We start from the raw sequence: 70,972 nt of genomic DNA, 5'->3' as shown, positions 1-70,972 counted from the left end.
GACGTCCAAGTTCAATAACCTTTTCTTTTTAATAAATTGCTGAAGCATGAGAGGCTTCCGTTCCTTGCTGGCATCTTTGTGCTATGCCCCAACAAACAATCATATCAGGCTCAGGAAGGCAAGTGGCTGGAAGGGTAGGGAAACAGGAACAGTCCCCACGGATGTCCTCCCTGGAGGGAGCCAGCCAGCTGCTGGGAACACACTCTGCTGTGAGAAGTGGGAAGTCAGGTTCGGCCAGAGTCTCACAGTGCAGGGGGCAAGATCTGTTTCTCTCTCGGGACCAAGAAAACAGGGAAAGCCCCAAACTCTGCTCCCTTCTACCACCCTCATCGCCCCAGTCAGGCTTTTGGTATCACTCCCCCTAAGAGTCACTATAGCTGGAATAATCATGTCTCTGTGTAGCTCACCTCTGCTGCACAACTTTTAACACTGCAGCATGGAAACTGAGGAATGAACAGAGGACAAGGTGGAGAGGGGAGTGACAACACCCCTGAGATTCTGATCTCCCTGCTTAGCCATCAGTCAATGGCAGGATGTGAGAAGAGGGAGAAGACAGGTAGAGAAGGAGAAGAGTGGGGGAAAAAAGAGGTGGGAAGGAAGAAGAGGTGTAGGTGTCGGGGAGAGCCACAGTGACTGGAACACTTAGGGGGTGGAGAGTCATTGAGCACCTGTGGGATGACGAGTTGTGATGGCGTTTACGGGCCCAAGCTAAGGTTAAAGGAGTGGTGGAACAATATTGGGCCAAGAAGGCCTGGCCCCTCAGCAGCATCCCGACATGCTCCCTCTGAAGGATCTACTTAAAAGGGAGCTCTGGCAGTCAAGTGGAGGGAGAATGAAGGAGAGACTGGCTGCAAGGAGGCAGACAGGCTGTAGCTGCTGAGACAGAGCAATCTCCAGGGGAAGGACCAGGATTGTGAGTAAGACTCAGCTGGAGGCCTGCTTTCCCCCCACCCCCACTTTTCCCTCCTGCTCCCTGACCTGGGGAACAAGTGGACTCTCAGAAGTGAGCTGGGAACTCCCCATCCCCAAGCTGAGGCTTTGAACTGCTGAGTCTGTAAGCAGAGGGCTGAAGGGAAAACAAGGAAGGTAGGAAGCAGCCCAGGAGAGGCTAATGTGGAGCACAAGCCATAAGAGACTAAGGCCATGTCTGTACTACCACTTATGTCGGCAAAACGTATGTCGCTCGGGGTCTGAAAAAACCACACCCCTGAATGACATAAGTTTCGCTGGTATAAGTGGTAGTGTGCACAATGCTATGCTGACGGGAGAATGTCTCCCGCTGACGTAGCTAGCGCCGCCCATTGAGGTGGTTTAATTATGTCGATGGGAGAACTCTCTCCCATCGGCATAGAGCGGCTCCATGAGCGATCTTAACAACAGCACAGCTACATCAGTATAGCTGTGTTGCTGTCAGCACGCTAGTGTAGACATGGTCTGAGCCACCCTAGCCTCTCTTCCCTTGGACACTAGGCCAAGACCTGGTGGAGAGGGAGGGCTCGGGTCCCCCTACACTTCCCCCATCCCTCGGCTACCTGAAAAACTCCAGAGGGCTCAGGGGGTGGGACGGGGAAATGAACTGAGACTTGGATGCTGGGCCCCCAGGCTGCCTGGAAGAGCCATCCCAAGATTCAGAGAAACTGTCTGACTGTGGTCTGATCACTAGGACTTCTGGCCCTCAAGCAAAGCCTGCTACAAAGTGGTGGAGAAAGTGGGCAAGCTAGGAAAGGGGGAGAGCGAACTAAAGATGGATTTGGACAAGCTGTGGAAATCAGTGATGGACCAGCAATAACAACAATTGCAGCACCAGACCCAATTGCTGCAGCAGCTGGCTGCCCAGCAACAGCATCAAGCCTTGCAGCAGCAAAACATATCCGGGCATTAGTGGGCTGACAACAAAAGCAACAACTGGTGCAGCAGATGGGCATGCTGTTTCAGCCCCAGAGTACACTGGGGAGTTCAGCAGCAGGTGACCTTGGCCCCAAGTCCTCCAACGAACCTAACCAAAAAATGGAATCTGGGGGATGACCTGGAGGCTTTCCTGGACCATTTCTTTGAAAGGGTTGCCATGGCGACTTGTTGGTCCACAGAGTGCTGGGCCACTCTGCTTGCACCCTACTTGACAGGAATAGTCGAGGCAGAGAACCAGGGTCTCAATGCAATGGCTGCACAAGACTATCCCAGACCATCCTAGATGCCTTTCATATTTCTACTGAGACATACTACCAGTGATTTTGATGGGAAAGATTCATATTCGGGGCACCAGCATGGGCGGTGACCCCGTGCTCAAGAGAACATCATTGTTGGTGGCTCCCTCCTGATGAGAAGATAGTTCAAGTAGCTAAAAGAATTGTCTTGGAATAGTTCACACAGATTCTCCTGGCTGGAGAACGGGAGTGGATGATGTGCCACCATGCTGAAGCCATTTCTGAGGCTGTAACCTTAGGTGAATATTACCAGTTCCCTGTGAGTCCCATGGCAGAGACCCCTCAGGCTGGTCCAGTCCCACCTCAACGAACCCAGGTGATGGAAGGGAGAGCAAGAAAGGGGGGAGCTAGAAGGACATGGCTACATGGATCCAACAAAGATAGAGTAGCTGATCAAAACTGGCAGGGGGAATGCATCCCTGCCAGAACCAGGCCTTAAGAAGTTCAGGGAACCTTGGGGGCACAGCCTTTCCCTGAGACTGGCAGGAGCTACAGGAGCCCAGGCAGGGCCTTCTTTAGTGACAAGGACTTGCTTTGTGTGCTTGGAGCCAGCACACTTCCACCATGACTGCCCATACATGGACTGCCTCTATGGCCAAGTATAGGTGGCTGAATCGAGGGCCTGTAAGTGTGTTCCAAAGAAACTGTTAGTGCCCCTATGGGTCAATGGCATGCATGCACAACGACTGATATGCCTGGGGTGCTGTCAGACTCTGATGAGGGTGAGTCTGGCAGGGCTTGAAATGATTCCCTTTGGCACCATCTATTTTCAGTGCATTCTTGGGGCTATGTGCCCTTACCCCATGAAGAAGGTGCTGCTGACGTTGCGGAGCTGTGTTGAGGAGATATGCATGGGGGTAGCCCTGAACCTCACGTATCCTCTCATAACTGGATGAGATTGGAATTGTTGTTTTTTTTGTTTTTTTTCAGAGACAGATGAAGTCCATGAACAGGGAGTCCCTGGGAGAGCACAGCGGTGACACTAGGGATGGGGAGATGGTGGAGCCATGAGCATTAGCAGCTGAAGGCAAGGAGGAAGGCCTAGGTGAAGGAACATCAGCCCCCGGAGGACAGACTTTCCTCACGGGGGACAAATGTCAGGAGAAATTAAGTGAGCGGTAGCTAACGACATATTTTAGGACAATGGAGATTTTGTGGAAGAACAAAGAAATACCCTGACATTGGGACAAACAGCTGGCCCAGGTCAAAGGTACAGTGGCAGATCCTTGATTCCTGAAACAATGGCCACATTTTGAGCTACAGGGAGAGAAAATGTCTAGAGTGGAGAAGGACCACCAAACGGGGGAGGTTAAAATGCAACTGCTTATCTCAAAGAAGTAATGCAGGGAAATACTATGCCTGGCACACTCCAAACCCTATGGGGGACACCTTGATCAAGAGACAACATTTAACCAAGTGTCACTTTGTTCTTCGTGGTGAGATGACCACCAGGAGGTATGAGAGTAGTGCACTTCCTGCCCAAAACTCCAGTGGGCGAGTGAAGGGAAGTTACCCCAGACCCGGTTGATACTCCTGCCTGTGGTAGGGACCCCACCTGAAAGTATTGGCATGGACATGGTGGGCCTCTTGGAAAAGAGTGCTGCAGGGTTCCATCACATGAGAGTCATATTAGATGATGCCACACGGTACCCCGAAGTGATCCCGCTCTGCTCCACAGAGCTTATAAAAGTGTTTGTCTGGGTGGGGATCCCTTGGGAAACAATCCCTGATCAGGGCACCAACTTTATATCCAAATTTATGCAAGCCTAAACTGTGTAGCCTGTTGAAGATAAAAGCCTTAAGCCTGTCGGTGTCTGACAGGCTGGTACAGAGATTTAATAAGACCTTGAAAAGTATGCTGCAGAAGTTCATAGCCTTGGAACCTTGCCAGCAGGGCCAATTACTTCTGTCACTCCTGTTCAATGTCCATGAAATCTCTCAGGCATTGACAGGGTTCTCCCCATTTGAATTAGTACGTGGGAGACAGCTGAGGGAAATACTAGAACTACTTCAGGAGACATGGGAGGAATGTCATTATAAGGCCACAAACTTGGTACATTATCTGCTACGACTGAGAGAGAAGTTAAAGACCTGAGGTGAGTTTGCGAGAGAATCTAGTCAAGGTGCAACAGGGACAAGCACAAGCATGCAACAAGGGTACCCATGTCCAGGAGTTCCAGCCACAAGCCCGGATGCTGCTACTTCTTCCCACCTCAGAATCCAAAGTGTTGATCAGATGGCTAGGCACCTTTGAAATAATGAGACAAATTGGAGCAGTAAACTATGAGGCAAGAGAACAGATACTAAGGTGTATTATGTCAACCTGCTAAATGTCTAGAAAGATTGAGACGGGCTCCTGGTAAGGCTGTTTCCCCCAGAACTGCAACTCGCAGTTTCTAACCCCCAGCTCCAACCATGTCCCGGTGGGAGAAGAGCTGAAGGTGGAACAAAAGCAGCAGATCCAAAAATTTGCCCAGTCTTTTCCACAGTTCCAGGACAGACTCCCCCAGTGTTCCATCACATAGAGACCAAACCAGGGAAAAAGGTGAGTGAGAACTTTTGGCCATTGCTGACACATGGGGGAAACAGTACAGAAGGAAAGGCAAGCTATATTAGACCTCAGGATAGTCAAGGAGTCACATAGTGAGTGGCAAAACCCTATAGTGTTGGTACCTAAACAGGCTGGATCAACCAGTTTCTGCATAGATTTCCAGAAGGTCATGCAGTGTCCAAATTAGATGCCTACCTGATGCAAAGGGTTGACAAGTTGTTAGAGAGGTTAGGGGAAATCAGGTATATCACTGTTCTTGACCTGATCAGGGGTTACTGGCAGATCCCCTTAAGCCTGGAGTCCCAAGAAAAGACAGATTTCTACATACCATTTGGCTTGTATCAACTTAAGACTATTGTAGCCATGCAGTAATCATACGATAAAGGGGTAAGGAACTGATAGTATGAGCCCATGAGACCTACAGGGGAAGACCTATAAGAATAGCTTAAGCAGTTAGTGTAAGTATAAGGCCTCATTGCCTGAGAAGGAGTTTGCTCAATAAGTTAGCATAAGTAAGTAAACTAACAGAGATCTTAAGTCATAAGATGGCATAAGACTTTATGTTGGAGGGGAATATCAGCAGATGCTCAACCGCAGGTAACCACAGTAATCCAATAGATGTATATGTTAATAAGCTTTGCCTAATTAATGTACTAACTATGGGCTAATGACACCCCAATATTATGAGGGTGAGGAAGTTAAAATATGATAAAGGAGGGAAAAGCCATGCATTCATATGCATGAGGGACATCAAGGCCTATAAAATATCTGGTCTCAGGTACAGCCGTTGGACTTTTTCATCAGCATGCCAGAGTCGGACTAAGATCTGTCTCAACTGTTAGAGCTCTCCCCAGTGATAGAATGAGTATATACCTGTAATGCCTGGGTGATCCTAACAGTGCTGTATTATCTCACTTTTCTTGTTTGGGTTGTTTTACTTGTTGGGCTAATTGTAATAATAAAACGTTTACAGTTACAGAAGGCCTGCGCTGAGTATGAGTGTTGTGGTCACTCCCGTGCTCCACGTGGCTCCCAGAGTAGTAATTCTAATAATACTGGGCCTGATCTTGGAAAAAGGACCTACCAAATGACAGTGCTGTTTGAGCAGACTAAATCAATAACCTAATCAATAGATCAGGCAACACTATCCTGTTTGTTTGGCCTATGTGGCGCAGCAGCCATCTTCCAAAGACTCATGGACGAGTCGCTTCAGCTTCATGACCAGGCTGCAGCTGCATACTTTGACGTTGTCATTGATAGCAAGTCCTGGAATGAGCATTTAGAATATGTCACAACAGTCTTTCAAGCCCTCAGAAGTGCGGGACTCATAGGTAACCCCACTACATGCCATCTAGCTAATCAAGAGGTAACGGACCTTGGGTATATAATGAGGAGAGTGTGCCTGTGCCTGTTGATGGGAATGGTCCAAGCTCTAGTGGAATGCTCCAAACCTACCATGAAGAGGCCGATATGATGCTTTCTGGGCCTTGTGAGCCATTAGATGAGGTTTATTCCGGATTTCATCATGATTGTGGCCTCAGTGACAGACCTGGTGGTCTTGGGTGTGAGCCTTGTCCTGCAAGAAAGGGAAAGAACAGTTTTGGGCCAAGAAAGCCCTGCCCCTCAGCCGCTTCCAGGCATCCTCCCTATGGAGGACCTGCTTAAAAGGGAACTCTGGTGGGCAAGTGGAGGGAGAAAGACTGGTTGCAAGGAGGCAGACAGGCTCTAGCTACTTAGACAGAGTGAGCTCCAGGGGAAGAACTGGGCCTGTGAATAAGATTTGGCTGGGGATCTGACCCCCCCACCTCCCATCCTGTTCCCTGACCAGGGGAACAACTGGACTCTAAGAGTGAGCTGGGAAGCCCCTCCCACCTTCTCTCACCACCCAAGCTGAGGCTTTGAATTGCTGAGACTGCATATGCAGAGGGCTGAGGCCATGCCCCAAACTGAAGAGGAACAGGGAAGGTAGGAAGTGGCCCAGGGGATGCTGATTTGGAGGAGGGAAAGGACTGAGCCACCCCTTGCCTCTCTTTGGGCACTGGGCCAGGAGCCAGTGGAGAGGGAGGGTCTGGGCCCACCTACTTTTCCCCTCTCCCTTGGCCTCTTCAGGCACTCTGAGGGGAAGGGGATGAACTGTGATTTGGCCACTGGGCTCCCCCTGGGCTGGAGAGACTGTTTGGCTGTGGCCTAATCATCATGCCTGCTGGCCCCCAGGCAAAGCCCACTACAAGAGGTAACCCAGGAAGTCTCCAGAGTTAAAACTTGTTCTGATCAGTCCAGTGTTTTGTCCTTCTCTAGCATCTTGCATATGAGGATCTCAAATCATTTTACAAATCTTAATGAAATAAACACAGACGTTCCTTAGACCCCCCCTCTCCTCCCCGCCCCATGAAGTAGGGAAATATTATCTCCTATTTTACTGAGTGGGTCACTGAGGCACAGAGAGATGAATTACCATCTTAATGATTTATCATACCCACATCACAGGTGTACCTGGGCATGCTTTACCTGGGTTAGAAGAGCAGCAAACATCTCCCCCCACATGGGAACAGATATGATACAGCACAACCCACAGCAGTGGCTGATCCAACTTTCCTGAGAGAATCTCAATGGTGGCTATGAGCCAATAGTCTATAGGGCAGAGAGGAATCTGAGCCAGTCAGCTCCCTAACTGTAGCTTACATCATTATAGACTCCTGTTCTTATATGTACTTAGTAACACTAACATGTAACTTTTACTCTCCCCCTGATGCTTCACCTCTGAATTCATCCCACTGAGTGTAAACTGAGGGGCCAGAGAAGAGGAGTGCAGCAACTGAAAGGCGAGCATGAGATGGTGTACGTACACATAGGCCACCCTCTCATTTAATGTACATCTCCTTCTGGCTTCTTGATGTCTGAGTTACACCAACTTTGTCTCCTTGCCCACCCCTACGCCCTCTTACCAATGTTTAACATACACTTCCTTAAGCATAAACTTCAAATTTGGCCCTGTGAATCATGAGATTCCAAGGCTTGCAGTTGATGGGAAAGCAACTTGCCTCACAATAACATCTAGTCAGTGACAAGGCCTGAAATAGATTTCAGTCTCCTATTCTAACCTCTGCACACACTGCTTTTCATGTGCCTTTTTTCATTCTTCTTTAACCCCTTACTTGACAGCTCTCTGAGAACAGAATTTCTAACCAGATCACCACAGCAGTGGGACTAGCCTGTTTAGATGCACGGGGCTGCATTTCTGGAAACACACAGGTCTATTTTTAAAACATTACTAAGTTTCAGTATTACATTTAATCCAGGCTTTGTCACAATGTTCCACCAATGGAGAAATGAAAGGGGAGTAAAATATACCATAGAGAGATTCTTAGCAACTACACACCTTTTGGACTTGGTCTCTTCCTGGATTAGAGAGTTAGGTGAGCATTTTCAAACTTGGGTACTTCAAATTAGTTACCTAAATCCATATTAAGACACCTATGTGAAAGGGGCAGGACTTCTGAAGTGCTGAGTACCCTGCAGCTGAAGTCACAATGGTCCATTCACTCTATCAATGAGTTCAAGAGATGCTAGGGTCTTATTCTCAAAAGAGTTGGCTTGCTGGTAAAGGTTATAAAGGCACCCGAATGAAATAAGCTATATTAATAAAAGAAATGTTATGCCAGTATAACTCTGTCTCCACTAGGGCTTTTGCCAGTATAGAAATGTTGTAAAAAAACACAAAACAAAATAACCCACCTTCTTGCCAACATTGCTATATCGAAAAAAGTGTCTAGGGCAGAGCTGGCCTTAGATTTGTTTCTTCAGAAGGAGGAATTTGAGTGGTATGAGGACCAGGGAAGAGAAAGGCAGGAGTCAGATAAACCATAAAAGAATAAGCCTATTGGATCACATCACACTCTTTTCTTGTAACATTTTTTTATTCTCTTTGCTACAGTGCAGAGTAGATGTGAGAAAATATTGCCCCCTGGTGGGGATATACTGGAGGATTCTGAACAATTTAATTTTTTCCAGAGACCCGCACTTAACGCTTGCTTTGCTGGTACCACTATAAAAATTTTACTGAGGAAAAAGTAGGTAAGCCTTGTTCCTACTATCCTTGTATGGAAAATAACCCACTGAAAGCAACAATCAAGGAAAATGTGGAAATTTAACTGCTTTATCAAGAGCTAGACAAGAGGTTCTTACTTTTTTGGATGTGCCGTGAATGCATAAATCTGATGACTGAACTCCCCATTTTCTCATTTTAACTTCCCTGTCTCACTGACATATACGGTTTTTAATGAAAAATACATTTTTTAATTTAAAATAAAATAGCAAGTCTCTTAAGAGAACAAAAAGTTTAAAGTATGGTAATAGTCAGAAAAGGCACAGTATAAAACAGACGCCTTTGTGCCCAGCAGATCTGTAGCCTGACATATTCAGAGCCATATCTGATTACTCCAATGGTGACAAAAATAAGTAGTTATTCCTACTAGCCATGCAGAGTCAACAAAGCTATTGGACAGTGAACTGTATTTTCTTCTGGCTTTTGAATCATCAATAGGATTGTTAGCTATGGTCCATTTGTCAAATCTATATTATTGGGGTTGATGCAGGAGCTAAAAAGTTCTCAGCTTGACTCTTACTTCTCAGGTTGAGCTTGCAGGGCTTACAGTTAAGAAAACATTTACTTTTAAATGGAATACATTTGATTTGGAAATCTCCTGAAAGACAAAACCCACGAAAGCCCACAATGGCATTTTAGCAGCCCCTTTTCAGAGGAGAACTGGACTTTCAGATAAAACAGTGTCTGAAAGGCACACGTAGAGAGCATGGACACTTTTGCCTTGCATGCCTTTATTTGTTGCCTGTTTTCATTCCAGCCTTTAAACTTAAAATGAGTGTCCCTATAATATGCCACTCATCCTCAGCTTCAAGGCTCTGTACAACCTAGCCCCTGCCTACAACTCAGTTCCCATTTCTCCTGCCATCCCCTCCTGCTGCCTATGCTCCTCCCAAATTTCCCTCCTTACTGACCCTTTGTAGCCTTCTCCTACTCTTTTCTTCCCTTTATGTTTGGAATTTCCTCTCTCTCTCCCTGTCCTGTACACTAAACAACCCAGACTTTGTACAGCCTCTCTGAGCTCTCTATGACTGACACTGATGAACTGTGTGAACTTGGCAAGTCTTTTAATAATCTCGGAGATTCAGCTTCCATTCTCCAGCTGTAGATTGGGGGCAGTGATATTTGCCTACTTCACAGGGGGTTACAAAACCTAGCTAATATTTGCAAAGTGCTATATGCACACAACATTATTGAGGCCAGTAGGTGGCACAGGTGGGACTAAAGTTCAACAGCTCCCATCACTGTGCTCAGTCCACTAGTTCATGCTGTCCCTAGAATGAACTCTCAGACACATCCCTAGAAAACAGGCATATTTCAAATGAGTTGCTCTGGATTTTCTCTGGTGTAAATAAAAGCAAGATTTCCTCTACAGTTTCTTGGAGGGAGTCTGAACGTGACAATGCTCACCTTCAGCGTTTATTGGAAGATTTGTTTGTTCAGCACAAGAACAGGAAGCATGTGCGGCTTCCTAGCTATGCAGATCAGGAGATGATAACTTTGTTACAGGGAGATGTCCAGTTATCCAGGGTTGTTCTCTGTATAAATGGCACAATCTGCCTTCATGCATGAACTGAGCTGCTCAATAGAGCTGCCCTGCCTTGCCCTGACATCATGTCTGCACTGGAAATCCTTTTGGAATTGCAAGTCCCACACTCCCCCATCCCCCAGTCAGGTGCTGGAGGCCGTGTGCTGTGCTCTGACAAAAAAGCTGGGCTGTAGTAGAGACTTGACTTCTTCCTGTCATAGCAAAGCAGGGGAACTCTGTGCAGATCCTCTCTAAGTGGCCAAAGGACAGCAACCTGGCAAGTAAGAGAACCCCTTTCCAAACAAACGCCTCAGTTACCAGGCCAGGAAACATTTCTGCTTCTTTAGAAGGAAAGAGCAACTCAGAGTAACATCACATCTCACTCAGAATGAAAGCTCTTCTCAGCTACTCTATGCAGCCTGCATGGGGCTACAGTGCCTCCCTGCTCCGGCTGGTTTAGCTGACACTGCTGGACTGTTAGTTCTAGAATTGACTCTAGCGGGAGCTGCAGGTGCTCAGCACCTTGGAAATTCTTTTAGTCCGGAGCCTAAATACAAGCTAAAGAGCCTAACGGTAGGAACCATGTTTGAAAGTGCTGGCCCTTAACAACAGTGCCTCCACAGTTGCCGTCGCCTAGGCCTAGGCCTTATGGTCCTGTTACAGAGTAGCTGGTCAATAGAATCATAGAATCATAGAATATCAGGGTTGGAAGAGACCCCAGAAGGTCATCTAGTCCAACCCCCTGCTCGAAGCAGGACCAATTCCCAGTTAAATCATCCCAGCCAGGGCTTTGTCAATAGAATCATAGAATATTGTGGATAGACTGAGCCCCGCACCCCAGAGCAGGTGAGCCCAATCCAGCTCATTAAAGAGGACTGGGCTGTACCTGGGCCTATAAAGCGCTGCTAGTGAGCACCTGTGGGAGGAAGGACGGGGTCAGGCTGAGCCCTGGGAAGGGAAAGGCACACTGGAGTGGAGCAAGCGTGAGCCTGTGGTGGGTCCCTGGAGCCAGGGGATCAGAGCTCAGGGAAACAGTTGTGCAACTGTTGCTTCAGGAAGGGAGCAGAGCTAACTGAGGCCGGGAAGCTGCCAGGAGCTGGAGTACCAGAGACCCTGGGAGGGGTGCGTGATCCTGGGGCCAAGGATGGAGTTAAGACTGTTTTTGTTTGATACCCTCTGTTTAAGAAACAAACCTCCTTGTGTGAGCCTGGGTGATGCAGCGCATGCTTTGGAGCTGGGCGAAGCCTGGCTCGGTGACAGGTCCCCAGCATTTTAAGGTAAACGCCTTGATTCTCTACTCTATCTGAACTGTGTTTGGCCTGAGTGGAGATCTGGGAGGTGGGGAAAACACAGGGAGCCAGTTACAGCTCCCTCTTTCAGGAGCTGCCCTAACTTAAACCTTGGCCAAAGGTTCCAGCCCACATGACTGCAGGATCAGGTGTGGAGCACTGCTCCTTTACATCCCCTCATGCTAGGGGTGAGGGCAGCAATGCTGCGTCCACCAGCCTTCCATTGGCAGAGAGTCCCCTGCACAAGAGGAATTCCCCAGTAGCCATATGCAGCTGGGTTAAAGCTGCTTCCTTACTGTGAAGTGGAAAGTGAACTGGAGAATCTGGCCTAGCATTCAGCTACAAATCTTTGCAGAATCCAGTTTAAGAGACTGTGCAGAACTTTCCAATGCAGAGATGTCCAAGAAACCAGAGACTATATAGTGATTTATTTTGATCCATGTTGAATGGCTTACACCATAGTTACGAAAAGGACTCATCTTTGCCATGTGACAGGATGGTAGTATGTTGAGGATGGATTATTTGCATATTATATTTGCTGAATAGCTTGGGTATTGGCCATATTTTGCAAGGTGGATATTTCTTCATACTAATCAGAGAGTATTTGGTTCCTGGGTATTTCGAAGGGTGAATGCAAAACAGTGTTAGGGGCTCAAAAGGAGCTTGCTAATTCAGCAGCTAGATTTAGTCTACAGATGGACCCCAACCACAAAGTCACTTACTGGATCTGGGCTTCACCAAAATCTGGGGGTGATTAAACCTGGGGTTTTGGTTCATCCTGTTACAGAGCTGGGGTCCAGCTAGGATGTGTGAACCCAGATCTGATCTTCACATAGTGTTTGGATCTGGGATATTGGTTCGGGCCTCTCAGTCACGTTTGGCAGTTTGCAGTCATTCTTCAGGAGTTTTGGATCCTGGCAGGAAGCACTTTGCTACTCTCCTCTCACTGCTGCCTGGAGGAGATTAAAGGTGTGTTTACACTTCACACTGGCGCTGCGTCTCCCAGCGTGAGGAGACATACTTGCACGAGCGCTCCTTGAGCTAGTGTGCTTAAAACAGAGTGTAGCCACGGGGATGGGATGGGCTAGGTGCCCCAACTGTATGCCCATCAGAGGCCAAAGGTACATTCTAGAAATGGCTAGCCCCTTCCACCAATTGTGCTGCAGCTACATTCAATTTTTAGGTTTCAGAGGAACAGCCGTGTTAGTCTGTATTCGCAAAAAGAAAAGGAGTACTTGTGGCACCTTAGAGACTAACCAATTTATTTGAGCATGAGCTTTCGTGAGCCACAGCTCACTTCATCTCAAATAAATTGGTTAGTCTCTAAGGTGCCACAAGTACTCCTATTCAATTTTTAGTGCACTAGTCAATGAGACTTAGGTGGGTATGTCTACTGGGGCTGGGAATCACACCTCCAGCTCAAAGTGTAAACATGTAAAGGTTAGCTATTGCCCCGTTCCAATTACAGTCTGGTTTAAAAGTAAACAGCAAAGCAAAATAAATAAAATATAGGTTTGCCCTTCTTGCTACTTTATGATGCATAATGTCTCCAGCTTAAAACTACCTTCCTTGTTTTTAGAACCTTCCCAGGTCAGACCCTAGCCTACATTAGTCCTCTTCCTCTTCCTCTCTCCTTTGGCTCATCTAGCAGTAGCCTCCTCCCTGTCCTCCCCACTCTTGGCAAGTACTTTCCCCAGGAATTGAAATTAGAGGGAGTGTTTGAATTTACAGGGTGGGAGGTTGGAAAATGACTAAATTAGTTACACTGTGTGTAACTAGTTGACCAATGGAGGGTGAAGGGGGAGGTATTTGAGTGGAGTGGGGGTAGGGAAATTTCTGCTTGGAGCAAGAGCCTTCTGCTGTGCAGCTTCTGCCATCAGGAAGTGTCTCCTGGGAACCTTTCCTTTCATTTGTGGGTTTAACTTTGGAACTTTTCCATTGAACTCATAAAACCATCTAGGGATACAGTTTTTAAAACAAGGCACGGATCCTGGGCTTTCACACAATCTCCATGTATGCAGGATTGGGGCCTGACGTTTTTATGTATTTAGGATGCTACAGGTCAGGATCTTGGTGTTATGTCTCATAAGTTATAGCACCTCTAGCGGAACAGGGCCCCCAATGCCATTGTAGGCTGTCAGTTCCAAATGGACTCAATGCAAAAGGGAAAAGTGCAAGCTGAATCATCACTGAGGAGATCTATGCTAGTGTGGTGTGACATAGAGGCCCATTTGTGGTTCACTACTCTCGTCAAGCCTGACATACTCACTGCACCTAATACACTGTTGTCCTGATACATGCCCAAAGGTTTCATGTAATATATCACTGGAAAACTAATAACTCACTGACTATTAATATTCTCACATGATGTATGTATGGGATGTTTACAAAGAGTTATGGATATGCATAGAATTATGTTCTTAAAATGTTTTTGGCAAGCAGTGCATAAGCATGGTCTGCCTTAGACAAAGGAACGTGTATTTGCTTGTCTGAGCAGCCTGGTCATCAGCCAGAGACCATGAAGATACATTTTTCATAAAAGGTAAGCAAAGTGTTCAAGCTAACAAGAGAAGGCAGTAACAATTCAACTACACTAGATGAAGTCTTCTCTAGCCTGCATAGCATCTCTTCCCAGCAGGAGAAAAGGAACGTTGAGAATACATTTCAGTGGTTTATTGGACCAAAGATGAGGTCTAAACCTTAAATAAGTAATAGAATCAACTGATTGTATACAACATTACTGTGTTATAAAAGTGTATCAAATAAGGTATTTTATGAAAGATAATGACACATTGGTAATTAATGTAATTGTGAAATGTATGTGGCACTCTGTACCTCAGAGCAACCCCCTGCAACCTCCAGTCATCACTGTCATATAATTATGATATGTTTTGTACAAAGTATGCCGTGTGAGATATCATTTTGAAAGTCTTGATCTGTTGAACATTAATATCATGTTAGATTGTGTGTGAAGTTATGAAGTCTTGCTATGTGTGTGCTACTGAAATATGTTGAGGTTGGGAACGCCCACAACCAGCCTTTCAGGTATAACAATGGAATAGCCAGATGTGCTGATGGCCCATTAAAGGAAATCCACACTCCCAGTGACCATCCCAGAAGACTTCTTAGAGACCATGTAGACAATGGAGGATGCTTGACCAATTGGGGCAGACCCCCTGGCTATGTCACAAGCATAGATCTTTCCAGCAAGCTGGAAGAAACTACAAAAGAGGGGAAGTGACATCGTGACTTGACCTTACTCCCCCCACAACTCAATACCTGGAAACACATCTAGAGTGCAAAGATTTTTGAATTGCAGAGGATGGTCCTGGGCTGGAGGAAAGTTCCAGCCTGTGTATTGACATTCTCTGACCTGTATGTACCATCTGCAACCTGTTTGTACCATCTATCAGGGCAAGACACTACTTGATTCAAATCCTGTTTAGTGTATAGAACTTAGACTGCAAAGTTATTTTATTTCTTAGGGTAACCAACTTTGATCTCTATGTTTACTACTTATAATGACTTAAAATCTATCTTTCTGTAGCTAATAAATCCTGTTTTATATCTTACCTAAAACAGTGTGTTTTGGCTGAAAAGCTTGGAAAATCTCAAGCTTGGCTTACAAAGGCTGGTGTGTGTCCTCTCCACATCAAGGGAGGGGCAAACTGGGTAATGAACTTACACTGGTCAGGCTTCTGACCAGGGGAAGATCGTACAGTTCTGGGGTGCAAGACTGGGGAACTGTGGAGGGGATTTGGCTGGAGCCTCTCTATTGTGGTTCATGAGTGGCTGGGAGAAGCATTCATGCCATTCAGTTGGATGTGTCCCTGCCTATGGATATCTGTGTAAGTACAGTACCTGCCAGAAGTTTGTAGCTTGCCAACAGCATTACAGTGTGAGGGATACCCCAAGTTGGTGGGACAGAGGGCTCAGTGATCCCACAGTTCAGGTTGAACCTCGGGAACCCCTTTCAAATGTAATAACGCTATTTGAGGAATTATGGCTACTCAGTGATGATATGCCTTAAAGCAGGGGTGGGCAAACTACAGCCCGTGGGCCAGATCCAGCGCACCAGCCATTTTCATTCAGCCCTCGAGCTCCTGCTGTGGAGCGGGGTCTGGGGCTTGTCCTGCTCCAGTGCTCCAGCCGGGGAGCAGGGTTGGGGGCTGTTCCACGTGGTTCCCAGAAGCAGCAGCATGGCCCCCACTTTGGCTTCTATACATAGGGGCAGCCAGGGGGCTCCATTATGCACGCTGCCCCTGCCCCAAGCATCACCCCCGCATCTTCCATTGGCCAGGAATCGTGGCCAACGGGAGCCCCAGGGTTCGGTGCCTGCAGACAGGGCAGTGTGCAGAGCTGCCTAGTCGTGCCTCTGCGTAGGAGCTGGAGGGTGGACATGCCGCTGTTTCCGGAAGCCACTTGAGCTAAGCATCGCCCAGAGCTGGCACCCCTGAGCCTCCCCCTGTGCCCCAACCCCCTGCCCCAGCCCTGACCCCCCTCCTGCCCTCTGAACCCCTCAGTCCCAGCCTGGAGCATCCTCCTGCAACCCAGAGCCTGCACCCCCACAGCTGGAGCCTGCACCCCTTCCCACACCTCAACCCCCAGCCCTGACCCCCCCTGCTCTCTGAACCCCTCGGTCCCAGCCCAGAGCACACTCCTACACCCCAATCTCCTCAGCCCCACCCCAGAGTCCGCACCACCAACCAGAGCCTGCACCCACTCCTGCACCCCACACCAATTTTGTGACCATTTATGGCCCACCATACAATTTCTATTCCCAGATGTGGCCCTTGAGCCAAAAAGTTTGCCCACCCCTGCTTTAAAGCCTGTGACCAAACAAAGGGAGAAACAGAAGGGAAGGCAGCTATCTACCTGTCTCCAATTAAATTGAGCAAGGTATGACCAAAAACAATGGGGGATCTATTTACATACAAATCAGCAGGAGGATGGGAGGACCACAGGAATGGAAGAACAGCACAAGGTCATCTTGAGTCTGGGGCATAGGTGCTGTCTTTTGTTTTTGCTGGTAGGTGCTTTTGAAGAAGTATGTGTTGTGGGGAGAGGCTCTATCAGTTTTGCAGGGAGACTATTTTTGGCATATTCATATACTTTCATATTCTAGTTATTGAATATGTGTCTATCACTGGTATCTTTACTATTCTAATAATTACTTTATGAACTACATAATTACATTATCATGAATTACAGTATATTACAATCATTGCACTCATCTACAGGCTGTCTTCACTAACATCCCAATTTAAAGACATTATGTCTTTCTGGATGAAACTGTCAGCAATCTTATTTACATCTAGTTTCCAGGTATGGTCTTGATGCATGTTAAGGACAGCTACATTATTCCGTTGCGTCTGTCCCATTGATGACTGGAGATAATTTTTAAGTCTTCTGAAGCTGGAGAATGAGCATAGTGCTTCCAGAGTACTGCAAATGACTCCAAGATCTTTCTTGACAGGTAGCAGCTAATTTAGACACCATCATTTGGTATGTAAAGTTGGGATTATATTTTGCCATGTGCACTACTTTGAATTTAATGTTGAATTTCATCTGCTATTTTGTTGCCAAGTCACCCTGTTTTGTGAGATCACTTTGTAACTCTTTGCAGTCAGCTTTGGACTTAACTATCTTGAGTAATTTTGTATCCTCTGCAAATTTTGCCACCTCACTGTTTACCCCTTTTTCCAGATCATTTATGAATATATTGAACAGCACTGGTTCCAGTATAGACCCATGGGGGACACCACTATTTACCTCTCTCCATTCTGAAAATGGACCATTTATTCCTACCCTTTGTTTCCTATCTTTTAACTGGAGTGCCTGGCAATGCTTTCAGGATCATCTAACGATCCTTAATGTAATTTAATGACAAGCTTTTTGTTATCTTAATCACCCTCCCTCTGTTTATAAAGAAACTCCCTGCCCCAAGGGCAGAAGCTGGGAGCAGCACAGAATTTATTATGTTCCACACACAAGCTCTGTCTGGGGCTAGGACATGCACTGTGAGCAGACCTCAGGTATGAAACTCTGAGGGAGGGGGCCCAGGAACCACTATGGCTCATGAGTGCTGAGCACCCCCTATTTTTTTCCATGGGTGCCTGAGCCCTGGAGCACTCACGTAGTCGATGCCTATAGTTTGGGGACAAAACAGTGAATTTGGGCAGATATAAGGAGAGAGAAGAAGCCATCTTGGCATCCATCACTGGACAGACACAAGGGGCCAGAGCTCTTGCAAGCTGAGAGAGACGGGTTCTTCACCCAGTAGGCTGAAGTCTATGGGAACAGAATATATGTGAGAAACCTGCTTAGGCAAAGACCTTCCTCCTAGGAAGACAAGGGAACCCAGCAGCTTGCATTTCTATGGCTGCAGAGAGAAAGACTGGTAAACTGGCATCACTCCATTGGTTTCAGTGGAGCTGTACTGATTGACATCGGATGAGGATGTAGCCCTGCATGTGTCATGTGAGCCAAGACCAGAAGAAACCTCCCCAGTATTAAATACCTAATGCCTGTGCTGAAAGGTGAGGGGAACAATCAATATTTTCACTCCCTTTCCCCCAAAAAATGTGTTTGCCAACTACAAAAGATCTGGCCTTAAGTGTCAACAAACACATACCCTAGAAACCACCTTTGGAGTCCAGCTGCCAGAACTAGGCACAGGGTGATGGCAGAGGTCCCTTTCATTTAGTCAGATCTGCCATCATGAGAGGTGTGAGTGCTCTTTCTTCAGCTACAGTGAAGCAGAATAGTAGAGATGCTTCAGCTTCTGCCTAATAGTTTCCCCACTACACAAATGAACGTCTGAATGTAGAACAAACTTTCCCGGGCTGTGCAAACTCCATTTGTGCATGTGTTGAATTTTCACTGCCGGTTGCCCATCCCTAGCCCTCCCCCATCCTTTCATGTTCAATGCATTCTCCTCTTCTCTCCATCTCTGACTCTTTCTCCTCTATTGTTCTCCACATCACCAAATGTCACTCACTTCATAAAGCTGTCTGGCTTGGAGCTTAAATATTGCAGGGCAACTAAAACCCACCCATCAGAGCCGATTCAGTCATATCTGCTCAGTCGTGCGACCAGGTTGGGACTTTTACAGTAGGGAAGGAAAGAGACAAAAGTTCACTCTTCGCTGCAGAGTGCCAAGAGAGAAGGAGGACACGTTCCTTCGGGGGAGTCTTTTACTGTGGCAAGTTGCTTGCTGGATGGCCTTAATTTATATATGCTTTCTTTTGTTTCTAGCTTGATCAGATCATACCATTTGGAATTTAAGGGAGGGATTTTCAAATACTGTTGGCTTTCAGTGGGACTTGTGCTCCTAATTCACTTAAGCACTTTTGAACTTCCCACCCTAAAAGCTACAACCCAAACTTAATGCACTGGAGCCTAGTGTTCATGTTGGACCTTGTGGGGTTGGTATGGCTGGTTGGTTTCTGGTAGAATCCTAGAAATCAGAGATGGTCATATTTTCCAACTCCTGCCAGTGCAGGATGGTTCCTTGCAGTACCTTTTCTAGTGCTTTGTCCAAGTTAATTTTAATAGATGATTGGAGGGTTGTGCCAGGTAGCCCACAAACAGCAGCTTAAGAACCAGTTCATTTACAAAGGCTCATTAAGTAGAAGGTGGAACAAGACAGATTTCTGAAATGTGTGATGCTAGTTCAGAGAAGTTCCTGAGAAGGGTTTATCCAACTGCGGCAAGTTGCTTGTAGGATTTTAGAAGAAAGTAGTCAGAAGCCATTTTTTCTTTCTCTGTTACAGTGAGTTGTCTGTAAGATAAACAGATTTACCATGCATAACAATGTCACATTTTCAAGCTAGGGTGGAGGCAGCTCATTGATAGCAGAGGATATCCATGTTAGATCATTGCAAAGACTGCCCTGTATCAGTGGGACTGTGTTAACTACATTGACTGGAGAATGAACTTTATATTGTGTAGGTAAAGTAGTGATTTTTACTTAGTTGCACATGACTGCTAATTGTCTGGTTTATTAATCAAAGGAATTATTTTAGGATTAAAGGAAATGCTATGTGGATTTGTAGTAATGGAACTCTTAAATTAGTTTAGATAATGTATGTAAACGAACAAATACAGTACAAAGATTTCATTAAGTAAGTGCTCACATTAATACACTTCTTTACACAACTTTAGTGGCTGATAAAGCAGCAATGTGACTTGCTGTTTAAATCACATGTGTCCTGAAATCGTGGTTCACCTACCTTGCACATCTGTGTGTGTGTGTATAAATGGAAGAATTACATCACATTCTCATTGGTTTTAACACAGAGATGTGAACTTACATTTTCATGTGGTACAAGTGCCAGAATAATAACTCCATTTTAGTCTTGATACATCTTTATCTTATCCAATAATTTGTGTCATTCCCAGAGGACAGAAAACCCCAGAGAGGTCTCCCCGCTGTGGAGATATATTCCACTTATGTGGCCGTGATCTTGTAGACCCATGTGATTGAATATATTTATTCAGCACCTTTCACTGCCTCACTTGCAATCTTTCACTAATCAACCTCCCTGGGATTTAATGGAACATTCCAAATCCCTCAGGAGCTTTAAATGGCCCTAATTTATTAAATCAGCCTGCTCCTCCGTAGCTGAGGCCTCTTCCCCTCCCTTCCCCAGAATTGCACTAGTCAGATGCCTTGAATGGGCCAGATTGAGTTCTGGACTGGTGGTAGCTTCTCTATGTATAAAAATGTTACAACTTTAAAGTTTGTCCCTGCAGGACTAGAAATGGGAGCTTTAGAAAGGGGAGATTTCCAGCTTCTAAATGGGATACCCACAGCACTGGCTTCTAGCCCTGGGAAATCCTGAGATAAGTCATGACATTTTTAGATATAAAAATATTATTTTAGGTCACTTTGATAGGTTTTTATGGCTTTGTTTTTATGAGCTGAACTCAGAGTAACGGAGGCATCCGACTTTACAGGCACACAAAATAGTTTAAAAAAAATGTTATTGGAACTATCTAAAAGATTCCTAAAATAGATTAGATGTAATGTGTGTGGCCTGTAAAGAATTAATGACAGTGTGGTGTGGCATGGACTCTCATTTGGGATTACCCACTCAACTCACTTGTGATTCTGTCATTTGCAAGTAATGTAGTCACCCTAAACTCCATGCTGATAAAACCTTTACACTACATGACTGTCCTGTATTTATAGAATATATAAAACAAAATCACATTCACACACTTACAATTGATCATGCAAAACTCACAGACAGCTGCTATACAGAAGAGTGGTCAAATATACTCCTTGGCTGAGAAGTTATTGAATATTTAGAGGCACAACAGAGAGAGTTTACAGAGGAAATTTCCCTGGCTTCTTAGTTTTCTCTCCTCTAATAGAGCACTGTAACATAAGGCAAAAACATTTTCAAGGTATAGGCTGTTTTGGAGAAATACATACAACTTAAAGGAAGACGGAAGTTATGCATCAGTAGAAAAAAATTATTTAGTGTAATTTATGGCCATTCTTTCCTTCTCTTCCCTTAGATAGTAAGAGATGGGTGACTGGAGTTTCTTGGGGAACATTTTAGAAGAAGTGAATGAGCACTCCACAGTCATCGGGAGAGTCTGGCTCACTGTGCTCTTCATTTTTCGAATCCTGATTCTGGGAACAGCTGCTGAATTTGTCTGGGGAGATGAACAGTCAGACTTTGTGTGCAACACACAGCAGCCTGGTTGTGAGAATGTCTGCTACGATGAGGCCTTCCCTATTTCCCACATCCGGCTCTGGGTCCTGCAGATCATCTTTGTCTCTACCCCTTCACTGGTGTACGTGGGGTACGCGGTGCATCATGTACGGATGGCGGAGAAGAAGAGAGAGAGGGAGCGGGCAGAAAGGCAACAGCAAGCTGAGATGGATGAAGAGAGGCTACCCCTGGCTCCAGACCAAGAGGGCACCAGGAACACCAATGAAATCAACCCCAAAGGGGCCAAGAAGTTCCGACTGGAGGGAACACTCCTGGGAACCTACATCTGTCACATCATTTTCAAAGCCATTTTCGAGGTGGGGTTCATAGTGGGCCAGTACTTCTTATATGGCTTCCGAATTCTGCCCCTGTACCGCTGTGGCCGGTGGCCCTGCCCCAACCTTGTGGACTGCTTTGTATCCAGGCCCACTGAGAAGACAGTCTTCATTATGTTTATGCTGGCCGTGGCCTCAGTATCCCTCATCCTCAACCTTGTGGAGATCAGTTACTTGATCTTGAAAAGGATCCGCCTGGTTTTCAGGAGGCCAACAGAAGAACAACAGAGGGAGATCCCAGAGAAGCCCCTCCACTCCATTGCAGTCTCTTCCATTCAGAAGGTCAAGGGCTACAGGCTGCTGGAGGAGGAGAAGCCAGTGTCCCACTATTTACCTTTGACAGAAGTGGGGGTAGAAGCTGGTCCCCCTCCATCTTCTTTCAATGACTTGGATGAGAAGCTTGGTATGGGGCCCCTGGAAGACCTATCCAGGGCCTTTGATGAGAGGTTGCCTTCCTATGCTCAAGCAGAAGAGCAGAAAGAGGAGAAGGTAGAAGCAGGGGAAGAGGAACAGGAACCAGAAGAAGAGCAGGAGGTGGAGAAGGTGGTAGAGGAGCAGGAGCCACCAGGAGAGGAACTGCCTTCAGTGCCTGTAGAACTGACAGCTGATACGAGACCTCCCAGCAGGCTAAGCAAAGCCAGCAGCCGGGCCAGGTCAGATGATTTGACTGTATAAGGGTGTGGGGAAGCAACTACACACACACACACACAATCACAGATGTTTTTAAACAAAGCGCTCAAATGGTCATTTGAATATTTCCTATTGAGATTCTCAGCTGGAAAGGTGCTATCATTGTAACTGCACCTTATCTGTCCTGTATGTCCCATGGCTGGTGCTAGCTATCCTGTAACATATTCAAAGGAACGGTTTCTTTTCTCCAGATACCAGCTCACTACTCCCAGTACCTGTGCTATACACAGCACTGAAGCATTTTAAAAACTAAAACAGAAAAAAAACCCAAAACCCAAATGTATCCACTGTGACTGCACTTGCTGACAGTTTTATGTTCCACATTTCACTGGAGATGTGGGAGAATGGCTCTTTCAGACAGTATCTGGCTGAAGGGTTGAAAAATAGCTCTCTGGGTATTTCTTACTCTATTTTAGCCTGTGGCATTCTGACATTGGTCCTCCTTTCATTGCTGGCATAGAATTGCAGTTATTTAATTCACAAAAAAAGGATCCTGTGTTTAATATCATGAAACTAGTTCAAAATATTATTGCCAAAATGGCCTGGCTTTGTCTGTGAATGCAAATTTCAGCTGTTTATACTTTCCCAGCAGCCCCTTTGTTAGAAACATTTCTGCTCTACAAGTGACCTTGATAACAGAAAAGATTAAAGCTAGTTTCTTGTTAGAATTTAGCAGATGTCCACAAATGGATTATTTATTCCCAAAGGGTCATTTCAGCTAAAGGCCTCTGTCAAACTGGGGAAAAGAGTAAATTAAAGTAAGATTGGTTGCTGAGTGAGACTTGAGGTGTGGGAATTGACTTAGCAAAGGAGTGATGGGAAGGCATCTGTAAGTAGAACAACTACAGTACATAGAGCACAATGCCCAAATTAAGGCTCCCAGCCCTGCATTTGCAGCTTGATTGTGAAAGGTACTTCCTTCTTGTAATTCCCAGGGAGTTATGCGCACTCGGCAAATCTGAGGGAGTGTCTTGGACACTCAGGTTGGCATTTAGGAGCCTAAAATGTGGATTTTGGTGGCCAAGTGACTGCTTAAACACCCAAATGCAAAATTGGTTGACCCGATTTAAGTGCCTAAGTTTGAAAAATAGGCCCTTAGTTTGAATGATGTAACAATCGTCATTAGACATCCTGCTTTGTTGCTAATTTGTTAAGAAACTCCATCTGCAGGAGGCTTCCAATAATCTACTTAGCTACTGAACACAAATGTCACAAATGAATATAACAAGGCTATTCAAAGGATCAGTAATAGAAAATATCTGTACCCAGAGGACTAAAGGAATGCCATAGAGCTCCAGCAAAGTCTGTTTTGGTTTAAAAAGAAATGAAGAAGAAAGGACATCAATTTTCTGAGTGTGTAATTGCTAATGTTAAAAATATCCATGGATTTCTAACTTTAGGGACACAAAAGTCTCTCTTTGGCTGGGACAGAGCAGCAAAAGTTTAAAAGTTTAAAACTTGTTTAAAAGTTTCAGGTTAATCACTTTTTCCTGCAAAGACTGAGTCTGATGCCTGAAAAGTATAGGTATGTGAAGTGGTTTAAAAAAAAAAAAGTGAGTGTGCGAACCTTATTTCGCAACTGAGAAGTGGGTAAATGCCGTTTACCTACATTTACCCTCAACTATGCTACTGGGTACATGCTTTCCTCTGTTCTGCTTTCCAGACCTCAGTCCCTGATAGCTCAGCAAATTCTCTCTTCTGTGCAGCAGCTCATATGTATTGTTTCAAGTGGGGAGTATAATCCAGTTCAGAAAATTTACTTCACATGGGACAAAACTGAATCCTGCAAATGACTAGAAAAAGCCCATAGACTCTTATATGAGAGCAGGATCTCCCCACTGTATTTTCCACTGAATGCATCTGATGAAGTGAGCTGTAGCTCACGAAAGCTTATGCTCAAATAAATTTGTTAGTCTCTAAGGTGCCACAAGCACTCCTTTTCATTTTGCGAATACAGACTAACACGGCTGCTACTCTGAATACAGCCTGACAGAAAGCCCACTGAAGTCAATAGGCATCTTTCTATTGACTTTAGTATGCTTTGGATCAAATGCCTAGTTCTGATGACCTAGCTGAATTGCAATATTCTGTTCCCCTACAGTAAATGCCCCTTACAGTTTCAATTGGATACTATGATATTTGGCAGTTACTATCCTCTATGGAGTTCCTGTGCCTTGTTAAAGAGCTGCCACATTACACTCCAGAGATAGCTGCACTTCACTGGTGGGTGATGTGATTACTCTATGTATGTATAATTTTTGTAAAGCGCTTTTGGATTCTTTGGTACTATAACAGCACCACATTTTTACATTATTAATAATTTTGTTCCTTTTGGGCTTGTCTTTTCCTAATGTCTGCAGCCTGATCTCACAACACATGCTCTTGATAAAGATCATTAGGGGCATTAAGAAGCTTCCTTTTGAAGAGGGACTGTAAAGATTGCGACTGTTTAGTTCAGAGAGAAGGTAATTAAGAGGGGATATATTAGAGGAATATAAAACAATGGATGGTGCAGAGAAGACCATTTAGATTCTCCCAATCAGTCTCTCATAATACAAAAACAAGGGTGGGCAATGAATGAAACTGAAAGGCAACAACTGGGAAACTAATAAAAGAAAATACCTTCTGTACAGCTCATAATTAACCTGTGTAACTCATTGCCACAAGAATTCAGTGAGGCCAAAAGCTTAGTAGGATTCAAAATAGGATCAGACATCTACATGAATTATAAGAACATTTGCTGTTTCACCGGATAAGATACACTATTTTTCAATTTAAAGATGGGATATAAAACCTCATGCTTCATGGCATGAATGAGACCACTAACTGAATGGCATTAGAAACACACTTCCTCTATGGAAGGAAATTCAACTACTGTTCATTATGAGGTTTCTTGCTCCTCCCTGAGAAGCATGTGACACTGCCAAATATCAGAATAGGGGTCTAATGCCTACATTTCTAATTACTCGACAGGTCTCTTTAAACAATCAGACATATTAATAACTGTCTATGTTATTGACACTCTGACATGTATTAGAGCCAATTTCTGCCCTCCTTTGTGCATGCAGCACTCCCATCACAGTCATTGGGACTTACATGCTCATGTACCAGAGGGCGGAATATGTCCGTCGCCCCAATCCAGATATTACACATGACATGTGGAATATGTCATTTGTGCTGTAGCATATGGGTGTAAAAGACTGCACAAAGTCCATGTATTAAATTTATTTGGAGCATGTGATGTACCTACTTCATGGCAGTACCTGCAGGCTCCCGATACAACACCAAATATGATACACAGCACAATGAAAACCCACTCCACTCTCCCTGCGGCATACAACCAACTGCTTGTTTCGTTCCTCAACCCAGTTCTAGACTGTCCCACTGTGTTCCTTACACAGTCTGTAGCCTAAATGTGTGTACAGAGGACTAGAGGCAGTGTTTCCTAACAATCAGAGCAGAGAAGTGGGAATCAGGCCTCCTGGTTTCTATTCTCAGTTCTGCCACTAATTCACTGGGTCACTTTGGGCAACTAATTTTTCCCACTGTAAAATCAGGCTGAGCAATAATTTCCTACCTCACAAGGGTGTTGTGAGGCTTAATTGATTAATATTAGTAAAGCACTTTTTGATCCTTAGATGCAAGGCCCTATAGAGGGCAAAAGTATTAGCATAATTTCAAGATCTGAAACTATTTGAGAAATAATGACAGTAAATCCAACAATTTCTTGGTGAAATTCCTAATGAAGTCACATAATGGCCTCTGAGCTGTGAGTTTAGCACATAATATATTTAACAAATGGTAATGCAAAACACAGGGAAACATAGCAAGGAGGGCAAAAATCCACTCCCTGGCTGGGAAGTCACTGAACAGTTAGAGCCATGGAATAAGGAAGCTGAGAGTAGGAATGTGCTTGGCTGCCCCCTACAAACAAGTTACTGACTGATTTCATGGGGTTTTTTTGTGAGGAGTGTAATATGCAAGTGTCAAACTCACCAAAGTAGATGGGTGGGGGAGAGAGAGGCAGAGTCTTGACTTAAAGTAGAACATGGAAGTTGGTGTTGGTTAGTGTCTAAAGCAGTGGATGTAGAATTAGTTTTGCCAGATTTATTCCCAGCTCTGCTATTGACTCATTATGTGATCGTGGGAAAATCATTAAACCTCTCTGTGCCTCTGTTTCTCCATCTGTAAAATGGCTGTAATAATTTGTACCTACCTCACAGGGATGTTGTGAGGTTTCATTAATTCTACACAGTATAGTTTTTCTTTAATGATAGAGCATTTATCTTGGTTAGTACATGACTTCTTGACCAGAGGGGAAATAGATTCAGATCAAGAATGCTGCATTGCATAGTAGGGATCTATCATATAAAGTGTCTGTGGGCTTCAGAACCACAGTTATACTGAGAAAGCCAGATCTTCACCTGGTGTAAAACTGTACAGCTCCATCAACCTCAATGAAGTTGCTGATTGACACCAGCTGAGGATCTGGCCCAGTATTTACAAAGCTCTCTGAGATTGCTAAACCCTAATTTTAATCAGATCCAAGCAAGCACCTGATACTTTGCAGTCCTGCAGTAAAAGTAGTTTTACCAATAATAGTTCATGGCCGGTGCAGAAAAACTGCCATCCCCCTGCATCCATACGGATACACAAATATCCTGGTATATTAACTATTTCCAGTACATGAGAGAGAAATTAACAAAAATCTCTGAAGAACGGGTCAGCCCTGTGGTGTCGGATGATAATTGGTTTAGCGGGGACTTCTGCGGGCATGAAATCCACTTGCTGAGAGAAGAGAATCCAGTCTTCCTGTCACTCCCTGTTTTACTGATCATGCAGTTTTACATGTAAAGAAAGGCCATGCCACACAATGGTGAAAAAGTGGCAGTTTGCTGTTTAAACACAAAGCTGCCTTTCAGGCATACAGCTGAGAGTAATCCCAACCTGAGCTTGTCTTTGTTTTATAAAAGTAGGAGCATCCATGAAAAATGGACTGTAAGACCGGGGGAGGAATGAGTGGATGGGGGCAAAACTGGGGGGGGAGGGGAGGGGCAAAGCTCCTGGGAGTCAGATGAACAGATCACATCAGGAGAATCATCCAGACAATGGCATCAGCTTCCTTCCCAAAATGCAAGGAGTTATCGTTTGTTAGTCCCTGTCTATGCTACAACTTTTAACACAGCTCTAAATAGGTTTTGTGCCACACACAATGTAGCTAATAGTTGGTAATGACAGGAACTAACAGTGTGTTGTCCTGGCCAAGGACCTAGCCTGGCCTGTAGTTATCTTCCTGTAACTAGTTTGGCATGTTCTTATTTTAGCAGTACGGGCAAGAGCCATTAACCATGCCTGTGTAAACGGTTTGACCAGTACTCCTTCCTCTCAGCTCTCTGGGCAGTAGGACATCCCAGAGTGCATTGTCCCATGTGCTGCTAATGCCACACAGTGTGCATGTGTTCTGGGAACTTTCCCCTTGCTGAGGCACCGGGGTGTGGGTATAGAAATCACAGCCCAGTTTTTCCCAAAATGCACTTAAACAAACACAGGCAGCATGGTAGCTGTCAATGTGCAAACACAGCTGGCACATGGTTGTGTCATGAAAAAAGCTGCTGTGTGAACATAACCATATTTGATTTTATGTAACTGGGTCAGATAAGAATGTCACAAACCAGTGACAAAAATATGGTTGTCTTTGTTGTCTGAGATATTCAAAGCCACTGAAGGGATTTAGATGCATTGCTCCTATTCATTTCAATGGGAATTGTACATCTAGATCCATTCAAAAATCTCAGTTATAATGCAGACAGGGCTTTAGTGTCCTGTTAGATGAAAGCTTGTCACCTTAGAGCCAGGATAATGCTGACCTGAGTCAAAGTAGAACTGAGAAGAAATGGTGATGGCAGGGCTATTTTGGAAAACATGAGAAAGAAGAATGATTTTTGTTGACTTTCAGCAGTAACCTTTAAATTTCCTAAATCCAGAACTATATGGTGAAAGGAAAACATGTCATTTTCTGGTTAGCACAGTGGGAAAGGCTGTGTTGCTTTGGGAGTTAATGGACAGACTAATATCAGGTTTGTAAGTCAATGCCATGAAAATTTGTGGCCAGGAAACAGTTCTGTGGAAACACAAAATGGAAACATCTGTTGAGAGCTGCTTTCCTTGGGTCTCTCTTCAATTCAGGGGAGTGTCAGACTGAAACGGAGCAGAAAATAAAAGGAACAGCAGGTTACAAGTGAGCACCCAAAAGTATCAGATTGTATGGAGCCACCAAGCAGATGTCAGATTGCAGATGAGCACCTGTGCATAACAGCAGCACATGGGTGTCAGGTTCCAGATCAGCACAGCAGGTGAGTGTAAGAATGCAGGTGAAGACTGAGGCTAGGTTGTGGGTGACAGCACCAGTTTGGTACCAAGTATGAACTAGGAAAGGACAAAGGAACTTGAGGCTTTATTGAAACCATGAACTGTACTGACCCCAAGCTTTTTCTGAGGTTGGAAAAGTTCAGAAACCTTTGTTTCAGCGTATATATAATATGCATGCACCTCTCCCTGGATTTCCTTGATTTTGGCAAAGATAAGAAACAAAACTAGCATGAAGAAGGCTATTCTTGAGGTCATTACAGCCTGGCTTATATTCAGAAGTACCAGAACAAAGATGTTCAGATATGTTTGGATAAACACATACAATTTAAATGTTTATCTGAAGTGAGTCCATAAATAAACTTTGGAAGGGTCACCCATAGCTAGTGAGAGCCAAGTTGCAGCTACACACTAAGCCTGCACCAAATGAATTCAGAAGAGTTCAGAAATCATAGCAATGTCTGATTCTTTCAACCCTCAAAGATCATAAACTTCAGCTGCACTGGAGAGAAAATGAAAGAAAATAGACAACTGCCAGCTAAGCCTAAATTTCATTAATTCGTCCCATAGACATTTGCAGGTGCACAAGCTATATTGACACATTCCCTTGGCTACAGATTCCATAATGCCAGCTTTCTATGGGTCATTCATTCTGCTCTATCTCCTTCCTTTGCTTGGTGGTCTTGTTATCTCCCACAAATCCGCAAAGTATCATGTAACCATACTCTACTACTTAAGTTGGAGTATCTCCATTACCTGGTACAATAATGAGCTCTTATCTTCTCTGTAGTCCAGCCACTACAGGGGCAGATGTGACTGATACGAATTGACACAGTGGCTACCACTGCTCCCGTTCTTTTTCTGTCCGAGATTCATTTTTCTGAAATTTAAAATAAAAGTGATGTTAAAAGGTAAACCACTGAGAAGGTAAGAAGTCTACAGCCCCCTATGGAAAAAGCACCAGACATTATGAGTGATTCATGGCTGTGTGTGTTTCCATAAACAGTTATTTTTATTTGTAGCTTCATTGTCAGCACATTTCAAATGATTTCTTCTGTCATCCATCTAATAACACCCCTGCCAATGGGGCAGGTGAACTTCTAGTAGTTTGTAACAAAAAGTGCAAGGATTCTAACTGCTACCTTACAGATGTCTTGTTCATTTTGCAGAAGCAAATGATTATTTTGTTTCTTTGTGGATGACCACAGGATATCTTCTGAAATTATGTTAAGCAGTTGCCCAGTTGTCTTGGATTCCAAGTGATCAAGAAGGGTTTGGACTGGAGTGGCTTGGAGAAAAATTAGGGGCTATACTGTAGCCTCCGGAGAGTCCTAGTCTGTTTTCATTTACAGTATAGCCAGTATATTCAACCATAGTCTAGTGGATATGGCACTGGACTGGGAGGCAGGAGATGTGGGTACTTTTCGTGGTTCTGTTCCATGACCGTGGACAAGTCATTTCACCTCCCTATGCTTCAGTTTTCCCATCTGTAAAATGGGGATAATGACACTCACCTCCTTTGAAAAGCACTTTGAGATCTACAGATGAAAAGAGCTAGGTATTATCAGATCTGTATTTAGGCACAGTTATCAGAGCATCCAAAATTCTCAAAGTCAGCAGGGGCTAGGAATGATCAGCATCTCTGGAGCCTCAACATGCACTTAGAAACTTAACTTTTAGACACCCACATTTGAAAAAATGTATTCTATGCACATAGGGCTTAATTCTGCACCCACTGAAATCAATGGAAAAACTCCCATTGACTTTACAGGTGAAGGCTCAGACTCCTAGTTCCTGTTATTGTTTTAAATAAGGATGGAGAAAACAGCAGCAAAAGCCAAGTGGATATGGTACCACTTGCAAGAATTGAGAGGTCTGCAGATTCCAATGAGACAGCTTTCATGTGGCAGTCGCAATGCTGGAAACCCAATGTGCTATCCTTCAAGTTCTTCCTTAAAAACAATACACTTCTAAGGTTAGTTTTCCACCATTAACTGTCCACCCTGCTCTCATGACTTAGCTCAGATCCTTTAGTTTAGCTCCCATTACCAACAGAACATAAAAATGATGATTTTTTAAAGTTAAAACATGGAACTAATAGGAAACATGTTCAATCTCTTCATCTTTATGTTACACCCTTTGTACAACTCTTCCCCCCCAGCCCCATCCATGTTCTGTTTATTGAGATTGTAAGCCCTTCAGGGCTGGGAACTTGTCATTTTATATATCTGTGAAGCACCATGCATACCCCTGGTGCTACATAAATAATATTATAGGATATATCTCCCTCCTTCTTTTTACCCTCTTTTTCCCTCCCTTGCAGGACTGCTCTTTTGGGGAAGGTATGAGTCTGAGGTCTTTCAAAAGAAACCGTCTTCTTCCCTGTGTGTATCTTTCATTGCTCAGGGATCAGCCATTTACATCTAGGGACAAACACTTCAAGGATTTGTATAAATACATGCAAGAGCAGAGCAGATACAAATCAGGGGCCAAATTCTGCCCTGAGTTATCCCTATGTGTTTATGTCAGTGGCATGTGACCATAGGATGACTAGACAGCAAATGTGAAAAATTGGGACAGGGGGAGGGGAGTAATAGGAGCCTATATAAGAAAAAGACCCAAAAATTGGGACTGTCCCTATAAAATCGGGACATCGGGTCACCCAATGTGACCAAGAGCAGAATTTGGCCTTGTATAATTGAATTTTGAATAGATTTCATGGTTCTTTCTGATATGAAATATAAAAAAAACCCTTACAAAATCCAACACCCCCATGGAATTAGTGGAGATGAGTTTTTAAGTAGACGTAGATACAGGAAGAAGACGTTGGAGAACTTGGACATCAGTTTTACAGTAGATGATAGCACTAACAGAGCCAGGTTTTGAGCAGTGGCAGAGCCAGAGGGGGTGTTGGGCCACTGGTTAACACCTTCAAGTATACCTGTTGGCTTGAAAAGGTGCTGACCATACACCTAAAGGCAGCTGGGCGGGAAGGGTGGTTATACCCTACTTCCTACCTTTCAGTCAGCTCTGCCACTGGATGATAGCAGTTGGCATTATAAGAAAGGCCTCCGATCCTGTATAGTATTCTATCCCCTGAGTTAATTTTCCCACTGGTGGTGATGTTTTGCTTCTTCACAATGTAATGTAAAAGGAAAAAAAAATCAAAGCAAGAAGGTTGGCAATGTGAATTCCCAAATGGCTTGAGAGACTTTGGGACCAATCTGGTGACTCAACATCACCCAATGGAGAATCATTTTCATAATAAAATAAGTTGTAATTAATAAAGGTCCCTGATTTTCAAACAGCAAGGATACTGTGCTTTGTCAAACTCCAAACTAACCCACTTTCCTTTTTGTTTACAGTTATTTGTTATTTCTAACTAGAGATGGCTTGGGCCAGAAGATTTTTTGAGAGACAAATAAAGAATACCATTAAATACAAATAAGTGCATGATCGTAATATTAAGCGTTGGCTCTCAAACTGATAAAATCCAGGAAATTCCATGGTTGAACTTTCACTTCCCATTTGTGCTATTTATGCTGGACTTAAGGGACAAAATTCAACCTCTCCAGTTTGCGCTCTGTATCTCTTTGAAAGCATGATGCAGTTAATGGGCTTTGTATGGGAGCTTGTTCTTTGTAGCAGAATTTGCTCCCCTTATGTAGGATGATGTGCCTGGAGCACTCAGGTGATGATCTTGACTCATGTGTGATTATGTAACTGGAATACAGGGGTCAAAGCAGGGAAGAGTGGTGGAACTCTACTCATAACTCCTATTGATTTCCTGTCCACTGGTGGCTGCTGCCCCTTTCCTCTTCTGCCCCTTGTTTGTACACATTCTGTGGTCACGTCCCCTGTCAGTCGCTTATCTCATTGCTTGGCATTAGCCAGGAAAGTGAATCAGGTTTCCTCTCTGTTCCTAATTAGCACTCTAATTACAACTCTACATTTTTAGCATTCAGGCCTCACCATTTAACTAGTTGTCAGCAATAATAGTCCTACTCTAATGGTCACTTAATTCTTCTGAAACGGAAAGACATGTTAGGAACAAAATATTCCCAGTAGTGCTCTGGATGGTTAACCTTTTGAACACTAAAATGTTTACTTTAAAAATAGTGAAATGTAAAGCTCTGAGGGTATAGAAAATGGAATGACAAAGCACAAGCCGTGTAAATATGGGACATTTTACTGCTTTCCCTAACGGTTGCACAACTTTTATTTTGTGTGTGGACCACCGCTGATGGAGAATCATGAACCTTTCTATTCATAATAGCACTAGCCCCCTTCCCCTCCCATTCCCAATCACAATAACATCCCTGTGGTAACTACAGCAATTACTCACACAGAGAAAGTGAAATTAGGAAAGCGTTTAATGTATTTTCAGTTTATTTAATGCAGTTTAGCAGCTACAAATAAAGACAAACTGTGCCATATGGACCAGCCAGCTCCCGCCAGATCACAGTTTGGGATCCCTGCTTTACATCTATGTGATGCGATGACCAAACACAGCATAAATGGTACTTAGGTGAGTTGCCAGGTTTATATAAAGAAAAGGAGTACTTGCGGCACCTTAGAGACTAACCAATTTATTTGAGCATGAGCTTTCGTGAGCTCAAATAAATTGGTTAGTCTCTAAGGTGCCACAAGTACTCCTTTTCTTTGTGCGAATACAGACTAACACGACTGTTACTCTGAAACAGGTTTATATAGTTTCTTAAATCTAGCAAGATTTTGTGAAAGGCTTTTTGATTTAAGAGCATAGTTTGCCTCAGAAACTGCTCAACAAGTCCTAGTGTAAAACTCTTCCACTAAGGGGGTGGTTGGCTTACAATGTAGGTGCTTGTGAAAATGAGACAAATAACACGCACTAGATAAAACATTTGCTAGGATGCCTCAGCTCCAAGGCCTTGCCCCTCCAAGCCCGCCACGCCCCTACACTAAGAGCTCCCGTGCCCCGCCCCCTGTGCATTGGCCACGCCCCCAAGCGGACCTCCCAGGCACCGCCCTTTTTCTCATGGCCCCGCCCCTCTAATCTAACTCCCGCGCCCCGTTCGCTGCGGAGCTCGCTCCGCGCCCTCGCGCAGGCGCCGAGGTGGAGCCAGGCCGGGAGCGCGGCGCGGGGCGCGCGCGCAGCCTGAGGGGCGGAGCGGCCTGTGGCGGGTCCGGGTAGCGCCCCCTCCCCCCGCTGCCGCTACCGCCATCGCCATGAGCTTCCTGATCGACTCCGGCATCATGGTCACCTCCCAGGTACCGCCCGGCACGGACCTCCCCGCGGGGCAGGCGGGGGCCGCAGCAGCGGGGCGGGGCGCCGCGCCACCCCCGCCCAGACCCGGCCCCGGCTGCCCCGAGGGCTGTTTGACTGGCACGCCGAGCCCCCCCCTCCCAATCGCTGGGCCCCGCCCCAGCCTGGCGGTAAAGGGGCGGCGCTGCAGCCCCCACCCCAGCTTCGTGTGACGCGCCTCGTACCCCCCTCCCAGCGCTCACCCAAGGGGGGATGGTCCCGGGGCCCCCAGCGCTGCCCCCTCAGCACTGACTAAGGCGGGGACATTGAACTGGTCCCCCCCCCCCCGAGGTCTGTAATATCTGTGTAAAGAAAGTGAAACGGGCGGGGGGCCCCCAGATTTCCCTCCTTCTTCCCCAGATCCTGCCCTGTCACTGGGCACTCGCTGCGCTGTGGCCCACAAGCCCGCAGAATCCTCCCTGATGCCTCGAGTTGACTCTTCCTGCCTCTCTGCAGTCGCCAGGATTATGGGGTGAAGGGGCTCCCCATTAATCCAGTGGCCCAGTGTGAGTGCACTTTCATTGCTAGCTTAGACTACGGCTCCCTCCTCTTTTGCTCGTGCTTCTCAACCTGTTCAGTGTCATGACTCTCTCTGCTTCAGCAGGAAAAAACAATCAGGACTCCCCCCCCCCCCCCCAATGTAACCAAGAGAAGATGGTTGTAACCCTCTCTGGACCTATTGGTGGCCCCTGTTGAGAACCTGCTTCTGTGATGTAAAGTCCACATCAGAATAAAACTATATACAAATCTCAAAATCAATCAGGATCTTTTAATTACTGAAACAGTATTCAGCGAAGTAAAATCTCAGGATTGTGCTTCCAAGCAACATGGGTGAGAAATTGAATTCCTATAACCCAACATAATTTGCACAAATCATAATTTGCCAAGTGTGGGAGCCCATGGCGAAAGTTCAGCCTGCTGTCCTTTGAACTGTCTTACTTGGGTCTATCATTGTCCAGAGTGCTAGTTACTCATGGCCTCTCCCTCCTGCTTAGAGCTGAGGAATTTGCTACAGTTTTCCTTTCCAAGTTTGAAAGATTTTAGTCTGTTTCTAGAAAGTATTTTTCAACTGCTGTTGGAGCTCAGACACATCGTTCTCCCTAGATCCACCTGCAACTCAGGACCATCTCCATCTCTTTCATTTCCTCCAGTTTCCATCAGTCATCTTTCATTTAGTCTCTACTTTAGACATAGCTATCTCACTTAGAGCCTTATTAACCTCCGGTGTCTCGTGCCATCCTGTCCTTATTATTCCAGTTCAAATGGATCATTGCCCTGTTATAGCCAAAACAGTGTTATATGCGGGGGTGGACGGGACACAACCCACTTACTTGAACCTACCTCACTTGCTAGTTACTCTTCCTATCTCCTTTCTCTTTTTTCTCTCTCATCCAGGTTCTTAAAAAATAGTGTCATTTCCTCTCTGACTGCTTTCAGTCTGGTTTTTGACCGTTTCATAGTGCTGAGGCTGTCTTCTGCTTAGTAATAACTTGTGCATTGTCTCTAATGACACATCCTTTTCTTCTTATCCTGCTTGATTTCAGTGTGTCTTTTGGACCTGTTGATCACTCTGTTCTCCTTAAGCAAGTCTCCTTTTTTAGTCATTTTCTAATTTGATTTCTTACCTTCTTAAATTGCTTCTCTTTTATTTCTGGGGGAGGCTTTGCATCATCTTCAGAAACATTAAGGTGCGTACTTAAGTTAGCCTATGTAATTGTGCCAATTTATTACTATTCTTCTGACCCCTTTATTATTGGCACAATCACTTGTGGTGTCCTTAGTTAGACACTAAACTCTTCAGATTGTGTCTTCCTGAGTGTTTGTACAGTGCTAGGAACAAAGAAGCCCTAATCTTGATATTATTAGGTAAAAATTGATCTGTGTACTTGATCAGCGTCTTGTCCGTCTTCTCTGCTCCATTTGTAGCCGCTCCTTGCCAGCATCAGCCTTGGAATCACTTTATGTAAGTAACACCTACAATACTTCCTTAACTCATTCCTTAAACCTTCTGCTTGATGGTAATAAGTCTTACCTTTTTCTTACCCTTTTGCTATCAGTCACTTCAAAGACTGAAGTCCTTCTTGTCCCAATTTCTCTGACTGCTCTCAATCACCCTCCTTAATTCATACTTTAATTCTGGTTTCAAGCAAAAATGTTTGGTCTTCCTTGACTCATACTTTCCAGATCTTCCTTGTCTGTAAATTTATTTCTTCTATTTCAGGAGCATAGCCAGAATTCCTCCTCATGTTGCTCATTTACTGCTTGTTACTATTAACTTCTTTGTTCCTCCTTAATCCCAGGTCTCTGCATGTCAGGGGTCCATAATGCTATCAAATTTTTAATGTGCTCTTGGGATAGGGGTACTCAATAGGTGGACCGTGGGTCAAATCTGGACTTCCAGACACTTTTGAAAGGACCCCAAAATCTTTTTATTTACTTATTATCATTATTGCTCTAGGAAGTGACACTGTATCACTGCCATCTGTTCTGCCTTTCTGATCCTATCTCTGACATCAAAAATATCCCTTTAAAATAAATTTTAAAAAAGAATCCTCCATGTTCCTTCTGTTCATCTTCTCTTAACTTTTATCCACCTGTTTTTTAGACCAATGCCTTTGTGCCATCTGGGAGACAGGTATGGTCCTGTGGCTAGAGCAGGGCATTGGCAGTCAGGGCTCCAGAGTTCTGTTCTATTAGTTCTGCAGCTGACTTGTTCACTTTTGACCAAGTCATCTAACCTCTGTGTGCCTCAGTTTATCCATTCCCAAAATAGATATGGTATTTATTCTACCTCCCGAAAGGGTGTTGTGAGGCTTAGCTAATGTAAGTTAGTAAAGTGTTTTGCTTTGAGAATCTCTGATGACAAGCACTATATAAGGAAAAGCATTATTGAGCTTGATCTGTCTTCTCCCTGTAACTTTTTACAGATGAGGAGGCTCTTGCTTTCATGTATTCTGCCTTATTTGTAACTCCCTTCCTCTCCCTGTAAACTGCTTCTCATCTTAAACTTTTTTCTTTCACTTAAACCAGTCTTTCTAAAGCATTGTGAGATAGTGTGTTAAGGCTGCTATGTGAAAATAGAATGCATTCTAGGTCTTCATTAGTCTAGTGAAAGAGATGATTTCTGTAATGTCTGCTTATACCTAGAAGAGGCATGCATTGTAGAAGCCTAGATGCTTGTTTTGCCTCTATTTCCCACTTCCTCTGCCCGCTTTCATTGTGAAGTTGTGCATTACTGGGTCTGCAGTAAGGCAGTGGTACTCTGTGTCTCTGTTACATTTCATCTCACTTTAATCTCTCCCTCTCCCCATGCTAACAGCCATTTTGGACCTCCCTGGTTATTGGATATTTGGAAACTGTGTGAAGAGCAGGTGCTGTAGTCCTTTCTCTGCATTGCCTGATGTGGTGTTGTCCTGAAGCTTGGGACTTCACATTTTGCATGTTTTTTCCTAACCAATACCTTTGGATTGGCCTCTCTTTTACAGGTGCTCTTCTTTGGATTTGGGTGGCTGTTTTTCATGCGCAAGCTATTCAAGGACTATGAGGTGAGGAGGGGCTATTTCATTCAAACTGTGACTCTTTACATCTTACGGTGAAGCTGTAACATTGGAATCTAGTCCATTTAATAAAATCAGTAAAAAACAGTTTGGGGTACTTCCCCTTCCTTTGAGTTACTCCTCTCAGCTGTATTTTTGTGGTTTTACAGTTACATTTTCCTGTTTTTAAAAAAGAATGTTTTTCCTCCCCTGTTGCTATTTGAAAAACCCACCTAGACAACAGGGGAAATGAACAATACTGAGGAAACCGTGAAAGTTATCATACACAGTACTGTTAAATATAAACAAATTGAAAATGTAGAAAATATATATTTAGATATATTCCTCATCACTTTTGGTTATACTCACCGTGTGTGTTCCTCATAACAGTCGTAGGTACAAAATTTTCACACAGACATTATTTTTAAGTTGATAGTGTCCCTTGAATTTAAATTTTGGAAAGCTGTTAAAAGACAGCGTGATTGGATTGTTAGGAAGAAGCTGATGGGGAATAAAATTGTGACAGTGTAGCAAAATAGGAGGGATATGAGAGAGAGTATTGTGTAGGTTAGGAACGGCCAAAGTGCAGGGCAAATGTAGTCCCATAGAGTATTACAGTACGAACCATGGGTACTCATGTCTAGAATTCAGAGTTTGGGCCATCTGAGACTACAGGACCCAGCAAGTGATCCACCATCTTGATTCATGTGGCCTGACTGCATTGTATGCTGGAGCATGTAGTCTTTCTACGTACAGCACCTGTCTTAAGTACAAAGGCAGCTACAATCAGCTCAATGTTGTACAAACTGGATGTAGTCCTCTGTCTCCTTGCAAACTGCTAGCTTATCCCCCCTGTTTTGGCAAGGTCCGGGCACCTCAAGTGTAGACCTTGTTGTGTGCTGAGGCACCTCATGGTTTATTTCCCCTGTCTGATATGTACTTGGCCAGTACCCAGTGAGGATGGAAGTGACTCCTGTCTTGTGTTTGCTCCATCACAGGTGCGACAGTATGTGGTGCAGGTGGTCTTCTCTGTGACCTTTGCCTTCTCCTGCACCATGTTTGAACTCATCATCTTTGAAATCCTGGGGGTGCTAAATAGCAGGTAAGTATGGGGGCTGCAAGATCAGGGCCTGGCCTTTGTTTTATTCTCTAGCTGCTCTGGTACTATTTCTGAGTTAATTGTCCCCATATCAAGGAAAAGCTGAAGGCAACATTATGAATAGCTCTATGAAGACATCTGAACAACAGGGTCATTCATATGATTGAGCATGAGGCTGGAAGCCAGGTGCTGCTGAGTTCCCATCCAGTCTCTGCTACCAGCTTGCTCTGAGTCCTTTGGGCAAGTCACTTATCTTCCTGCCTCAGTTTCTCCATCTATAAAATGAGCATTCTGTTTACACTATTTCCCTCAGGGTTGTTGTGAGGATTAATTCAGATAATGTTTGTGAAGTGCTCTGTAATTATAAAGAGCTACAGAGAGTATTTGCTCAGTGCTTGATTGTGATGAAAACAGCAAATAAGATACTATGTTAATTGAACAGTAAGAATGATAAAACAGTAACTGTAAATCTTGAACCTTGAAATCAGGATTGCTCGACTAATCTAAAATGACTGAAGACATGGAGTGAGGGCTTCCATATAAAAAGAGAGTTCAAAGTATTAGGCCTACTTCAGAAAGGAATAGAAAAAGAGGATATTGAACAGAGGGATATAGAGGCTGCCAGCTGGGTGTTCCGACTTACCTTTTCCCATGATACAAGAATAAGAGTGCACTCAAGGAAATTAAAAGGCAACACATTTAAAACAGATAAAAGGAAATGTATTATTTTTCTGTGGAATTTGCCATTGCAGTGTCAGTGATGAAAATATCTTTGCATGAGTACCACTATAAATAAGAACATATTAAATTATACTAGCTAGGAAAAATTGACAGGGACTCTCATTCTCCTGCATTGGGGCATAAATTGATCCTTAGCTGGAATTAGGAAGACATTTTGCCTTATTGCTCAATTAGGTGCATTCTGGAGTTGCACTGGCCACTGTGGACACAGGATACTTGATTAGATGGCCCATTGTTGTGTTCTGGTATGCTAATTGCTTTTTTATGCACACTTGTGAGCTCTAGAGTAAGATCCAGTATGGGGTGTCCCAGTGTGCTGCTTTTAGGTCAGTGTTATCTAGCTGTGCAACTTAGTCTGAGGGGAAGGGGTGAGATGTTTTCAGCTTTAAGAGGAATCCTTTGCGTTATGATCAGGTCCTGACCAATCTTCTGATTCCTTTTCAGCTCTCGGTATTTTCATTGGAAACTGAACCTGTGTGTGATTTTGCTCGTCCTAGTCTTCATGGTGCCTTTTTACATTGGCTACTTCATTGTGAGCAATATTCGACTATGTGAGTATGCAGATTTACAGCAGTGAGATTGTTAGGTTTGAGAATTATGCCTCACAGTGGGGGACAGGCCTCTTTCTCTTTGAAAGATGTCTCATTTTTCTCCCTACTCTGGCAGTTCTTACTGGGTAACTCCTCTTTACCTGTCTCTGAAAGTTTTCGGGGCTTCCCGTGTGACAGACTGTTCACTCTGGAAGTAATTAAATCAACCCTTGGCCCTTAATACTCTAAACAAGGGGGCTCATTAAAAATACCGGTATTCAGTAAATTGTCTCACTACATAAGAGTTGATTATTATTTATTTCTTCTTGCCCAAATTCAGCAACTGCTATTTCGGTTCTTCCTTTCAGCCATGTTTCTGCCTCTTCACCTTTCTTTCTATTTCTTTACTTCTTTTAGCTTTGTTTCCCTCCCCCCTTCCTCCCCCCCCCCTTTCATTTGTTTAATTTTCAGTCTTTGTTTATATTGAAGCTGATCGGTAAATGTAAAGCACCAAATTCTAGTCACAATACCTCTCTGGGCTCAGAGCCCCCACTAAGCAGGTTGGGAGACATTCTGCATGATACCTACAGATGATGTTTTTCTTCATGTTTTCTTCCCTTTCCTGGTTCTTGAAGGTGATTGGTGCCTGTTGGTAACATTATTGGAATTTGTTGCTTTACCATTTGCAGGTCATTTGGTCCTTAGAGCCCTTGTGTTGACTGTCTTGTTTTGGGGGGAAGTCAAATGACACACAGAAGCCAAGTAAATTAGTCCTCGCTCTTCTCCCCAACCTTCCTAAGATAAGGACTCAGGCTCCTCATTGGCTGACATACCTATCTGCTGCTGCTGCTTACTCTCCTGTGTGCTAGTCCTTCCCCAGCCTTAGCTGCTGATGTTCACCATCTTTCTGTTGTTACAGCTTGAGAGTGGAGGGTGGGTGCACTGACTGGGATGAAGAAGAGGTTCCTGGCAGAGGACACATGGGATGGGTGTTGACTTTAGTGCTTCCATTAACTCTTTCTTGCTATGTGTTCTTGCTACTTAGCCTCCAGTGTCTTCCATTTCTTCTGCAGGTATTTTTAAACTCAGAACTTTGATCTGCTCATTAATCCTTGTATTCCTTGTAATATCTTCCAGAAGCATTGTTAGTTCTGGCAATGTTTTGGGTTCCCCAGCTGCATTCTTCATTGATGGATTTAAACATTCCCTCCCATTGGCCTTTAATCATAAGATTACTTAATTCCTTTTGGAAAATTTGTTTGTTTAAAAGTATTATTTTTAATTAACAAGAATTTCTGCTGGTCAGAGCTCAGAAAAGGCTTATAGTTACAAATCATAAAGCCTGGGTCACATATGAGCACATACCGACACTGTCAGCTGTAACACTTTCTAGCCCAATTTTCTGTGTGCATTCACAAGTAGGGCTAGGTTCCCCTCACTCTCTCCCCTATACAGAAGAAGGGCAAGATGCAGTCCACAGACTCTTCCAAGTGCAGGAACTGTTCCCTTACAGCAGTTGTTCTCAGCCCATGGGCTGCTTGCAGCCCAGTCAGCACACAGCTGTAGCCTATTTGACATCCTTAGGGCCATACAGGTAGTTAATATATTGTGTGGCTGTCGCCTACATAACACACAGAGAGCTGCATATGTAGCCCACAGTGGTAAATAGGTTGAGAACCACTGCCTTACAGTGCTAATGGGGGTAGGAAGTACTAACAGAAAGTGGGGTCAGGGCTCTGCTCTATCCCTGCCCAAGCTAGAACAGCTGATCATGCATATTGCATCTCCTTAAGAGATGTGGCAGCATGTGTCCTCCCAGTGTGTGCGAGCTCCAGGATTGTTTATACCTCCTTGAGGAGCAGGCTGTCCGAGAGCTCCCAAAAAGAGGAAGCATTGCATTACTCCTTGCTCTTGACTGTGCCTGTCAGGTGATTGAGCCGTTTGGAGTTGGCCAGTTTCATAAGAGTTATGATAATAGATACTGTCAGCACAGTAGCAGTGCCAGATTGCTCCTGTTTTAATCATCTCTGTGCAACACAATCTTGAGACCACTGTAGTGATTCTGCAGCCTTGCATGAAGCCTAGACACAGGAACTTCCTAATAATGCCTGTTTTCTCTCCCCTTTTCTCAGTGCATAGACAAAGGCTGCTCTTTGCCTGTGTTGTTTGGTTGACGTTCATGTATTTCTTCTGGAAACTGGGAGACCCATTTCCTATCCTCAGCCCAAAACATGGTGAGTTTTCATATGTATGTTTCTTTCTCCTCCTCGTCCTCTGCAGAGACAGTGCTTCAGCATTACACTGTGTGCTCTTGGCAACTCTGTGAACTGAAGTACATTCCATAGCTGGTTGCTTACTCCTGAAAATAAGCTCTGAAAGTCAGGAAACCCCCATGAACCTTTAATGTCACCACAACACAGGTCCAAACAACTGGACTACCTAATTCATTTGTATTGTTTTCCCTCCAGAAAACAGCAGAAATCTAACAGGTCAGGAAGTCCTGGGTGAATCTGGAATCCAGAGGAACTTAACATTGCTTGCATTTTGGGGGGCAGAGTCCCCAAAACGTAAGACCTAAATGTTCACCACCAACATTCTTCCTTTTCTTGGGGTGCTAAAGCAAGTCCATGGAAGAAGAAAACTTAGAAGAATCAGCACCCATTATTGAATAGTCAGTACTGAATTCTCGAGACCGGATTTTTGTTACCATGTTGTTCTCCAGCTCCTTTTGAAATGAATGAGAATTCTGTGCACAGAGGTGGCGGCAGAATCAGGCCTTAAATGCTTAATGGATGAATTCTCCCTCACTTGCTGATCCCCAGCATTGAAAGGACCCAAGAAGAAAGGAGAAATTAACAGGCTGGCCTGACCCTATAATAGCTGAAAGATTTCACCTGTGATTCGAAAACATTTTTTCTCTCAGAGAAAGAATGCCTGATTACTTCACATCCCACTGAAATCCACCCTCCTCTGGGATTGAATACAGCAGCTCTTCAGTAGTGTAGAGCAACATTGCACAGCAGTTTAGGGAATTGGAGGAAAGTAGTGTGTATCCATTTAAAGCTGCAGGAGGAGCTTGGTTTGGCAGAATGTGACCACCCAACTGGAATTTGGCCAGGGCATGGGAGCTAACCCTCTTAATCTATGTGTGAAAGTGCCATGGAATCTTTGATCACTGGAAATTTCAAGAATCTCTCTTTTTTTTTTTTTTTTTACATCTACTCTTAAAGACAGCACTTACAGTCACACGGTGCCCCTTAGCACCATATGCAGGCATTGGCATAGAAAGACTATAAGAGAAGAGTGCCCTCTGTTGCATCACCAGCATGATTAGTATATACTTTAATTAGTTTTCCACTAAAACTTTTGTTGCCCCTCATTCTGACTTTATAAAATGAACACTTGGTATGTCTCCTCTCTGATCACAAGAGGAAGAATGCTGGGAAAAGCTTGGGATATCTTGCTTTAAGTAGTTGAACATGTCATTTTTAAAGGCATCTGTATTTTACCTGCTCCAATATAATAGCACGTGGGGCAAAAGGCCAATGTATTGTTGCTTTGTAACTGGTGTAAATCTGCATGTGGCTGCACATGACTCTGTGGTCTCAATCCCCTTTTGTTAATGCCCTTTGCAATTGTTTTCATCATTTATTTCGCTTCCCTGAAGCATGAAATGTGGCCTGGCTCTCAGCCACTTCAGCTTTGCAATCATATAAGCTCCAAATGTGCAGTGTGTGGCTGCTGCTTTGTATCTCATTCCCCAAAGGTGAGTGGTGTTTACTAGTCCATGGTACCAGATTTATATGAAAACCTGGTGTGTGGTTGTGGCTGGTAATAAAAGGTTGGGAAGGACAAATGAAACTCAGTCCAAATTTTGGAACTTAGCGTTTTAACCGCCTTGGTTGCAATGCAGTGCCTTAGTCTGTGTTTTATTGCAATGTTTTTAGTGTGAATTTAGCTCTAATTCAAAATGCCAGAGTGACAGTGTCACAGTTCATGGCAGTTACACCTGTATTCCCCCTCCATGGTCCCTTGAGGGCACCGGCTACAGGCGCCTCAACAGTCACCTCTCTTGGTGACCCATGTCTCTCTCCTGACCTGGGTTTTCCAGGCTGCACTGTTCCTTGCCTACACTGAGTTCCTCTGCAAGTCAGACTGCCTAACCAGGCCAGAGTCTGCTCTTTGCTCTCTCTTCAAATGCTATGAAAAATGTAATTGCCAGCAGTTGTAAGTTACCACGCAGCACTTTCTAAGCACTTGTGTATTTTTAAGGTAAACACATAACAGAGAAAATATATAAAAACAATAAAAGCTCCTGTACATGTTAAAAACTTACCAGCGCTCACCCATGAGTCTTATGGGGCCTCAGTAGGCCAAAGACCTTCCTACCCCTGCCAAGAAGATTGGTGTCCCCCTTAGACAGCAGGTCCTGTCCATTTGCTGGGTCAGAAGGAAGGCCCTGAGTCAGTTTAAATTCAGGCTATTTATCCAAATGTCCTTTTTTTATCTGTTGGTCTCTGGAGAATCCAGTCTGAAACAGGTAGCCCTGCCTCATGGAGTAGAACACAATCATACTTAAACCATTCATGTAAACCAGTGGACCCAAAAGGTACTTCTTGGGGTTGTAATATCTCCCCCATGAAGATGTTACATACAGTCTGATTCACAATAATACATAAATGTAATGGCATAAGTCTTTCAGGGATATTGCAGGAAATTGCTATGTCTGTTACAGATAGCACCTCTGATAGTCTCTGTATCCATAAGATGGATATAGCGCAGCCAGAAGCAGCATAAGCTTCTCTACTCTAATGCCATGCCCTGCAAGCATGTGTCAGATCTGATGTGGAGGGATCACTTCTACAAGTGAGGGGCCAGTTTTGATCTCTGTAGTCTCGTCAGTTCTTGGTCTCTTTGCTGAAAATGATACCCTTGGTACCATACAGTGCTAGTTGTAGGAGTGGGCTTTGTGACATGGACAGATGTCTGCCAGAAAGTGAATTAAGACCACCAAGCAGCCATCATATGACAAAAATTGGTCACTTCTAGGCTAGTGATTTAGAGCGGAAGGGTAATGTGCAGCCCATTCCCAGTCTCCTACAGACTCTGTTTAGCCTTGGTTTCCTGTCCTGTTTTTAAACCTGAGAGTTTCACATGCTTCCCTAGGAGAGCATTCTCTTCCTCCTCTCTCCACCCCTTGCCTGCATACACTTTGAATTACCTCTGGCACCTGGACTCTGAAGGCAATTAGTTTGGCTAAGTAATTGAATGAGTACTATATTCTTTTAGGAGGACACCAAAGTGTAAAGTAATACGGTTAAAAACAACCCCTTACTTACATTGTCTTCTCTTTTTCAGGAATCCTGTCCATAGAGCAGCTCATCAGCCGAGTAGGTGTGATTGGGGTGACACTCATGGCTCTGCTTTCTGGATTTGGTGCTGTCAACTGTCCGTACACATACATGTCCTACTTTCTCAGGTAACCACAGCCTCTTGGAATTTTATTCTGTACGCTCCTTGAGATTTTGCCTTCTTCCTGTGTGTGCACTCTCTCGGATTCCCCTAGGACACTGCCCAGGTTTGGTTCTGGCCTTTCCTTTCCCATCCTCCCAAGCCTGCTGATTCTAGCTGTCCCGTCTATACTGCAAGACCCCTTCCATCACTGATGTGTGCTGTCCTCACAAAGCTCTTCAATTTCAATTTGTTTGTCCCACATGCTTGTCCTTGTTCACATTCTCCTTGGAGTGGAGTACCAAGGCTAATAGGCTATTGTGTGTATGTTTCAGGAATGTGACAGATGCAGATATTCTAGCCCTGGAGCGCCGTCTCCTCCAAACCATAGACATGATTATCAGCAAGAAGAAAAGGTGAGGAGAACAGAGCAGAATTAAGATACTTCAATGCTGTTGGGATTAGCAGATTGCAGGGATATGGTGTCTTTGGAATAGCCAAAATCTTGGCTGTCAGGAGTGGAAAGTAGTTGCATAACTGTATCAGATAAGATTCCTTGCTCTGGTGAAACAAGTGGCCTGAAGGGGTTAGAATGGTGTATGTTATTGTAGCAGTCATTTCATGGCCTGAAACAAAATCCGTTCTGTTCCATTACAGGCCTAGACCCTGAACTTCTTGAGGTCACTTCCAGCTGCACATTTTTAGGATAAGGAGGAATTAAATAGTTAGAGATTCTTTGTTATTGGAGAATTTTTCCTCTGTTCTGTGCTGGGTGTCACAAGGGTCAATATTTTGAGTTGGGAGAGAGGGGTGCTTTAGTTTAAAATAATTATCAATGACCTTGAAGAGGGCTTGATGCCAAATGTGGCTCTACTGGCTGCAGATACAAAAAAGGGGACAAGTAAACAGAGTGGAATCATAGATTGCACTGACAGTGCTATGAAAAGGTTTCAGCTTAGGGTTGGATAAGTGGCTCATACGTTTCAGTGCAGTGAAATGTTGAAGTAATGAGGCTGGGAGCCAGTGATTATAGAGATTGAGTTGTAGTGTAAATGGGAGCATGAGAGACAATATACAGCAGCTGCTTTTGTATTTGAACCAGTTCTTGAAGTCTTGTACAGATGGTCCAAAGCATCAAACAGTCCCACCCTTAATGGCTTTACATGATTCTGTTTTATGAAAGCTTGTCACACAGCCCCTTAATGACTACCACAGTGCAGCGGTTCTCAAACTTCAATGCACTGCGAACCCCTTCTGACAACAAAAATGACTACATGACCCCGGGACTGAAGCCTGAGCCTGCCCGAGCCCCACCGCCCCAGGCAAGGGGGGCAAAGCCAAAACCCAAACCCTGTCACCCAGGGCTTAAGCCCTTGAGTTTTTGCCTCAGGCAGTGGAGCTTGAGCTTTGGCTTCGGCCCTCCGTTGTGGGGTTCAGGCCTCTGCCCTGGGTCCCAGCAAGTCTAATGCCAGCCCTGGTGACCCCATTACAATGGGGTCCCGACCCAGTTTGGATGGGGTACAAACCCACAGTTTGAGAACCGTTGCCATAGAGTATTGCTGGATTCAGTCCAGTCCTCACAGCTCTGGGGAGAAGGCAGTTGTACAATGACAGAGGTACTCCAAAGGAGAGAGGCATTTGGTGGGTTGTGTGGTCACTGAAAGGCCCTCTGACATTGAAGACTGTGGAGTCACATGATCTGGAAGAGGACATAGAAGGCTGACAAGTCACATGACTGAGACACTATTTGAATCTTTATTTTTAATTGGTGTGAATTACTGTATTACTGAAACCTCAACAGCATGGCAGCTTGTTTGATTAGGACTGGGTTCCATTCCTGAGCTGAGTGAGATGTTCTGGAGCAGGACTGGTGATTGGGTGAATGATAGGGGTGTGTCTCTGCACTGGATAAGTTTCACAATGTCTGCTGCACAAGGCATCGTTTTCTGACAACTGAATCTTTTCTCTTTTCAGAATGGCAATGGCCCATAGGACCATGTTCCAAAGGGGGGAAGTGCACAACAAACCCACTGGCTTCTGGGGAATGATAAAAAGTGTTACCACATCGGCCCCTGGCAGTGAAAGTATCCTTCCTCTCCTGTCCGTGGGGCTTCAGGCTAGCTCCCTGCTGAGTAGAAATGGGATTTAATTAGGAAAAAGGACAGGGAGGCCAGTGTTGTTAAGCATTTATATATCACACAGCTCTTCCCAAAGCATAGAGTCAGAAACACTTTATGCCTCAAAGAGCTTACACTATAGCACAACAAAATATTGGACATCTGATCAGGTAAGGGTTGGTGTAGGGAGAGTGTTGATGAGAACAAGATAGAAAGGAATCCCGTGAGAAGGGGTGCGGTGAGGCTTAGGAAACTGCGGGAGTTACAGAAAGACAATAGCTTTTGCTAAGCATTCAGATTCAAATCCCCCAAAATGCTTCAGGGGAGGGGCAGGGAACCTTACTTAGAGCCATTTGGGTAGGATTCTGGGCCAACAGGAAGGAGCAGAAGGGTATGCATGGTGAGGAAAATTCTCCACATGCTTTGATAACCAGTCTGTAACTCCCAGCAGAAGTCCTGTAGATGGTGATGGAATGCAAGTAACACAAGGAAGTTCTAGTGGAGATTAAGGTATGCGGATGTTATCAAAACAAAGCAGCTAGTTTTTGGGAGAGACTTGGTTCTATTTGGTAGTGTGGATTCCTCTGCTTGTGATACAGAGATCAGTTATGCGACCCTGTTGAAGGGACTATGCTGCCCAGCATTGTTACAGTGGAGTGCTCTGAAGATTCTATCATATGAGGGTTTTTGGTGCAGTTTAAACTGAGATTGTGTCTGTGCAGGGAGTCCAGGAATGGAGGAACCTCAGGGTATGTTTGTTTCCAGCTGATGTTAGCAACTTCTGCAGAATTCTACCCTTGACTCTTCTGGTTTGCCAGATCTGTCCCTTATCCAGCAGGAAGTGGATGCGTTGGAAGAGCTGAGTCGGCAGCTTTTCCTAGAAACTGCTGACCTGCATGCAACCAAGGTACAGAGCAAAGAGCTAGATTGATAGTCTGGGAGAGGATGAGCAAAATAGGCAGAAGTAATTTTAAAGTCATTCAGCTGACAACGACAAAAACAGTAGCTGGTTTCTCAGCTTTGGCACAATATTGGAAGAGTCTGTTTCTCAAATCTGGGGGTCAGATGGCAAGCCATTTTCCCCAGTTCAAATATGCAATGGAACATGTACTATGTCTCAGAAAAGGCCAACAATCCCATACTGTGTTGGGATAGGAGAAAGAGTAACCAAGGGGCCTGTGCTCAGTTCCCCTGCTAATAAGGCCCTGACCTAGTCTTTTCTTCTGCAGATTGGCCTCACAATGTACTGAAGTGATGAGTTCTTACGTTGTATAAAAATTAATACACGCCAGTGCTAAAATGTCAAGAGGTGGCATGGCTTAATGGAAGCCAGGACTGGAAGTTTGGAGATCTGGATTCTCCTTCCAGGTCTTTATTAGCTGTGACACCTTGGCACGTCACTGGTCAGTGCCTCAGTTTCCCCATTCATAAGAGGAGCTACTGTTACAGCTCTATCTCACATGGGATTTGAGGTTCATTCATTAATGTAAGTATTTGTAAATACTTGAATGGCGAGAGCTGTAGAAGGTCAAAGTAGTCATTGCTGTTTTTTACTGGTAATTGTTTAAAACTTATAAATTTGAATTTTATGTGAACCTGAAAATGTTAAATGTATGAGTGGCTTTTGTTCCCTTTCAGGAGAGAATAGAATACTCCAAAACTTTCCAAGGGAAATATTTTAATTTCCTGGGTTACTTTTTCTCCATCTATTGTGTCTGGAAAATCTTCATGGTACGTAAATGTTGTATATTGTTGTCCATAAACATCTTGCATGGAGGGTTACACCTTGCTTGGATTGTGTTTGACACATATGGGTAATGAGACTTTACACGCACATTCTTGCCTGCACCTTAAGAATATTCTTCCAGTTTCCTTTCATACGTCCTGCTCCTGGAAATTTAGTTTTTTGATTGAAATTAGCATCCATTTAGGATAACTGTTCCTTACTGCATTGTGTGTTTTCATACGTTTTGTATACTCTCAGTTAACTCTATGGGATTGTTCTGCAATGAAATACAGAGCAAAGGACATGTATGAGTCTCACAGATACAGTTGTGCTGTGTATACCACATTCCCTTGAACTGATGCACTTGTGTCTCTCCTGCAGGCAACCATCAACATCGTATTTGATCGAGTTGGGAAGACTGATCCAGTCACAAGAGGAATTGAGATCACTGTAAATTATCTGGGAATCCAGTTTGATGTGAGAACCATTTAAAACCCCCATTCACATCAGTAATTGCTGTTTTATCTATTACTAACTGAACTGGTGTCATGGGAGCAGCTGGTGGGTATTAATAGGACTCCGAGAAGGGGCTTAGATTTCTCCACCAATCTCTAAGATGGGAAATATGGTGTGAACATTGCTCTTAATACACTAGTATCCAAACTTAATGGTCACTCCTCTCATCATAAAGTTATGTCTCACCTGTGCAAGTATCTTTTATGACACCGAGTCCACAACTATCCCCATGCTAGAGATGGATATAATGCAGCATTAGCCTCTAGGTATCGCCTTTAGAGAGCACATGATTTTAACCATTTTTCTAGTGAAGTTAATGCTGGAGGATGTCCACTATCCACACAACAGACCTATTGCATTTTAGTAGCTCACCATGCTGCACATCCTGACCTGGAGGGAGGAAAGGGTCCTTTGAGCTTTTATGTCCTGGCCCCGTGACGTGCAAGCATTCCATTCACCCCCATCTTAATGGAGTTATTTCCATAGGTGGTTGTTTATAACTCTCAGGCAGAGATTCATGGTTAGAGCAGAGAACTCTCAGCTGGATTTTTGTTTGTGGCTTTGCCATTGATTTGTGTCCTTGGAGAAGTCACTTAACCATTAGGAGCCTCAGTTTTCCCATCTGTAAAATTAGAACAATACCTGTCTTAGGGGATGTTGAGCACTTCAATGGAAGGCACTATGGAAGTGGCTGTCCCCCGACGTGTCAATATATGGAGGGGCGCAGTGGACAATGTGTGTACACGTACACTGCATGAATTTACAGTTCATGTGAATAGATCTCTGAGGACTTAAATTAGTATTTGTTAGTAAGAATGGACAACATACTCAGCTGTGAATAAGAGATTAATAGTCTCTGACCTGCAGAATTTAGTCTGTGTTAGTGTATTCATGGACAGACAATATTTACAATTGCATTCTATGTGGATCGTAATAAGTGTGTGCTTTTACAATTTGTATACTAGTTGGTTTGTGGCACATGATTACATGTAACACATGAAATGACTCCACCTTCCCGTGTGCTCCATTTGAATTAAGGCTTGTGTTTTTATTTCTGCTTATTTCAGCTTTCACTTTTTTCTTGTAAAGTGTTACACTTTTCTGATGCGATATAAATAATTACACACGCAAAAGTACATTAAAAGGACGCGATTAAGGTTGTGACGTCAAGCACTCAAAAGTTAGGAAATGCCAGCATTAAGGTTGCCAGTGAAGCCTTAATTCAGCTTCCTTGTGTGTATGCATTCTGATACAGTCTGTAGTTACACGATCACTAGGGGCCTACCAAATTCATGGTCTATTTTTGTCAACTTCACAGTCATGGGATTTTAAATATGGTAAATTTCATTATTTCAGATATTTAAATCTGAAATTTCATGGTGTTATAACTGTAGGGATCCTGACCCAAAAAGGGGTTGTGGGGGTGAGTTGCAAGGTTATTGTGGTGGGGGAATCACTGTATTGCCACCCTTACTTCTGTGCGGCTACTGGCAGCAGTCCTGCCTTCAGAGCTGGCTGGCTGGAGAGTGGTGGCTGCTGGCCAGGAGCCCGGCTCTGAAGGCAGAGCCACTGCCAGCAGCAGCAGCACAGAAGTAGGGATGGCATGATTGGGCACTGCCTTCAGAGCTAGGTGCCTGGCTAGCAGCCGCTGCTCTCCAGCCACCCAGCTCTGAAGGCAGCACAGAAGCAAGGGTGGCAATACCCAATCCTCCTACAATAACCTTCCGCCCCTCTTTAACTCCTGTTTGGGTCAGGACCCCCAGTTTGAGAAACACTGGTGAAATCTGCATAGTATAGCGCAAAAGTACACAAAAGACCAGATTTCATGGTCCGTGACACATTTTTCATGGCCATGAATTTGATAGGACCCTAATGATCACATACTATTCCCCCCCCCCCCCCCCCCCGATTCCTCCCTCAGGTTTCCTGGATCAGGTGCAGAAGGAGGAAGGGGAATAATTGAGAGCACATCAGAGACAGGCTCCCTGATCTCAGTTTAGGTGTCTGGACCTCAGGATGGATTGATTTAAATCAAGGCAAATTAAATAATGATTTAAATCACCAAGTGGAAAGCCTCTATTTTGATATTGATTTTTAATCAACTTTTCCATTTTTCCACTCTTTGTTATTTACTAAAGGAAGGTACATTCTCATTGGTTGATCTAACCCAGGGGTGGGCAAACTATGGCCTGTGGGCTGGATATGGCCCATCAGGGCTTTCGATCTGGCCTGCAGGATTGCCACTCCTGTGGCGCCGCAGGGCTAAGGCAGGCTCCCTACCTGCCCTGGCCCCATGCTGCTCCCAGAAGTGGCCTGCACCATGTCCCTGCGGTCTCTCCCCTCTTCTGGCAGTGGAGGCAGGCCGGAGCCCACACTCTGCACCCCGCACCCCTGCCTTGAGCCCCCTGCTGCACCCCGCACCCCTCCTGCACCTCAACCCCCTGCCTGAGCCCCCTGTTGCACCCCGCACCCCTTCTGTATCCCTCCCCCTGCTCTGAGCCCCCTCCCACACTCCTCCTGCGCCCAACCCCTTGCCTTGAGCCCTGTCCTGCACACCACGCTCCCTCCCATGCCCCGCCCCCCTGCCCCTGCATGCAGTTTCCACACCCAGATATGGCCCTTAGGCCAAAAAGTTTGCCCACCCTTGATCTAACCATTAAAACGTTGACTTACAGCTAAATAGAGCCTTTATACTAGATTTGATACGCCTGTTTGCTACCTAGGAAGATACAACACTGTATCTACATTTATTTAAGCAATTACATAGCTTAATATTTTCAGATTCTTATTAATTCTACATTTTTAGTATGTTAGAAAATAGTGAATGAGATATTCTTTACTAGATAATTAACTTTTTGCTCATCATTTGTATCAAACTGCATTAGGATGGTAACTGGAAGTTATTTAAATACACAAAACAGCATATATTTATATTTATTAAACAAAACAACCTTAAATGTTTTGTATACATAAACTTCTCTTACCAATATATGTTTCACATTTACAAATAAATTATTAGAAGTTTAGACCTAATGTATTTTATATCAAATTAAGATTTCATTTTAAACATGTTTATTTTTAAAAAGAAAAACATTGTAATTTAAACAACAATAAAAAAAATCTTATTTAAATAAAAATTGATTTTAATCCACCCTGCTGGACCTGGCACAACCCCCAGCAGCTCAGAGCTGCAATTGTAGGGAGAGTCCTGCTGAGCCTTGGGCTGGAGCCTTTTCAATATGAATGGAATCTTCGGGGAATATAACTGCGTTCCAGCAAGTCTCTGCCAAGTCTGTTCGAACTGCAGTTTATCTCAGGTTTATGTAACTTGGACACATTTGGGTGGATTTTCACAAGGATGTCAAAAGGCATATTCCCCTCTTCTTCCTCCCCCCCCTCCCAATTTCAAGCCCCTACTCCAATGTATGGGGGCTATACTGCTTTTCAAAGAAAAGGTCTCTGGAATTTTTTAACATGGTCAAAACAATGTACTTTTTCATAGCTTGGAAATGGCTGAATTGTTTGACCGAAACTTTTTGGAATTTTGAGGCAGACACCTTCCATGGAAAATTTCAGCCCAAATAATTAAAATGTGACCACGTTATAACCAATTGAAAAGAGTGTCTTATAAGAAATGTGTTGGGCAACCTTAATAATAAATGGGGCTACCAGCCCTTCCTATAATAATAATCTCCTCTGCTTGTTGTAGCCATATACCAGCTATCCAGAAGAGGGCAGTGGTTCACATGTTTATTGTGAACAGATGGAAACACAGATGGACCTTGCCTAGTATATTACATGTATCTACAAGGCAGTTACCTTTATATACCAAATAGATGTGTGTTCTTTTGTATTTACTTCTGTAAATATTCACTTCTGGACCCCCAGTTCCTTCCATGAAGTCCACATAGGCTAGATCTGTGCATTTCCCATGTGTGTAGAGTAAGCACTTGCACATGAAAGTACCCATCTGTGTGTCCTTGCAGGAGAATATATACCTGTTTGTAAATTTCTCTGCAGTGAGTATCTGCACAGTATGAGAATTCAGAGATCCCGTTAAGTGCACATCCACACACATTTTTCATATGCCTGGCTCCAGGGATTTAACAATTTCCTGTTTTTGTTGGTGCAGGTAAAATTCTGGTCTCAGCACATTTCCTTTATCCTCGTTGGAATAATCATCGTCACCTCCATCAGAGGCTTATTGATCACACTCACAAAGGTATGCCTGGCCAGGGCCCTTTTATGTGATAGCAGTCCAGGAGAGCTTGCATGTATTTCTAAATTAGTCAAGAGAGCACTGTGTAAACAAGAGGTTTTCAACCTTTTTTCATTTGTGGACCCCTAAAAATTTTTGAATGGTGGTGCGGACCCCTTTGGAAATCTTAGACATAGTCTGCGGACCCCAGGTTGAAAACCTCTGGTGTAAACCTTCAGTACAAATGTAGGACCTGTGGTCTCAATTCAGTTAGTGAACAAATAGGGGTGAGGAGGGCTGGGATAGAAGTCCTTGCAGGGAATGGGATGGAGAAAAAGGTCTTTTATGCTGAATTAGAGAAGGGGAGGATAACTTTTTCTGTCTTATTTGGGGAATGGTCCTAATAAGAATTCTTTCAGCAATTTCAGTCACTAAATGCAATGCACAATCTATAAGTGCCTCCAGTCCAAGCAGAGGAATGGTGTTAATGTTAAGGCTCTAAATAGTATAAATGTTTTAAAACTCTTAGTATAATCTGTGAGACTGTCCTTGCACTAGACTTCCTCTCTCAAAACAGAATCTCCCTGTTGCTACCAACAGTAGTCATGCTAGTGTAAATTGGCTGCCATCAATTTAATCAGCAGGCTTTCTAGCTGCTCAGAACAGATCTAATGGTTAAATCCCTGGTTGCTGCCTGTGGGTGATTTATATTAGCCCTTCCACTGTTTTTACGATCAGTGGTAGTAAGATTGGGAAATTTTAAGAGAGGAAGTGTAGTGTAGACAAAGCTTAACAGTGATGTGGAAGCCTGGATTTGTTAGTATTTGGTATTGAATGGTGATTAAGAGGACTTGGGTTACTTCATTTAAACTGCTGGCTATTTCTGGGGAGCAGGTAGGGGATTAATGCTTTAGTACAACCACGAGGGAAAACTGTGGCAACACACAACAGGGTGACCCATTGATGCTGGCCTGTAAACTGGGCTTAGTCGTACCTAGGCTAGAATGTATTTTGGGTTGTTGTTTGTTTTGTTTTTTTAAAACTGGATTCTCCACAGAGGCTGGCCATGCAGTGTTAGTAGCTGGTTTAGTGGGACACACGTTAAAACACTTGTAGCTCTACTGGGGACAAGGCTCAGGTCTGTACCTTTGAAAAGTGGGGTGTACATATACATCTAGGAAGCACGTCTTTTTCTTTCAGTGCTGGTTTCTAGGACTAAAGGGAAATGATTGGAGCATGTATTCCTTCCATGTTCCTGTAGAAGGGAGCACAAACTTGCCTGTGGGTGAAAATAGGATGAGAGTCCTATTTTCAGTACTTTTTTTTTCCTCTTTACAGTTCTTCTATGCCATCTCCAGCAGCAAGTCCTCCAATGTTATTGTTCTGCTGTTGGCACAGATTATGGTGAGTATCCAGACCAGCTAGTGAGCTTTTATCAAATTGTCACATCTCAGCAAAGTAGCCACCTGTGAAGCAGTTAACTGATGTGCTTCTTGTATCTTATCTCCAGGGGATGTACTTCGTCTCTTCTGTTCTCCTAATCCGGATGAGTATGCCCCCAGAGTATCGCACTATTATTACAGAAGTCTTGGGGGAGCTGCAGTTCAATTTCTATCACCGTTGGTTCGATGTGATATTCCTGGTTAGCGCGCTCTCCAGCATCCTTTTCCTCTACTTGGCACATAAACAGGCCCCAGAGAAGCACATGGCGCTCTGAATCCATTCCAGTTCTGCCCACTGTTCTGTAATCCCTCCTGGTGGACTACTGCAACTCATTAGGGGTGACAGGATTTGAAGAGAGGGAGGGCAGCTCTTTCTGTGCTTTGATGATGTAACTGGCCCTTCTGACTTCCACAGTAGCACTTAGAAGCTACATGGTTCATCCTGTGAAGAGGGTACCATGAGCTGAACAAACAGCAGAGGCAGGATAAAAGTGGAGGACAGCTGAGAGCCGTGGAATAGGAAACTCCATGGGACAGAGGTGTCTTACGGTATTGAAAAATCTGCCAGGGATGGTCTGAGGAGAGATCTCTTAAAATCACGGGTAGAAGAATTCTGCATAGAGGGCACCGAGGAAACGTAATTTCAGTTTAAAAACAAATCAGTCTTAGTCCAGAGTTGGAGGGTGTTGATTCTGGATCTGAATGTCTGAGTCTGTGAAATTAAATCAGCTTTCATAATACCTCACCACTAGCATCTTAATTGTTTGTGTCAGTCCCAGGGACTTTAATGGAGATGAGCAAGTGTGTGAATGTGTCACTGTTTGGCAGAGGGGGAAGTGGATTGAGATTCAAGGGAGATGTGTATGATTAGTATCTAGCTTCCTTAGAAACTGGAATTCAGTCCTGTGTTACCATTTAGGGCCTAATGAATCAGAATCCATGCCTTGGGTTACTGTTCACTGGAGTTTAGTGTGAAGTCAAAGATGGTAGCTACAACTAGTTTACGTTATACACTAGAAATTCAGTGCTCCCCACTGACCGATATATTCTACATCAGTTCATGTCCCTTGTTGGCTTAATGCAAGTCACTAAGATAAATTTCACCCATGCAACTTAAACGTATAGCTTCCTGAAAACCATTCTCCCAGACCTTGCTCAGTTTAAAGCTGTTGTGGAACATACATCATAGATGGCAGGAGTAAGACCTGGGAAAGAGAAATAGCCACTCTGAATGATTTATTTATGCTTTGTCTCAAGCTTACAGCAAGGAGGTATAGCATCCACTATGGGTACTACAGAGCTGGTTCATATTGCATTAGAGACAAGGTATTGGCATGTAGTCAAACAAAGCTGTTTACACTGAATTACAGACACTGTTCAAACTGCCATGATCTTCAGCTAGGAGAGTGGGGTGGAGGGAATGGTGCTTGTAACTTCTGAACAGTGAACAATTAAGTTAACCTATTGTTTTGAATGGACGATATCTACAGCTTGTTAGCAAGTGAAAGGAGAGTTATTCACAGAATACATTAGCTTATCATGATATATTACATCTACTGGGTTAAACTGATTGTGTTACAGTAAATATAGCATGTAATAGCCACAGTGATTTGGCAGATGGGCTTTGATTAGGAGGAAAGAGGTCTCTTGTGGAGGACATGAGAGATCAATTTCTATGTTAAGGAGCTTTCTTGTGCTTAAAAGGCCAAAATACTTATTGATTTGTGAATCACATTTCCTCCCCCGCAAGATGACAGATGTTCCTGATTAGTCATTTAAGCTTTTACAGAGCAATAGTAGAAGTAAGTAACTGTCCACTTCACCGAGCAGAAGGCCAATCAACTACGATTAGCAGCATTAGATAAGTGAGTGATAGTTCTTGGGGGTGGTGGGATGTTCCCCTTCAGGGAAAGCTAGTTAGAAGGAAGTCACTGTTCCTGTCCTCACAAGTATGAAGTTCCATAGCACACTGTGGTTCTGGGAGGTAAAAGAACAAAGACTGCTCAGAGGAAGAGAACTTTTTTAAACCTTGGAAGACGTCTGATTGGTTTCTGTTGTGGTCTGTCTCATCATAACTGTGTGTCATAATCCTCTTCTGCTGAGGCGATTGAGAGTGAAAAGGAGGAGGAGGAGCTGGCCTGTGGAAAAGCAATAAGTAGAAATTTCTGATTATTTTATGGTTGTAGATAATGTGATAGAGATTCCTCATGCCACTGTGAACTATCAGTCTGTTCTGAACCATGCCCAGTAGGTATTTGACTTTGCATGAGGAGCTAGTGAATTGCTCTTTTAAATGCACTTTACAAAGTGACTAAATTATCTAGTGTGAATTCCATGTTCTTGCTCAACTTCCATATCAAATCCACCAAGGTCACAGATAAAAAGAAGGGTTTAACTATAGCTCTGCAAACTCAGCCTTGGACGTAAGACCATCACTGAAAGAATCTGCAGTTGGAACTTAGTTAACAATTCTGGTGATAATATGTGTGGAGGAATAGAATCCAGTTCGTTTCTTCCAAGCTTTATTGTGTCTCCTGTATGAACAGGAGTAAAAACTTGTTTATTTTTCACAGCAAAAAAGATAAGACCCTGAATCCATGCAGGGATCAGAGCAGTTGAGTACAGGTGTCATTTTTCTGACAATAGCAAATTTCAAACTCTTGTTGCTGGCACAATTTCCCTGGACCAGCGTGGTCAGAATATTTTTTTTTTTTCCTCAGGACCTTTGTTGGTCACACTTTGTCACAGTCTACCCATCCCACACCCACCAAAGAATCTGCACTGTTTTAGAGTACTTCACGTGGTTTTCCCATGTTCACAGGTGTATTTAAGCCCTGTTACTTGGGTCCTGTGCTCCCTGTGGTTGGACAGAGAATTCCTGAGGATATGGTTCTCATCTACATTAATGAGTGCTATACTGGGAGTATTTCCGTGCTCTCTCATGCTCTTTCTCACATACTCATGTGCATACATACGTTCTCTCTCTCTCCCCCTCCCCTCCCCTCCCAGGGTCCAGTAGATACTGTGTCTGTGGAGTAGGGAGAGAAGGCAGTTCTACCCTGCTGTAACCTGCTGTAACCAGGTGTGCCTCTCCATACTAATTAATGTAGATCAGATCTTGTAAATCCAGAATACAACTAGAATTCACAGACCCTACCTCAAGTGAATTTAGTGACTGTTTCAGGTTCCTTTCCCCACCACCTGGATGGCAAAATTTGGTTAACTCAAGATTACCCACCCTTTCTCTTGGTTCTGGTGAGGTCCTCTCAGGCTCTGCTGGTGGGTTCTCTGTATAAGCAGGAGGGTCAGTAGTGTCATATAGCTGATCTGCCAGAGAGGCAGTAATAGGAATATTCTGAGACTTAAAGTATTCATAGGTTGCTTTTCTGCACACCAGTAGCGTCAATCTGTCACCACTGTCACTGATTTTTGCTACAACCTTGTCATAGGTTTCGTTCAGTATGTTCACGCCATTCACTTCCACCAAAATGTCCTCTTCTTCCAGTCCCGCTGCATCAGCTGGCCCACCTTTCCGTATCTGCAAACACAGGCTCTGAAGCTGTGATACCAGCACAGTACCATTAAAGTTGAATTAACACCCAAGTATTATAAATAGAGAATGAATATTCTGTGATTTTTTTTTCCCAATACAGGAGGTAGAGTAAGGATTGGAAAAAATTATTCTGGAGCAGAACTTAATTGGAGAAGGAGAAAGGATGAGACTTTTAACATAGTATTCCAATATATTCCACTTTTATTACAAGTTCTGTAATGGGTTTTGACTTGGACAGGACTTGTGTTCTGGGAATTGGCCATGGTGGTGGTATCATAGGGGATCAGAGAATGGTTTGTCATATTTTATCTTTTTATAGTGACTTGTGGATCTCAGATCCCTTGCATATATTATTATATTCAGTACAACACTCCTGTGGGTTAGGTAAATATTAAGGAAGAAGAGAAAATAGAGACAAAAGTTATGCAATTTACCCCAGAAGTTTTGCAGAGCTAGGAATATATCCCAGGTCTCCTCACTCCCGCTCCTGTACCTTAATCACAAGACCATCCTTTCACCTCTAGGGGTATGAATTCATCCTGAGTTCAAGGACTAAAACCTCTGCTACCAGCCAAGTGCACATAGGACAGACCTTGCCTTTTTGTTACGTATGGCTTAGAATGACTTGCTCTGAGTGTAGTCACAGCACAGAAAGTAGAGAATGCATGTCTAACTGTAGCACAAACTGTCCCTTCTGGTGTCTCATGCTTCTCCCAGGCTAGAAGCCCCAGGTTAGTACCTCTTTGATGAACTGCATGGGCATATTCTTGGTTGCACTCAAACGGAAGCCAAATCCACTAGGACCCTTCACCAGCCTGCAGATTTTGGGCTTGTGATTCACCACCTGCTCAGCATGTGAGGTCGGCTCTTCCTTTGCTTCAGCTGGAAGGGAATCTTGTCTTTCCCGGTAGTACAAACACGGGGAAACTTGAGCCTGAAAGACCAAAAGCAAAGGAAAGAGTTTATATGAATGTAAAAACTCCTACAGAAATCTCTGTCTAAACTAAGGCTGTCAATTAATCGCAGATAACTCACGTGATTAATCTCAGTTTTAATTGCATTGTTAAACAATAGAATACCAATTGAAATTTATTAAATATTTGTGGATATTTTTCTACATTTTCAAATATATTAATTTCAGTTACAACACAGAATACAAAGTATACACTGCTCACTTTGTATTATTTTTTATTACAAATATTTGCACTGTAAAAATGATAAAAGAAACTGTTTTTGAATTCACCTCATACAAGTACTGTAGTGCAATCTCTTTATCGTGAAAGTGCAGTTTACAAATGTAGATTTTTTTTGTTACATAACTGCACTTGAAAACAAAACAATGTAAAACTTTCGAGCCTACAAGTCCACTCTGTCCTGCTTCTTGTTCAGCCAATTGCTAAGACAAACAAGTTTGTTTACATTTACGGGAGATAATGCTGCTCGGTTCTTGTTTACAATGTCACCTGAAAGTGAGAACAGGCATTTGCATAGCAATTTTGTAGCTGGCATTGCAAGGTATTTATGTGCCAGATATGCTAAACATTCGTATGCCCCTTCATGCTTCAGCCATCATTCCAGAGGACGTGCTTCCATGCTGATGATGCTTGTTTAAAAAAAAATGTGTTAATTAAATTTGTGACTGAACTCCTTGGGGGAGAATTGTATGTCTCCAGCTTTATTTTACCTGCATTCTGCTATATGTTTCATGTTATAGTAGTCTCGGATGATGACTCAGAACATGATGTTCGTTTTAAGAACGCTTTCACTACAGATTTCACAAAACGCAAAGAAGGTACCAATGTGAGATTTCTAAAGATAGCTACAGCACTTGACCCAAGGTTTAAGAATCTGAAGTGCCTTCCAAAATCTCAGAAGGATGAGATGTGGAGCATGCTTTCAAAAGTCTTAAAAGAGCAAAACTCCAATGCAGAAACTACAGAATCCGAACCACCAAAAAAGAAAATCAACCTTCTGCTGGTGGCATCTGACTCAGATGCTGAAAATGAACATGCGTCAGTCTGCACTGCTTTGGATTGTTATCGAGCAGAACCCGTCATCAGTCTGGACACATGTCCTCTGGAATGGTGGTTGAAGCATGAAAGGACATATGAATCTTTAGCGCATCAGCATGTAAATGTCATGCGAAGCCAGCTACAAAAGTGCCATGAGAACACCTGTCCTCCCTTTCAGGTGACAATGTGAACAAGAAGTGGGCAGCACTATCTCCTGCAAATGTAAATAAACTTGTTTGTCTGAACAATTGGGTGAACAGGAAATAGGGCTGAGTAGACTTGTAGGCTCTAAACTTTGACATTTGTTTTGTTTTTGAATGGAGTCTTTTTTTTGTGCATAATTCTACATTTGTAAGTTCATCATTCATGATAGAGATTGCACTACAGTACTTAAGTGAATTGAAAAATACTATATCTTGTTTTTTACAGTGCAAGTATTTGTAATAAAAATAAAGTGAGCACTGTATACTTTGTATTCTGTGTTATAATTGAAATCAATATATTTGAAAATGTAGAAAACATCCAAAAATATTTAAATGGTATTCTATTATTGTTCAACAGTGTGATTAATGATGCGGTTAATCTTTTTAATCACATGATTAATCTTTTAAAGCGTTTGACAGCCCTAGTCTAACATCTTGTTGCGTTTGAAATCTTTACAACAGTCAGTATAGGTCCCACCTGTGAATTTCTACTTGCTTATTAAAACCTCTTAGTGATAGAGGTAGAAAGTTGCAACATACTCACAATGTGAGCAGGGATTTCTCCTCTAATTCATGTAGGAAACTGCCTGGTAGTTGCAATTGGTTAGCATGTTGGTCTCTGCACTGACCTGCTCAAATATGGTATTGTTCCAGTAGTATATAGGAAGGTCTAAGGCAAGAGTAAATTGGAAAGTTTAGTGACATACTGCAGAAATCTCTTCTGAGGGAGACTGAGACATGAGCCCATCTCAGATGATCGCTATAGCGAGTATTTGAATAAGGGCTATTAAAAAGCCTTTGAAATGGTGCTTCTTTCAGAATGGACCCATTATTTCATTGCTGCCCCTGTCTTAGCTAGTGAGGAGCTGTACAAGCCCAACCTCAGCCTGCATTGCCTTACCAGTTTATACATGGTGTCTGTCTGCTTATCCACCACCAGCAATGTGGTCTTTTCCCCACACCTCTTAATCTTCTCCACCACGGTGTCGTGATCCAGTGCCTCCACTGACTCCCCATTTACAGCGACCAGGATATCGTTGTCCTTTAGTCCCGCCTTGGCTGCTGGGCTGCCAGAATCAATGTCCTTAATTAAATGACCTGATCTCCAAAAAAATAAAAAAAAATACAGGCCTAGTTCAAATAGAGAAAAGCAGTTGTTCATGGGATGTGTTTGGTTTGGATGATAAAAGATATTTAAGATGGTAGAAACTCATTCTTTGATTTCAGGTTGAAATAAGGTTCCTGATTTAGCTCATTCTGCAGTAACCCTAGTGCAGAATCTAGATCTCCTTCCAAGTGACTTGAATACAGGTTCCTTTTCCCCTGAACAAGACACATGGAAGTTGTGGTTTACTCTGAGGAAAGGGGCGGGGGAGTTTAAGCCTACTTAAAATTGAGTGCTTCATGGTTTTGGTGAACCCAGTTGTGAGAGAGCAACTAAGGATCCCTTTCAAGTGATTCAGATAAGCCAGGATTCTATTGTGAAAAAACATCAGACATTACTCTGGACACGTTGCTGACCTTCAAAAATGTGGGGTTGGAGGCTGCCCCAAGTGGAGATTATGGGAGCTGGATTGTAGTGTGTGAGGAGGGCCACAAGCAGCACAGTGGGATGTTCCACCTCAGATGGGAAGGTTTGATAGAGATTCATAGATTCCAAGGCCAGGAGGGATCATTTGTGATCATCTAGTCTGGCCTCCTGTATAAAACAGGCTATAAATTGGGGGTGCCTGGCTGTGGTGAGGTGTGTTTGGGGGGACTGGGTTGGCAGCAGGGCAGGAAATGATCTTTCCAAGATGAGTAGTAGGCACTGGAGAGTAGGAGTCCTGCAGGCCCCATAAAAGCGCACTACAGAGCATGCAGGGGCCTGGCTGATGGCTGGGTTCTCACCGTTACCATTTTGTTCCTCCCTCAGGTAAAACCCATAGCCGTTGTCTCCTTTCTTGAGCTCCACATGTCGGGGTTTATGGGGAAGCAGTTTCAGGCTGGCTGTGTCTCTTTTCAGCATCATCTGGTGGTTGCTGTAATACTGGTCAGTTTCATTGTCTGATAGCAGAAACACAACATGGTTCCCAGACTTCTTCACCTGCAACGACACACATACACACACACAATTTCAAACACAGGCCTTTGAGTGGAGCGTGGGGGCTGTGGAGAGCTTTATGTTGGCAGGTTCTTTGATGCACAATGGTGGGCTCTAGGTGAATGGGATGTAGGGTCTACACAGACTAGGTTGTGGGGTGGTGCTCTAATATGTGCACCCATGTGCTGCCTATATGACTGTAGACTCAGCCACACCTACCACAAGTTGCTATAACATTCAGTTCTGACTGCTCTGGAGCTACTTCCATCCCCCTACATTCCATACCCTAACTGTGTGTGTTTTGTCTATCCCCATCATATCTCTGCTTCTCTACTCCCATTCTTCTCTCCATCCTCACTCAAAACCTGCATGTTTTCTCTCCTTATAAAAAGTATTGCAACAATAGTACAGAACACAAGTACTGCAGTTTTTCATAGTTAATATAGTGGTTTGGATCATTATAGTGGATTGCTTCGCAAACTTAATTGATCGCCCCCCCCCTCCCCTTCTTTGTGTCTGTAGTAGTTTGTGTCTTCCCACCATGTACAAATACTGCCACCTAGCCCTGAAGGCAGAGCGGAGAGCAGCGGCTGCTGGCTGGGTGCCCAGCTCTGAAGGCAGTGCTGTGCCAGCAGCAGCAGCAGCACAGAAGTAAGGGTGTCATGTAAAAAGAGAGATTCAGCAATATCACTTTTCACAGCAGACTTAGCGCCCCATGGCCACCCTTATTTCTGCGCTGCTACTCCAGGATTGACAGCCACCTCCAGGTATGGGATTGGGACAGTGGGGAGGAGAACCTGAGCCTGTGCTGTCTCCCAGTAAGGGACTGGGGGGAGGGACAGGGGGGAAAGGAGAGGAGAGCCCAAGGCCGGGAGGCGGAGCTCCTGCTGTCCCTGCCTCCCGGGAGTGCATGGCCCTTCTGCGCGAGCCCCAGCCACCCAGGGCTGACAGCCAGAGCGCTATAAAAACAAAAACAACAACAAAAAAAACCCCACACAGCTTGCATCTCCCCTGGGAGTTTGAAAATCTCTCCTGGGAGTTTGAGAACCGCAGTGGAAAGCTGTAGGATTTGTAGTTTGGATAGTGGTACTCTGAAAGCTTTTCTAGCCCAAGCTGCTTCATAGTCATACTATGTTTGAATGGTTAAAGCCTCAGCATGTGTGATTTTTACCAAAGAGACTAATGGAAAAATCACATCTTCTCTTCTTTCCATCCTTACCTCTGATGCTACCCTCAGTGGATCAGTGTTTGATTTGATCTCTTAAACTACATTCATTATATTCCCTAACACCAAGAAGATCTTTAAACCACCATCACCACAAACAGGAATATACCAGTTGTTGGGAGGATGTGGCAGAAGGACATTTCATGATCAGAAATGCAGGCTTTCTTGCACACTTTGTTTGCTCTGGGCCCCTTTTACTGACAGCTAGGTTACATTATTTGGCTCTGATCGAGTCCTTAAACTGCATTGTTAAAAATAGTTTTGCGTTTCTTAGCAGGAGGGAATCCCATTTCATGGAAATCCTCCTCTTTCCCTAACTATCCAGATCTTCACATCAAACCCTCCTTCAGGTAAATCATGGAGCACAAACTTCTGTGCTTTCCAGTCTTACCATCCTAATATTAGAAAGATTCCCCATTGTACTGGATTCCATCCCAGACATGCTGACTTCGTCCTCCTGGGCACCACAAAGATTTTCAGAATTCCTAGAACTATGCTGCCATTTATTTAATTAGGCTTATGGCAACAGTACAGTTGTGGTGCTTACACCACTCGGGCCTGACTTGAGGGCAGTATTCTTCCAAAGCAAGTTTAGGGTGTCTGGTGGAAGTCTGACTTTCAAAAACAGCCAAACTTTTCAGCAGCCTTGCACTCCAGCTACTCTGACCCATCCAAGAAACAAGGCCAAAGTAGCAGCATATTTTGGGACTGAAGTGTTGCTGATAATGCACGGTATTGACCTCAGCTTTTTCACCTGCTCTGTGAATGCATTCAAACAGTGTTGATACTGCTGCTCAGTAGCCTCAGGAAGAGGAACTGGCCTTAAATGAAGGAAGAAGAGGAGTCGTGCTAGCAGATACCTTTTCAACCACTTCCTTATGTTTGTCGTTTTCCACGTTCTTCCCATTCACTTCGATCAGGCGGTCATTATGTTGGACTCCTGCTTTTTCAGCCACTCCTTGCGGGGACAAGCCTATTATGAAGACTCCCTTCTGACCTAGAACAGGTGAGAGAACTTACTATACAGAGCAAGCCACTGGAACATGCCTGCACTGATTGCCAAGCAAATGCCATGCTGATGTAAGGTGCTGTAGTGACAGCCCTGGAGACCAAGGGACTCTGTTTATCCACAGAAGAGGTACCATGACAGCACAAGTTTTCTCAACACAGCCGCACGTGTGTGCCTTATCCTGACCCTGGAGGGATAACCTAGAGAGGGGAGGGACCTTCATCATCTATCCCAAACTATTGTTTGCCTCTCTGCTGAGAGTACCCATGGCACCAATTATGGTGGCTTGGTTGATCGTTAGTACGACTGAGAATGGAGTGACTCTAAAGTTTGAATTGATTAAGGCCCAATTTTATTATTTAATGTGGCTTATCCACATGTCAGAGTTTCTTGTGTTTAAAAGACTTCCAAATTGCATCCGTGGGTTAGTCTAGTGCACAGTGTGTGTGTTAGCACCCTCCATGAGTTAGGCACTTTCCAAACAGAGAGAGACAGTACAGGTCTACAGAACCCTACCCATTCTTTTGCCTAGCATTTTGGAAAGGACAAGTGTGGAGAGGGTTCAAAAGAAAAATAAAATTCCTTAGTTCAATTTCATGCTTCCCATGTGAACACATCTAGATCAGAAGAAGCTCTTTGCCTTTTACACACTGTCATCCTTTGCTTCAGCCCCTTTCAGATGGTTGTCTTCAGATAAGCTCCAGAACCCTGAGGGCTGGTTCCCACGGTAGTTCAAAGGAGGTGCATGGGACTTGGAGCAATCATTTGTAGGGTGCTTCTGGCAACTGAGGAGGGCCTGGTACAAATGGTTTTAGCAAGTCTGCTTCAACAGCTGACAGAAAATTGGACAGGCTGGCAAAGAACCAACTCCCATCTCCACACCTAACCAGAGGAAATGTGCCCTTGGGAAATTGCCTACCACCTACACCCATTGTTCTCACCAGTTGTGGTTTTCAAGGAGAAGTCATAACTGTTTCTCTCCTTCACCAGGTAGCAGAGCCGAGGCTGTGGAACTGGTGCTGTCACTCCATTCGTCACTGGCGGCTGCTCCTTTTGCTGCTGGGTTGTCTGCTTGTGACCCAACTCTTCAAAGTTCACCCCTTCTTTCTCTGCCTTTTCATAGGATGCCTCATCCAGAATGAGGACAGTTACAGAATTCCCACTCCTTTTGACCATCTCCACTACCTGCAATGGATAGAATGAGCTTGGAGGTGGTAATGGCAGAAAAGCATCCAGATGGTTGATATAAATTTCCCCCTCTGGAGCACAGCACATGCTAGCTCTGCAGCTTCCACTGCCCTTGGTATTTCATCAAGGATCTTTTCCCCTCTGCTCAAGCTCCAGTGAAGCCAAAATGTGAGGTACAAATGATCCTGTGGGCTCAGTTTTTCAGCTCTCAGATTTCCCAGCAGGAGTTACTGTGAGGAGTGGCAGGTGACGGTTTGCTGAACTGAATGCCAAAAGTGGGGCTGAGATTTTGAGAAATGGCTGGGACCAAAAGAATAGTCAGACTTACCTGTACATGCTCTTCCTTGTCCACAAACAACCCATTGACCCTCAGAATTCTGTCTCCATCCTTCAGGCCTGCCCTGTCAGCTGGACTGCCCTCCTCCACATTCCGGATGAGGTGACCCAATTTGTTTTTCTCAATGCGCAGGTAGAATCCATAACTCTCCCCCTCTTGTTTGGTCACTTTGCATTCTCGAGGCTGGAGAGCAGAGGTCATTTCTGCCAAGCAGGATGGAAAAGGGGTGTGTGTAAAAAACAGGACCAGGAAAAGAAGTATGTCCCCTTTAAATATGCACTGAGTAGGTCATTTGAGCCAAAGTGTTTTTAACAAAGATAAAGAAAGAAGAAAATGCTTTTGTCCTCCATCTTAGATGAAGATGGTGTCTGCCTCTTGCTAACGAGGAGACTGACTGAAGGCAGAATGCCAGAGAGAACTTTTCTGCTGTGGAAAATAAGATGGGAAAACTGTGGTCATGGTCTCTTCCAGAACTAGGCCTCACGGGAGAGAAACCATACTGCCGATTAAGCTGACAGGAGTTGCCAGTGGTAAAGAAAATTGAGGTGTGGCTAAAATGGAATTCTTAGAAGAGGGCAAGATTAAGAAAGAAACAGGTAGCTTTGAGCGAAGTGACCTTTCTTCATACTACGAGGTGGGATGGAACTCTTCTTTTGGGTGCTAGACCATTATGCACATACCACTCTTGTCAATCCAGTTATATTCTGGAATAGCTATTTCTAGTTAACTCCTTGTGTGGACCCTCTCATTCTGGAATAAGAGTACCTTATTCTGAGCTATTTAACTAATTCAGAATAAGATACTCTTATTCTTGAATGAGAGTGCCCACACAGAGTTAATCAGGAATAGTTAGTCTGCTTTAAATTCACACCAGACTTTATTCTAGATTAATTTTCATGTGTAAACAAGCCCTAAAACAACCCCCCCCCCTTTCTTTAAAAAAATATAGTTGTCCCTTTAGTGAAGAGGCATAGGTGGCTCAGGCCAGCTAGCGTATTGACGGTCAGAGGGGCACAGATGTGTTATGGAAGCTGAAGGAAGATACTGGAAGCTTTTGGTATCTTGGGACCCCGCCCATTGATCAGACAGCTGGAAGGATTTAATATACTGCAGTACCTCAAACTTAGCTCGGAACATATCCACAAAAGGGAAATTAAGACTGAAGTAAATTCTATTGTAGCAGGTGCATCCTTTCCTAGTATCCACACATACTTTTATCACTAGACCCAATTTGGAAAATTTCTCCTGGCAGAGGTTCTTCAGGCCATCCCAAATACAGCTCCCCTGCAGGTAGAGAAGAGGGGCCCACAGCACATGATTTATCTGCCTTCCCTTTGAAAATTCAAGATTTACCCTGTTTCTAGCCACCATGCAGTTGTACTATGGCAAATCTTCAGTGTAGAAAGGCAAAGCTACCACTTGTACTCGTGGAGCTTACCCTGCTGGAAACCAGAGCAGGCTGCATTGGTGAAAATTGCAGCTCATAGCGGTTTGTCCTATGAACTCTAGGAGTTTACACCAGAGCCTGAAACAGAGGCAAATCCCAGTGTAGACAAGGCCTAAGAAACATTCAAGTGCAGGGGAAGGCAGATGGTGAACTCATGCACCTCAGAGGGAAGTGGGGAAGCTAGCATTGGGCTCAATGTTACTTCTCCTTTTGCTGCTTTATGGGGAATGGGAGTAAAAAACCTACAAAGGTAACCAGGATAGTAACTACGGGATGTTTTGGGGGGAAAGGGGTTAGTGAAGAAAGAAGGGAAGTTCTTACCTGTGTCTGCGTGGAGCTGTTCTCTAGGGAATTCTTTCCAGCAGTCTCTCCTTTGGCTGTACCTATAGGTACAGCTGGACTTTGATTGAGCAAAGGTTGATTTAAAAGATGATTTATTTAACTGAGTCTCACTGCATGTGTTCACCTATTTGATAACCAGCCTGTAGAGGTGCAAATCATTTCTCCTTTCTCAGCAACTTTGAATTCTGCTGCGGTGTTTCATTGATCATTATACTCTCAAACTCAGACCTTCACAGGGAGCAGATCCAAGATAAGCCTGATCTTTGCTCTTGGTCAGACCTTTCCCCTGAGAGAGACAAGGGTTCCCAGGGCGCAGATCCAAGACCTGGCTCATCCACTAGGAATGAGCCTCTGCAGACTCTGGTGACAGACAGACGGACTCAGCTATTGGAAATAACACTTCTGTTGCACCTCTGCTGGCTGTAGTCTCCAAATTAGTAACTGGCCTACTTACAGTGTGGTAAAATGGCATTGTGGGGTTCCATGTGTAACGTCTGATTGTTTCCATAGCAAATTAGCTCAGTTTACAAGGAAAAGTAAATTTAAAGGACACATTTCCCTGTGTAAACTGAGCAAATTTTCTATGGAATCAGTGAGGCACAATATCCATGTCTGTCATGGGCTAAAGAATAGGAACAAACAGTCCCAAGAGGGGTATGGGTAGTGGACGTGAAAGGCATGGAAATCTCAATCTGAATGTTGCGTTAATATGATCTTTGCATATAGACAGGATGAATGTGGATATATATATATACATACATATATGAAAATCTTCCTACTGGACCTTGGGCATGGACTCTGTGTGAGTTTGCAAGGCATGCTGAGGGTAGGAATTATTATTTGTATTAAGCCCCATTGTACTAGGGGCTTAATACATAGTGAGACAGAGTCCACTATGTATTAAGCCCCAAACAGCTTACAATGTAAACCAACATGAATGACAAAGAGTGGGCAGGAAAACAGAGGCAGAGAGGTGAAAAGCAACATGTCTGAGGTCACCCAGCAGGTCAGTTGCGGAGGTGGGAATAGAACCCAAGTCTCTCATGTCCCAGTCTTTTCCATGGGTCACGTGCCCCTCCAGGAGCAGCATGATATTTGGGTAATGTGTCGGTGGTTTTGTTGATGTAATGTAGCTTCATTTGATATTCACTAAGGGCCAGTTGGTTCAATGAGCTTGGTGGGTACAGATGAGGCTGTAAGAGTCATGTATTGTTTTGAGAACAGTATTTTGCATCTATATAGCAGTTCCAGAGGGGTCAGAATATGGGTGTAGGCTGTGTGGGTAGGTTCCGGAGTGGTTGAGGGAGGTAGTGTTAGGGGAGTGTCTACCAGTTGAGGGTGCGGGATTGGGATTCTCTTGTTCTGGTGGATGAGTTGCAGGAAAATTTGGTAACTGGGAATGGGGATGGGAATGATCTTTAGGTATGAGTGTGGTGGGTTTGGCCCGGCAGCTGGGCAGGAAAATGGGTGTGGGTGCATGAGTAATCGGGCAGTGAGGACAGGGCAAGGGGCTTTGGGGAAGGGTGAGGCAGCATTTGCAAGTGTATGGGCCACATTAAAGCATGGGCAAGCTAGGCCCCAATTTGTGGGCAGTGGGGAGGGAGAAAGGGGTCACCGTGAGTGTCGCTCCGACTCTGTGCATCAGGTCACAAGGCCACTCAGATTTGACCCTGCTTCCTTCATAGCAGAGGAGCCAAACCTGAGTGAGCAGTGGTGTGGCCAGTGCTGCTGCCCCTTGCCACTGCTGCGGGGCTGGTTCCTGCACCAGACAACTGCTGGAGCTTGACTGTCATCCAGGCTCTGGATGGGGGAGTGGGCTGAATTAATAGGGGTCATGCGATTGGCTGAAACACCTGGGCTTCATAGGGTATGTCTAGGGTTGCCAATTTTGGTTGGACATATTCCTGGAGATTTCATCACATGATATAATCTTTAATTAAAGATTAATCTTTACTTCCTGGAGACTCCAGGACAATCCTGAAGGGCTGACAGCCCTATATGTCTACACAGTGAGTGGCAGGGAGTCTCAGCACTTCGGTCTACAGACTTGGGCTCGTTACAATGTTAAAACTAGCCATGCAGACATTGGGGTTCAGTCAGAACTTGGGCTCTGTAGCCTAGGGAGGGGTGTGGGCTTCAT

At 44.2% G+C, this 70,972-nt stretch overlaps 3 protein-coding genes across 5 annotated transcripts; 2 read left to right on the top strand and 1 right to left on the bottom strand.

Annotated features, from left to right (window-relative positions):
- The first annotated feature begins 21,212 nt into the window (after positions 1-21,212).
- GJA8 (gap junction protein alpha 8) lies at positions 21,213-22,412 on the top strand. Its single transcript, XM_048835626.2, has one exon. It carries the CDS (start codon positions 21,213-21,215, stop codon positions 22,410-22,412), a length of 1,200 nt encoding a protein of 399 aa, XP_048691583.2.
- Positions 22,413-33,861: 11,449 nt separating this feature from the next.
- Positions 33,862-56,178, top strand: GPR89B (G protein-coupled receptor 89B). 2 transcript variants are annotated; one of them, XM_048869117.2, is made up of 15 exons: positions 33,865-34,043; positions 34,417-34,583; positions 37,563-37,622; positions 38,612-38,715; positions 39,898-40,004; positions 42,116-42,217; positions 45,342-45,462; positions 45,770-45,850; positions 47,409-47,518; positions 48,370-48,458; positions 49,190-49,282; positions 49,659-49,754; positions 53,926-54,015; positions 55,330-55,395; positions 55,502-56,178. In XM_048869117.2, the coding sequence occupies exons 3-15, from the start codon at positions 37,596-37,598 to the stop codon at positions 55,706-55,708; spliced, it is 1,293 nt and encodes a 430-aa protein (XP_048725074.1). In that variant the 5' UTR covers positions 33,865-34,043; positions 34,417-34,583; positions 37,563-37,595; the 3' UTR covers positions 55,709-56,178. The 2 variants fall into 2 exon arrangements, with proteins under 2 accessions (XP_048725065.1, XP_048725074.1); XM_048869108.2 differs by lacking the exon at positions 34,417-34,583 and having other exon boundaries at positions 33,862-34,043.
- A 474-nt stretch (positions 56,179-56,652) lies between these two features.
- Positions 56,653-68,895, bottom strand: PDZK1 (PDZ domain containing 1). 2 transcript variants are annotated; one of them, XM_075117831.1, is made up of 10 exons: positions 68,812-68,887; positions 68,160-68,327; positions 67,035-67,246; positions 66,460-66,703; positions 65,370-65,506; positions 63,092-63,287; positions 62,103-62,299; positions 59,726-59,920; positions 58,672-58,971; positions 56,653-57,571 (listed from the first exon to the last, which is right to left on the bottom strand). In XM_075117831.1, the coding sequence occupies exons 3-10, from the start codon at positions 67,242-67,244 to the stop codon at positions 57,503-57,505; spliced, it is 1,548 nt and encodes a 515-aa protein (XP_074973932.1). In that variant the 5' UTR covers positions 67,245-67,246; positions 68,160-68,327; positions 68,812-68,887; the 3' UTR covers positions 56,653-57,502. The 2 variants fall into 2 exon arrangements, with proteins under 2 accessions (XP_074973932.1, XP_048725042.2); XM_048869085.2 differs by lacking the exon at positions 68,160-68,327 and having other exon boundaries at positions 68,812-68,895.
- Between the last annotated feature and the right edge of the window lie 2,077 nt (positions 68,896-70,972).

Source organism: Caretta caretta, chromosome 1, assembly GCF_965140235.1.
Source record: "Caretta caretta isolate rCarCar2 chromosome 1, rCarCar1.hap1, whole genome shotgun sequence".
In the NCBI taxonomy this organism is placed as follows: Eukaryota; Metazoa; Chordata; order Testudines; family Cheloniidae; genus Caretta; species Caretta caretta.
The sequence above is the reverse complement of the archived record's forward strand: the minus strand, read 5'-3'. Positions and strand labels throughout refer to the sequence as shown.

Coding starts and splice junctions, on each gene's coding strand:
- GPR89B (XM_048869108.2), top strand. CDS start 34,002: ATGAGCTTCCTGATCGACTCCGGCATCATGGTCACCTCCCAG. Junction 38,716..39,897: donor CTGGGGGTGCTAAATAGCAG/GTAAGTATGGGG, acceptor ATTCCTTTTCAG/CTCTCGGTATTTTCATTGGA. Junction 40,005..42,115: donor TGTGAGCAATATTCGACTAT/GTGAGTATGCAG, acceptor CCCTTTTCTCAG/TGCATAGACAAAGGCTGCTC.
- GJA8 (XM_048835626.2), top strand. CDS start 21,213: ATGGGTGACTGGAGTTTCTTGGGGAACATTTTAGAAGAAGTGAATGAG.
- PDZK1 (XM_048869085.2), bottom strand. CDS start 67,244: ATGACCTCTGCTCTCCAGCCTCGAGAATGCAAAGTGACCAAACAAGAG. Junction 66,704..67,034: donor ACAAGGAAGAGCATGTACAG/GTAAGTCTGACT, acceptor TATCCATTGCAG/GTAGTGGAGATGGTCAAAAG. Junction 63,288..65,369: donor ATAAGGAAGTGGTTGAAAAG/GTATCTGCTAGC, acceptor GTGTCGTTGCAG/GTGAAGAAGTCTGGGAACCA.